Here is a 72089-nt window from a genome sequence, read left to right as displayed (position 1 = left end):
ACCATTGTCTATGACAAATGGTAAGGTAAAGTACTTGGCTGATGTATTGCATGTACTCGATATCACAAAAAAATTGGTTTCTATTGTGCAGATGGTTGAGTAGGTCAAGTGTAGGTTAGGTTTAACTCTGATGGTCTCTTTGTCGAAGAGCATAAGAAGAATGGAAGGGTGACTATGCAAGGGAAAGAAAGTGGACAGATACTTTGGATGTGAATGTGCCCGAGGTGAATGCTACCATGTTTGCACAAGGTGTTGGAATTGTTGCAGATATTGAGATTTGGCACAAATGTATCAGTCATGTAAATTTGCAGAAGCTAAAGATGATGCAAACTAAAGAGATGGTTATAGGTTTGCCAACATTTAAAGTTACTGAAATGAAAAACGTTTGTGAAGCTTGTCAGTTTGGAAATCATGAAAAAGCATCATATCCTTATGATAAGCATGTAAGCAGGAATATATTGGATTTAGTACATACAGATTTATGGGAGCCCCCGACAGAGACTACATCTATGGGTGGATGTAGATATTATGTGAGCTTCATTGATGAACATACGAGAAAGGAATGGTTCTATTTCATGAAGCAAAAAAGTGAGGTGTTTATGCACTTTCAGAGTTTCAAGGTTATGGTTGAAAAATAAGTTGGGAAACATGTTAAGTGTCTGAGGTTAGATTGAGGGGGAGAATATTTCTCCAATGAATTGATTTTGTGAAAAAAACATGGAATTCAAAGGCCATTTTCATGGAGGTATACTTTGCAGCAAAATTGTGTTGCTGAGCGGAAGAACAAGCACATTGCAAAAGTTGTTAGAGCATTGATAGATGAAAAGAAAATGCCTCATTGTTATTAAGTTGAGTCTATTGCTATAGGTGTTTACATTATATGAACATGATCCCTACCATAGGAGTACATGATATGACACCAGAAGAGAAGTTTCGTGGTGAAGAACCGCATGTATAAGATCTTAAAGTGTTTGGATGTATTGCTTATGTGCATGTGCTGGATTAGCTAAGAAGTTGTTAACCCTCACACACATTCCTATCACCTACAATAGACGTCGTATTATTTATTTGGTGGAGTCAGGTACCGGGCTTGTTGGTCCAATAGAAATGGTTAAGAGTGATCGCCGATGAGAGGTGCACTCTAAAATTGGAACCTATAATGTTTGAGTAAGATTGGCTAAGTGTGGGCGCCCAAATGTGAACGGACAAGTCCATATAAAAGTCAATCTAAACCTAAAAAACCTCATTTTCTCATCTGTGCAATGCAAGAAGAGTGCTCTTGCTACATCTCCCTTGTGTACTAGTGTGTGTGTGTGTGTGTGTGTGTGTGTGTGTGTGTGTGTGCGCTTGAGAGAGAGAGAGAGAGAGAGAGAGAGAGAGAGTGATCGAGCATTGCGGCGGCACGACGATCGTGAGGCGGTTGAGCGCGGAGTAGCGGCGTCTCCCTCTTCTTCGCGGCGAGGAATCCTCCATGACAATAAGAGTAGAGCGGTGAATGACACACCATCGTCATCTTTGAGCTTACTAGTTTAAGCTAGTTGCATGCTTGGAGCCATCTGTGGCTCGCACACAGTGTATCAGCAAGTCCCTTGCATTGACACGTGGGACAAACGCGCACATTTTTGGCACCGCTGTCGGGAAAATGCCATACATTAAGCTCGAGTAGCACTCTGTGTTGCGTTGTGGTGCAATTTCAAATGTAGAAAAGGTAGAGAAGGAAGATGTGTGTGTTGAGAAGGAGTTTGTTTTGCTGTTGTGTATTGTTTTGTTAATAAGGTATTGAAAGGTACTGTGTTTTTTCTGTTCATAAGGTGTTTTCTCTGTGATAAGGTGTTTGAATTAAGGTAGTAGATCCATAATGTTAGTTCTGTGTAAACTATAGTAAGTAGATCTGTTAGCTAATGAGTTGTTGTAGTAGTGTGTTAGTGTGTAACAGTAGCTCTATTAGTTGTAAGTAGGTAGGTTAGGTGTGTGTGTGCTCGCGCACACAGCGCAGCCGTGGCGACTTATCCCAAAAAAAAAAAAGGTAGGACTGGGATCGGGTCCCCTAGACCCAACCCCAGACCCAAGCCCAAGCTCACGCTCAGGCTCAGGCCTCAGTACCCCTTTAAAATTACGTATTTTAGCCTCACGTGTAGGTAAAAATCAACATTTTTGAAGACCATCGGAGCTTCAGGTAACCAAACGTTGTGTTATAAAGCACACCACGACCCCCTAAGCAATATGCTCGTTTCAAGCTATCACACGCTCTAATCCAAAAACTGATCATTAAAAAACATAAAAAACGAGTGAAAACGGGGTGCAAAACGCCTAAAAAAGTAAGCGGTTAACCTTCGAGGTTATTCACCGACGCTTGTAGGGTGCCCAAGGCACATGCATCTGCGCTTTGGTCGTGTGCTAGAGACGGAGCAACTAGCGAGCATTTCGACTTACGCTAGTTCTCAATATCCACCTACCTTAGGTTCCGGGCCCTCGGCATGGGGGACCCAAGGTAGTACAAACCAAGACCCAAACATAGCGGCTAGTGACTCTTCCTCTGACTACAACATCATGGAGAGCTACCCAATGCCTAATCCTCATAGCTCAAGCCAAGACATGCATGCCATGGGCCCACAGTCTAGGCCAAGCGTGCTTAGCCGCTTGAAGGAAACCTTTAGTAGAGCCACTCGCTCCGAGCATGAAACTAACGATGTAAATGAGGGGGGTGGGGAAGTAAATTCTCCATTCATGACCAACGTAGATGCTATGCCCTTACAGAGTGTGCACATGAATACTCCATTCACTGCACCCCCTGACTCTTTAGAGCTATTCCCCTCCGAGGTCATATTCCCTGATGGTAGAAGCCTTGCCGAAGTGCAAGAGGTTGAGTGAATATCATTGTGGCTAGAGAAAGGAAATCAAGAGCTTGCACAAGGCGAAGCAACGAAGAGAGTTAAAAGTGAAAGCCCTTATGTCAATATCATTGCTAGGAGAGCAATCGAGTGCTCCTGAATTAGCGACCACTAAGGGTCAACCCATAGAGAGCCACATTGCATCCAGTTCAAAGGACACCCCTAGCACCTCAATCCTAGATGGAGCATTCTTAAATGAGAACTGGGAGTACGAACTACAAACAGAAACTCTAAACGACCTATACACATGTCACACCTATCACGTGGGTTGGTTAGATGTCCTACAATCCACAACGGATGCTACTGTTGTGGAGGATCAACAACAAAGAGTTTGTGAGGTCATCCATAGGGTTATTGAGCTAGAGAGATAGAACAAGGGATCCACATGCCTTCAACGGGTCTCATGAGATTCTTGGATACAAGAAAGGCTAAACAACCAACCTTATTGCAAATGGAGAGTCCCTTGGTAAGTCCGATGGATCCTCCATATGTGGTTTCGCCAGGGGTCTCAGTGCAATCTGAGCCCACAAGTGATAGGTTTACCTTTCCAAGTCTAGCTCGTCTTTCCCTTTATGACACCACGGCTACCATGCCTACCCCAATGATGGGCATACCAAGAAACACACCATGGACCTCATTTGTTACTAAAGCACCGCTACATGGTAGCTCAATGCCTGCAACAGTACCTACAAGTGTGTACCAATCGTATACACCCATGGGTCCTCGCACTCATGTAGTTCCTACCTCTCCCATTGTCTCAACAACCTATGCTCCACAATCACAACACCCAAGCTCTTATTTCCATGGGACTATACCGGCTAGCATTAGCATGTCACATCCGACATCTGTTGTGCCTAGGGCCACACATATGAACGTTGGGCCGCCACATGGCACAACACCATATCAAACGTGGAATCCAAGGGCTTACTATATGCCAAGCCCAATTCCAATACCTACTCCACATGTAATCTTTGGACCCACGGTGCCTGCTCACTTAGGTGACTTGGCACATTTGCACAAGCTATCAATCGATCTGTTGTAGAGAATATGCGTAACAGGCATGATAGAGAACCTAGAAGTAAGGCAGTACAAATAGCCAAGCTCACACAAAAATTTAGTGGAGACGGGGATGTGAGAAAGCATATCGAAGTGTTTGAACAAATATGCGATTCTCTAGGAGAACACAGTGACCTGCATAAGAGTAATGCTTTAAGCCTAACCTTAAGTGGGAAGGCAGGGGATTGATATAGAACCCTAAGGGTGGAAGAAAAAACGATTTACCCTACTCTTAGGAGACTATTCTTGAAAGAATGCATACGAGAGGGAGTGCTTTGGGGTGTAGCCTCTCAGCTCCAAAAAGCCCAACGAGAGGAAGGAGAGTCGGTGAGAGACTTTATTAGTCGCTTAAAGCATTTGAATTCTCGTTATAATCCAAATGAGCGCTTCAATAATAATCAATTGCTTGATAGATTCATTAGGGGATTACGACACGAGGATATCTACAATGGCCTAGTCATTAGAGGTATCACCACTTGGGAAGCAGTCACCACCAATGCAATCCAATTGGAGGAAGAAATGAGCCTAAATCTATTAGCTCGCAAGAATCGGGGCATCAACAAGTGACCCTAAAGCCTATTGCTAAGGAGCCAAAGATATCTGAAATGACTTTAACAGACACCAAGGCCATTCAAGAGAGTCTTAGAGATAATTGTGCTCCACAAAACAATCATATGTATCCAAGAAGGGAGCAACAATGGTGCTCAGTATGCTATGGTCCGCATAGTACCAGTGAATGCCCTGCTTTTAGAGCGAAATTCAATGGGAATTGCAATGCCTGTGGGAGGTATGGTCATCAAGCTAAGGATTACATAGTATTTAAGTGCACGATGGCCAATAGACCAACCTTAGCATGGACAGACACACCTCGAGTGCCTGCATTGATGCCGGCTTCACCTCTTGAACAAACATCACAACACATGGTCCCTAGGGCCCAAAATGTTGTTCAAACAACACCCTTACCACCTCCAGTGCTAGGACCGCAACAACCACGTCCAAAAATCACGTTTGTGAATCAAGTGGGTTGTGAGTCATCCATTGCTTGTTTGGAAGGCTATGAGGCAGATATAGACCCTAATATTTCTTATGGGATGGATGCGCTTGAAGAAAGCACACAACACTACATGGAAGACTATTGGGGACAAGTCAAACCTAACTATCAAGTAGGTGCTCTTGCTGCAAGAGGCCAAAATATGAATTACACTGCCAAGAGACCACCTCTTCAATGCTACAAGTGTGGAGGTCCACATCGTGTAGCCGAGTGTCCTATTAGGCTACAAAAGAATACCACACTAATGCAAACCAATCAAGCGAGCACGTCTACAATGCCAATACTCATGTGTAATCGATGTGGCATAGATAATTTGATTGCCCAATGTCCCAATAATCCAAATGCAACGAAGATCACACCATTAAACTTGATTGAGGTTACCAAGGAGCCATCACAAGGTACACCTGTGGTACCAATAAACGTACTCACACGATCGATGCTCCAAAAACAAAATTAGATTCTTGAAGAAAGAGGCACGACATCAATTTCCCAATCTCAGAAGAAGAAGAAAACTCAAAGGAAGAGATTGCAAAAAGCAGCGCATTCAGACCCCAGTTCAAAGACCAACATAGGGACTAATGACGACCCCATATATATGAACAACGCTGAAGAGGATTCTGATTAAGGAGAAACCATGCAGACCAAAACGACCACTAAGATAGAAACCAACAAGGAAGATCTTCATGAGCCACAATGGCCAAGATCCAAGAAGAAGATAGGAACTTATCCAAACCCTACAAAGAAGATTGAGCGAGTCAAGCAATCAAGGAGTTTGGTAGAAGATACCCAAAGGGATCTAGAACCAACACCTTGGCATATCCAGATTACAGACACCGTGTTCCGTATGCAACAACAACCTCATCAAATCCATAGACCCTTAGCGATACCTAGTGTCATCCAAGAAGAAAATGACTTAAGGTCATGGGAAAGTGGACGTACTCACTTCTTTATGGAAAGAATGTTTACAAGAGGGACTACCTGACCCTATCAAAGAAATGGAGATTCCATCTTCCCCACATCAAGGGACTGAAGCCCGAAAGGTGCCGTTATATATTGCTAAATTGATGGATTTCATGGCTTCAGAGGTTAGAACCACCATCTTGTCCAAACTATATGGAGACCTTGAGCTATTCTTAGCTCTTCGAGCTTTCCTCAATGGAGAACTGAAGGTCGGGCTACCACAATTTGCACAGATGGATGGAGCTAGGGAGATGCCAATAGAGGAGGAACACTTAGATCCACAACCCAACCTAGATGAGAACCTTGTTGTAGAAATACCTATTAACAAGTTGGGACAATACTTTGAAAGAGGTGAATCCAATGCAGCCGTACCAATCACTACCAAGGGATTAACTGTGAAGGGAATCCTTGATGGGAGTGTTGGGGTTAGCATTGTGACTAAAAATTGTTGGGAAACTATGGAAAGACCTCACCTTGCGACCACAACCATAGTAGTAAAGATGGTCAATGGGTCTATTGTTAAACCTATTGGGATGCTAGAAGATCTCAAGGTCAAGGTTTTTGGACATAAAATAATAATTACCCTCATTGTTATGGATTTCTCCAAGCACACTATGGCATATGAGATGATCTTAGGACGTCCTTTCATGAGGGGAGCAAAAATGGTGCATGACTGGTCTAAAAACCATGTCTACTTGCAGTTCCAAGATTCTATCATTCGAGTGGATCTTGTAACTGGTCGAGCACATCCTCTAGGAAACAGGTTTATAATTGATCATAGATCTGACACCACAATTCACTCGGCCCCATTGCAGGTTTGTTACACGTGTAAAGCGAATACTGATGTTGGGGAAGATTCTCCTTATATGGATGTACTACCTGGATGACTGAGTCGGACAATGTGGATTGGGTCCACCTAGCAGCAACCATAGATACTTGGGAAAACAGGGGGAGGACCTGGGTAACACCTGAGGGGGATGAAATGCCACCACTCGTACCCTTAAATATGCTAGAAGCAATGCATATAGCTTCTGACAAGACTCATCCTAATATAACGAAGAAAACATACAAGTGGGTCCCTAAAGCTTCTTTAGCGACCATAGCTAGTGCTAAAAAATTGAAGCCTTTTAAGAAACGTCCCACTCGCCTCAAGAAATGTAAAGAAATATTGTGATGGATTCCTACAAAACTATTGGAAGCCCAAGGCTACTATGAAGGAAATGATCAAATCTGGGTGCCAAAACGTAAATTGTGCTCTTACTTGTCACCTATCCATGTGATCCCAATCCTGTAGCTCCAAAATGAATTGACGATTGCGGAAAGAAAAAAAAAATCACAGAATGCTACACACCCGCTCCAGAGCTAGTTTGGGTACCGAACAAAGAACGATTTGTTCGACCTAGCTCAGGAAGGGGGAGTCCCATGAAGCTTCTAGCTCCTCATGTAATGCATCCATAGAGGTAAAAGCTTCTCCACAGCCTCCACTTACAATAGTGGACCTCCATGAAGCTACAAAGGAATCCACACCTCCCAATGTTCAAAAATCACCTGAAGAACCACTTCAAGTTTGATCCTGGGAGACTACCTTACCACCCTTGCAACTCGACGAGACACCTAAGGTAATAGAAAACTAATGGAAAAAATCCTCACCTATTACCAACTGGAACAATTCGTTTCAAAGGGTGATGAGCACATTTCAAACAATATGACCTACCCAAGGAAGGGGGGAAGTCTTCATTCACGTCAGCCTATTGAATTATTTCCCTCTTACCCTTCTTTCCCTAAACTCTCAATCACCAATCTTAGGGAATGTATATATAAATCCTTTTACTCACAAAAAAGAAAAATAGTAAAGAGCAAGAGCAATTAGCAAACGAGTATGCATAATAAAAGTCAAAACATTGACCAAGACCTACACATTCACATCCGGTACACTGAAACAGAAACCCATGTCATCAAACACCTTTGATCCTCATCACTCGAGTGATGGAGGAAAGGTAGGATTAGTACGATAGGAGTGTTCCTGTTTTAAAGTTTAGTGATTAGCGAAGTTCTTTCTTCCCACTGATGTGCCTCCTAGAGGTATTCTTTGTGTTTCCTCGTGTGTACAGGAACGTTTTACTCTTGTTAGGATCGTCCACTCTTCAAATCAAGTACGATTATCAACACAAACAGGTGTTTCTTGTCCATTAGCATTGTACCTTATCTTTTTTGCATCTATGTTTTTCTGCTTTAATTGTGATTGGTAGCATAATATTCAGTGCATTTGCTTAGTACCAAACATTAAATTCAATGTAAGTTTTTGTCATAATCACTTGTCTAGGTTTAAAAATGAAGCAGTTTGACTAAGCTAGTTTGACCAAGTTAGGCAATAGAGATCTTCTCTTAATACCATGGGGAATGCCTTCCTAATAATCAATGGCTACTTAGGTTCTTGATCCGATTTAGGCATCATTGTGTGAAATGTACTAGGGATTTCTAGTGGGCTTAGTCCCTATTGACCTTTAGCTTAAGTATTATAAAGGGAGTTTACTAATGTGATGAGCCTGGGGAGAGTAAAAGTGTTATATGAGCCCCCAAAGTTACAAAATTAAAATGTTTGAAACTGTGCGCGTATGTCGCACGTTTCAATGCAAGGAACTTGTTGATACACTGTGTGCGAGCCACAAATGGCTCCAAGCACACAACAAGCCTAAACTAGTAAGCTCAAAGATGGCGATGGTGTGTCACTCGCCGCTCTACTCTTGCTGTCGTGGAGGATTCCTCGCCACGAAGAAGAGGGAGATGCCGCTATGCCGCGCTCAACCACCTCGCCACTGTCGTGCCGCCGCAATGCTCGATCTCTCTCTCTCTCTCTCTCTCTCTCTCTCTCTCTCTCTCTCTCTCTCTCTCTCTCTCTCTCTCTCACGCATACACACACACACACAAGGAGATGAAGAAGAAGAAGATGGAGATGGAGCAAGAGCACTCTTCAATTGCACAAATGAGAGAATGAGTGAATTTTAGGCTTAGTTGACTTTTATATGAGCTCACCCCATTCACACTTGGGCACCCATCCTTACCCAACTAATCCTTTGAATGTTCCAGTTAGAGTGCGCCTCTCATCGGCGATCACTCTTACCCTTTTCCTATTGGACCGACAAGCCCGGTACCTGACTTTACCAAATAAATAATACAGCCTCCGTCGTAGGTGATAGGAATGTGCGTGAGGGTTAACATGCCCCCCTTCTGATGTAGATTCCGTCCTCGGAAGCTATTGAGTTGAAGCTCGTTCATTGAGGTGGAAGAGCATTTGAGATGAATGTCCTTAGCCTTCTTCAGTCACTACAAAAAAAAAAAGCATATGTAGTTTTAGGCAGACAAATTGATTGGTAGCAGAATTCTAAACCATTTGTCAGCAATAAACATTAAATTTCAATATAATCAAAAGCATAAACAGTTGTAAAGGTAAAAAATTAAACCAAAGTATGGGGTCGCTAATTTAACGATCGAAAGGCACTAAAGATCGACTATTAATACCATGGGTAAGCTTCTTAATTTTCTCTGGTCAATTAAGTTGTTTAATCGCGAGAGCCAAGTATTTCATGTTCGAGGGCTGACTAGAGGCTATACCTAGAAGACCTTGTAGTTAAGCTACGATAAAAGGAATTTCTCATGAAATTATCGCCTGATTGATTACCTTTTTTCTTTGACCCCCCAAAGTCTTTTCACAATGATTCAATTTTGATGTGCATGCTTATTTTGTGTGCTTTGGGTTTTTTGCTTTTCAAGGAAAAGCGCCCACACTAGGAACCTCTAGGGCTCTAGTACCATAGGCGATACATGTAAGTGAAGTACCCAATCAAGCTGAGATTTCTCTTCCAGCTTAAGATTTTACATTGTGACACTGTGATTTATTTATTTTTTCATTTTCAGTATTTTAATTTTGTAGCTTTGGGGGGTCATATAACACTGTTACACCTCCCCAGCTCATCACACTAGTAAACTCCCTTTATAATACTTAAGCTAAAGGTCAATAGGGACTAAGCCCACTAGAAAGCCCACATTTCACACAATGCTACCTAAATCGGATTAAGAACCTAAGTAACCATTAATTATTAGGAAGGCATTCCCCATGGTATTAAGAGAAGATCTCTAACACCTAGCTTGGTCAAACTAGCTTAGTCAGACTACTTTGATTTTTAAACCTAGGCAAGTGATTATGACAAAAAATTACATTGAATTTAATGTTTGATACTAAGCAAATGTGTTGAATATTATGCTACCAATCACAATTAAAGCAGACAAACATGGATGAAAAAGATAAAGGGCAATGCCAATGGACAAGAAACATGTGTTTGTGTTGATGGTCGCGCTTGATTTGAAGTGTTAACGAGAGAAAGATTCCATGAAGGTCCAAATCCTACCCACAGCAACACGTTCCTGTACACATGAGGAAACACAAAGAATACCTCTAGGAGGCACATCAATGGGAAGAAAGAACTTTGCTAATCACTAAACTCTAAAACAGAAACACTGGTATTGTACTAATCCTACCTACCCTCCATCACGTGAGTGATGAGGATCAAAGGTGTTTTATGACATAGGTTTCTGTTTAAGTGTACCGGATGTGAATGTGTAGATATGGGTCAATGTTTTGACTTTTATTGTGCATACTCGTTTGCTAATTGCTCTTGCTCTTTATTTTTATTTTTTTGTGAGTATAAGGCTTTATATATACATTCCCTAAGATTCGGAGATTGAGAGGTCAGGGAGGAAGGTTGAGAGGGAAACAATTCAATAGGCAGACATGAATGAAGACTTCCCCCCTTCCTTGGGTAGGTCATACTGTTTGAAATGTGCTCGTCACCCTTTGAAACCAATTGTTCCAGTTGGTAATAGGTGAGAATTTTTTCCAGTAGTTTTCTATTATGTTAGGTGCCTCGTCGAGTTACAAGGGTGGTAAGGTACTCTCCCATGATTTTATTTGCAACATTTTTATAGATGGTGAACTTACAACGGGAGGTGCAAACTCTTTCTTGCTTGTATGGATATGTACAATGGTAGGTGGAGGTTGTGTTGAAGCTTCTGTTTCTGTATAGGAACTACACGAAGAGCAAGAAGCTTCATTTGATTTCGTTGTTCCTGAGCTAGGTGGAACAAATCGTTCTTTCTTTGGTACCCAAAATAGCTCTAGAGCAGGTGTGTAGCATTCCGTGATTTTTTCCTTTCTGCGATCTTCAATTTGTTTTGGAGCCACAAGATTGAGCTCACATGGGCCCAGTGACAAGTAAGAGCACAATTTACGTTTTGGCACCCAAATTTGATCCTTTCCTTCATAGTAGCCTTGGGCTTCCAATAGTTTTTTAGGAATCAAACGCAACATTTCTTTACATTTCTTGGGGCGAATGGGACGTCTCTTACCAGGCTCCTGTCTTTTAGCACTGGCTATGGTTGGTAAAGAAGATTTAGGGACCCACTTGTATGTTTTCTTTGTTATATTGGGATGGGTCTTGTGTGTCTCAAGCTTTATTTCAGCTACATCAGTTGAAGCTCTAGAGAGTTGGGCTATGGGGAGATATGGTTCAACCTCTTGGACATGCAATGTTTTGGGTTTTATTTCCTTAAAAGGCAATATCTCGGGGACTATGGCTTGAGTGGCAGGAGTTGGTTTCTGTGTTGTGACACCCCCTGTCCCCCAATCAATAGTGCATTTGGTGGCTATCATCCACATGCGTCCTAGGTTTATATTACCCTCCATAGTTCCAACAGGCATGACCAAAAAGTCTTGAGCTACAACCCCATTGTCATAACTGTTAGAAGTGTGCCAGATTCCAAAAACCGAAGTTTTTTTCTTGTTGACACCCTTAACTTGGATAATACTCTCAGATAGAGGTGGCTTCCCTAACTGACACCACACCCCATATGATAGCAGATTATATGTAGCACCCGTGTCCAATAAGCCGTTATATAGCACTTTTCCATAGGTGTTGTTTAGCTCAATAGGGTATCGTAGAGGTGTGTCAGGGTCCAACCAATCCTCATCGGTTTCAACGTGGAATGTGTGACTCCAAGGTTAGCCTCTCTTTTCCGTCTTATGCGTTGTTGTCGCTCCTTGGCCTCAACTTGAGCTTGTATCTTCTTCAATTCTATTTGTGCCTTGGCTGCCTTTTTTGTATGGATGGCACGTAGCTCCTCTTGACTTAAAGGATCATAGTCTCTTTTAAATTTGCTCCCATTAAGGAATCCAATGGTTTCAACTGCATCAAGAGTCTCCACACGAATGGTTCCTTGTGGGGTGATCTCACATACTCTATATGGTCCTTTTCCCGCATATTTCAACTTTTTATTTTCGTTACGCACTCCATACATAAGGACTTTATCACCAACGTTGATATCTTTGTTCTTTAGATGACGGTCAAACCATTTCTTCCTCCTATCTTTCTCCACAATTGCATTTTGCACAGCTAATTGCCTCTCTTCATCTAGCCTTTCAAGGATATATAATCGCTCAACTAAGGGGTTACAATCCCAACTTTCTTGAGAAGCTACTCGAAGACTAGGAACGACAAACTCCATGGCATACCGCTTCTTGGCCATACACCATCTTAAATGGTGTGCAGTTAATGGCAACTTTGTACGCAATACGATAAGCCCATAGAGCTGATGTAAGCTTTAAATCCCAATCTGTGCGATGAGCTTCCACCGTTTTGGTCAAGATAGAGATTAAGGTCTTGTTGGTACTCTCAGCTTGGCCATTTGCTTGTGGATAATAAGGTGTGGACTTATGGTGAGCTATCATAAAGTTGGTAGTGAGTTCTTTTATTACTCCATTTATAAAATGAGTACCATTGTCACTCACAATCTCAAAGGGACAACCAAATCTTGTAATAATGTTCTCAAAGAGAAACTTGGTAGTTGACCTCGCATCGGTTGTATGTGTCGCCCTGGCTTCCGCCCACTTTGTCACATAGTCAGTGGCAATGATAATATATCGAGATTGAGTGCTATGAGTTGTCGGACTAATTGGGCCTATAAAGTCCAAACCCCATTTTTCAAATGGTTGAGTCACTTTAACAGGATGTAAGGGCATCCTATCCTTTTGTTGTATGATCTTGTAACGTTGGCATTCATCACGTCCTTTTGCAAAAAGTGATGCATCCTTGAATAAGGTAGGCCACCAATAGCCTGATTGCAACACCTTTCTAGCTGTTAGTTCCCCTGAGAAATGTCCTTCGGCTATACCCATGTGGGCTTCTTGCAGTATGGATAAATACTCATCCTCACGGGCACAACGTCTAAGAATATCATCCTTCCCTAGCCTGTAGAGAGTTCCTGCAATGAGAGAGTAAGGTTCACATTCTTTTAACAGTTTTCGAACTATGTCTTTACGAAGCTCTTTGGGTGGAAAACCATTAACTAGAAAGTTCACAGTCTTCTCACTCCATTCAGGTATGGTTTCGACTAGGAATAGAGAATATCGGGCAACTCATCATCAACTCCAGTAGGGGCTTCTCCATTGGGTATGCGAGACAAATGATCCACCATGACATGTCTTTTACCAGGTCTCACCACAACGGTAAAATCAAACTCAAGGAGAATTCACAATCATCGTGTAATTCTTCCCGTGAAACAAGGTTTATTTACTAGATACAACAAGGCTTGATGATCAACATAGAACACCAACTTATTGGGCAGAAGGTAGTAGCAAAATTTCTTCACTGCATAAATCATACCTAAACCTTCTTACTCTGTAGTGGTGTAGTTTCTCTTGGCATCATTCAATTGACGACTTGCAAAGCTAATGGGGTAGTCCAGTTTATGTTCTCCTGGTTGAGCTAGAACATACCAAATAGCAAAGTTTGATACATCAATATGCACATGGAAAATTACATTTCAATTGGGCACTCGTAGAATAGGAGCTCTAGTCAAGGTCTTTTTCAATGACTCATAAGCATGGTCACACTCCGCAGTCCATTGGAACTCAATAAGAAGCTTGTACAAAGGATGAGCTATCTCGGCAAAGTTTAAAATAAACCGTCGGTAATAACCAACATGGCCCATGAACCTTTGAACTCCTTTATAGTTTGTAGGTGGTGGCAATTCAACAATGGCTTTAATTTTACTTTCATCTGTGGAAATCCCATTTTTGGACACTATATGCCCTAAAATGACTCCATGTTTAACCCAAAATTGGCATTTGAAAGGGTTTAAGGAGATGCGATACAATCTACACTTCTCAAACACTTTTCGTAAGCATGATAGATGTTCTTTCCATGAGAAATAAACACAAAGGTCATCTAAGAAAGCTTCACAAAACTCCCTCAAATATTCTCTGAAAGCAGTGTTTATTAATCTTTGAAAGGTAGCAGGGGCATTGGTTATGCCAAAAGCCATAACACAAAATGCGAACACTCCAAATTCGGTTATAAAAGTTGTTTTAGCTTGGTCCTCCAACGCAATTGTGATTTGATTGTAGCCAGAGTACCCATCTAAAAAGCTATAAGCTTCCTTCCCTGCATTTCTTTCAAGCACATGTTCTGAATATGGCAAGGGATAATGGTCCCTCCTAGTGGTGGCATTGACCTTCTTGAGATCCATGCACACTCTGAGTTTCCCATTCTTTTTTGGCACAATCACTATTGGAGACACCCATTCTGAGTGCTCAATAGGGTATATGAATCCGCATTCCACAAGCTTTTCAATCTCTTCTTGAACGGTTTTTGCATATTTACAATCCATTTGGTAGGGTCGTTGCTGAACTGGTTTAGCCATGCTATTCATGGGGATTGTGTGTTGCACCATGGAAGGTGGAACACCTTTCATATCATGATATGTCCAGGCAAATATATCCCTGAATTCCTTGAGAAGTTCTTTAAGTACACACTCCTCAGTCTCTGTCAGATCTTGGGCAATGAAAATAGGTTTGGACTCTTCTCCTGGGTCTACTAACTCTATTTCCTTAACTATCCCTGGACCATCATAGATTCCATTGCTTCGATCAATAGGTTTTCTTTGAGCCTTTGTATACACAACCTTTACGTTCCTTTGTGGTGTAGGATTTGAAATGTTCAGGTGTAGGGTGTACGTCTGTGGGGTCCTGTTGTTCTGTGGACTGTGATTTCACTTCCAATTCCTTTTGTTGTTGAGCTAACTCTCAATTTTGTCATCTACTTACAGTACGGCTCAACTTTGGGTTCTCTGTAGCCTCTAGTTGTGTGATGTCAATGGGTTGTGGACTACACCACATAACGCTTTGAAGGTATTCACCCCAGTTATCTACCAACTTTCGATGAGCATCACATGCCCCTATATAATTAAGCCATTCTGTGGTAGATTTATTTTCATTTATTCTAACATGCACATTTTCTCGATATCTTCACCTCTTATATCTCTTACTCTTCTTGTCTAATTTTTTATTACAACAGATCTCCAGTGAAGAGTCACTAGATGAATCACTTTTTGTGTCCTCTGCTCCCTTGGATAGATTGTCATCTAGGGTACCACTCAGTCCTGAATGGTTTGTCCCCACATTTGTACTAAAATTTAACTTAGATTCTTCGCTCTCATAGTCAATTTCAATTGATGATTCTGACCCCAAATCATGTGGGCTATAGTCTTGTGAGGCGCTACTAGTTCCCATGCCAGTCAAACTTTCAACTTGTAGGTCATCAGAAGCTATATGCATTTCTTCTAGCATATTTAAGGGTACGAGTGGTGGCATTTCATCCCCCTCAGGTGTTACCCAGGTCGTCCCCCTATTTCCCCAAGTGTCTATGGTTGCTGCTAGGTGGACCCAATCCACATTGTCTGACTCAGTCATCCCAGGTAGTACGTCCATGTAAGGAGAATCTCCCTAACATCAGTGTCCGCTTTACACGTGTAACAATACTGCAATGGGGCTGAGTGAACTGTGGTGTCAGATCTATGATCAATTATGAACCTGTTTCCTAAAGGATCTGCTCGACCAGTCACAAGATCCACTCGAATGATAGAATCTTGGAACTGCAAGTAGACATGGTTTTTCGACCAGTCATGCACCATTTTTGCTTCCCTCATGAAAGGAAGTCCTAAGATCATCTCCGATGCCATAGTGTGTTTGGAGAAATCCATAACAATAAAGGTAATCCTTATTTTATGTCCAAAGACCTTGATCTTGAGATCTTCTAGCATCCCAATAGGAAAATAGACCCATCGGCCATCTTCACTACAATGGTTGTGGTCGCAAGGTGAGGTCTTCCCATAGTTTCCCAACAATTTTTAGTCACAATGCTAACCCCAGCACCACCATCAAGAATTCCCTTCACAGTTTATCCCTTAGTAGTGATTGGTATGGTCGCATTGGATTCATCACCCTCAAAGTATTGCCCCAACTTGTTAACAGGTATTTCCATAACAAGGTTCTCATCTAGGTTGGGTTGTGGATCTAAGTGTTCCTCCTCTATTGGCATCTCTCCAGCTCCCTCCCTCTGTGCAAATTGTGGTAGCCCAAACTTTAGTTCTCCATTGAGGAAGGCTCGAAGAGCTGAGACTAGCTCAGGGTCTTTATATAGTTTGGACATGATGGTGGTTCTAACTTCTGAAGACATGAAATCAATCAATTTGGCAATGTTTAACGGCACCTTTTGGACTTCAGTCCCTTGACGTGGGGAAGATGGGATCTCCATTTCTTTGTTAGGATCAGGTAGTCCCTCTGTAAACATTATTTCCATCAAGAAGTGAGTACGTCCACTTTCCCATGACTTTAAGTCACTTTCTTCTTGGATGACACTAGGTATGGCTAAGGGTCTATAGACTTGGTGAGGTTGTTGTTGCGTAGGGAACACGGTGTCTATAATCTGGATTTGCATAGGTGCTGGTTTTAGATCCCTTTGGGTATCTTCTATCAAACTCCTTAATTGCTTGACTCGCTAGATCTCCTCTATAGGATTTGGATAAGTTCCTATCTTCTTCTTGGATCCTGGCCATTGTGGCTCATGAAGATCTTCCTTGTTGGTTTCTATCTTAGTGGTCGTTGTGCTCTCCATGGTTTCACCTAAATGAGAATTCTCTCCAGCGTCGTTCACATATACGGGGTCGTCACCAGTCCCTATGTTGGTCTTTGACTTCGCTGCTTTTTGCGATCTCTTCCTTCGTGTTTTCTTCTTTTTCTGAGATTGGGCAATTGATGCCGCGTCTCTTTCCTCAAGAATATAATTTTGTTTTTGGAGCATCGATCGTGTGAGTACGTTTACTGGTACCACAGGTGTACTTTGTGATGGCTCCTTGGTAACTTCAATCAAGTTTAATGGTGTGATCTTTGGTGCATTTGGATTATTTGGACATTGGGCAATCAAATGATCTATGCCACATCGATTACACACGAGTATCGGCATTGTAGACGTGCTCGCTTGATTGGTTTTCATTAGTGTGGCGTTCTTTTGTAGCCTAATAGGACACTCGGCTACATGATGTGGACCTCCACACTCATAGCATTGAAGAGGTGGTCTCTTAGCAGTGTAACTGATATTCTGACCTCTTGCCGCAAGAGCAGCTACTTGATATACAGGTTTGACTTGTCCCCAATAGTCCTCCATGTAGTATTGTGGAATTTCTTCAAGCACATCCGTCCCATAGGCAATATTAGGATCTATATCTTCCTCACAGCCTTCCAAACAAGCAATAGATGACTCACAACCCACTTGATTCACTGAAGTGATTCTTGGATGTGGTGGTTTCGGTCCTAGCACTGGAGGTGGTAAGGGTGTTGTTTGAACAACATTTTGGGCCCTAGGGACCATGTGTTGTGTTGTTTTCTCAAGAGGTGGGGCCGGCATCAATGTAGGCACTAGAGGTGTGTCTGTCCATGCTAAGGTCGGTCTATTGGCCATCGCGCGCTTAAATACTACACAATCCTTAGCTTGATGATCATACCATCCACAAGCATTGCAATTCCCATTGAATTTTACTCTAAAAGTAGGGCATTCATTAGTACTATGCGGTCCATAGCATACTGAGCACCATTGTTGCTCCCTTCTTGGATACATATGATTGTTTTGCGGAGCACGATTGTCTCTAAGACTCTCTTGAATAACCTCGGTGAGATCTGCTAAAGTCATCTCGGATATCTTTGGCTCCTTAGCAATAGGCTTTAGGGTCATTGGCTGATGCCCTGATGCTTGCGAGCTCATAGATTTAGGCTCCACAGACACTCTTTCTCCTTGAATCATTAAATTATCCTCCAATTGGATCGCATTGGTGGTGACTGCTTCCCAAGTGGTGATACCTCTAATGACTAGGCCATTGTAGATATCCTCATGTCGTAATCCCCTAATGAATCTATCAAGCAATTGGTCATTGTTGAAGTGCTCATTTGGATTACAACGAGAATTCAAATGCTTCAAGCGACTAATAAAGTCTCTCACCGACTCTCCTTCCTCTCATTGGGCTTTCTAGAGCTGAGAGGCTACACCCCAAAGCAATCCCTCTCGTATGTATTCTTTCAAGAACAGTCTCATAAGAGTAGGGTAAATCGTTTTTTCTTCCATCCTTAGGGTTCTATACCAATCCCTTGCCTTCCCACTTAAGGTTAGGCTTAAAGCATTACTCTTATGCTGGTCATTGTGTTCTCCTAGAGAATCGCATATTTGTTCAAACACTTCGATATGCTTTCTCACATCTCCGTCTCCACTAAATTTTGTGTGAGCTTGGCTATTTGTACTGCCTTACTTCTAGGCTCTCTATCAGGCATGTTACGCATATTCTCAGCAATAGATCGACCGATAGCTTGAGCAAATGTTGCCAAGTCACCTAAGTGAGCAGGAACCGTGGGTGGAGATGCTCCAGAGACTACATGTGGAGTAGGTATTGTCATTGGTCTTGGCGCATAGGAAGCCCTTGGGTTCCATGTTGGGTACGTTGTTGTGCCATGTGGCGGCCCAAAGTTCATATGTGTGGCCCTAGGCATAGCAGACGTCGTATGTGACATGCTAATGCTAGCCGGTATAGTCCCATGGAAATAAGAACTTGAGTGTTGTGGTTGTGGAGCATAGGTTATTGAAACAATGGGAGGGGTAGGAACTACATGAGTACGAGGATCCATGGGTGTATACGATTAGTACACACTTGTAGGTACTGTTGCAGGCATTGACCTACCATGTAGCGGTGCTTTACTAACAAATGAGGTCCATGACGTGTTTCTTGGCATGCCCATCATTGGGGTAGGCATGGTAGTCGTGGTGTCATCAAGGGAAAGATGAGCTAGACGTGGAAAGGTAAAGCTATCACTTGTGGGCTCAGATTGCAGCGAGACCCCTGGCGAAACAACATATGGGGGATCCATCGAACTTACCGAGGGAGTCTCCCTTTGCGATAAGGTCGGTTGTTTAGCCTTTCTTGTATCCAAGAATCTCATGAGACCCATTGAAGGCATGTTCATCCCCTTGTTCTGCCTCTCTAACTCAATGACCCTATGGATGACCTCACAAACTCTTTGTTGTTGATCCTCCACATTAGTAGCACGCATTGTGGATTGTAGGACATCTAACCAACCCACATGATAGGTGTTACCTGTGTATAGGTCAGTTAGAGTTTCCGTTTGTAGTTCGTACTCCCATCTCTCATTTAAGAACGCTCCATCTAGGATTGAGGTGCTAGGGGTGTCCTTTGAGCTAGATGCTATGTTGCTCTCTATGGGTTGACCCTTAGTGGTCGCTAATTCAAGAGCACTCGATTGCTCTCCTAGCAAGGATATTGACATAGGGGCTTTCGCTTTTAACTCTCTTCGTTGCTCCGTCTTGCGTAAGCTCTCAATTTCCTTTTCCCTCGCTGGAAGGATATACCGCTCAACCTCTTCCACTTCGGCAAGGCTTCTACCATCGGGTAATATGACCTCGAAGGGAAATAACTATGAAGAGTCAGGAGGTACAGTGACTGAAGTATTCACATGCACATTCTCTAAGGGCATAGGGTCTACATTGGTGATGAATGGAGAATTTACTTCCCCACCCCCCTCATTTACATCACTAGCTCCATGTTCGGAGCGAGTGGCTCTACTAAAGGTTTCCTTCAAGCGGCTAAGCACGCTCGGCCCGGACCGCGGGCCCATGGCATGCATGTCTTGGCTTGAACTATCGGGATTAGGCATTGGAAAACCCTCCATGACGTCGTAGTCAGAGGAAGAGTCACTAGCCGCTATGTTTGGGTCTTGGTTTGTACTACCTTGGGTCCCCGCCGAGGACCCCGAACCTAAGGTAGGTGGATAATGAGAACTCATGTAAGTCAAAATTCTCTCTAGTTGCTCTGTCTCTAGCACACGACCACAACGCAGATGCATGTGCCTTTGGCACCCTACAAGCGTCGGTGAATAACCTCGAAGGTTAACCGCTTACTTTTTTAGGCATCCATTTTCACTCGTTTTTTATATTTTTTAATGATCGATTTTTTGATTAAAGTGTGTGATAGCTCAAAATGAGCGTATCACTTAGAGGGTTGTGGTGTGCTTTACAACACAATGTTCGATCACCTGAAGCCCCGTTGGTCCTCAAAAAAGTCGATTTTTAGCTACATGTGAAGCTAAAATTCGTAATTTTAAAGGGCGATTGAAGCCTGAGCCTGAGCGTGAGCTTGAGCTTGGGTCTGGGCTTGGGTCTGGGAGATATTCTCGATCCCGTTCCTACCTTTAATATTTATTTTATTTTATTTTTATGGGGGTAAGGTCGCCGCAGCCTGCGCGCGAGCGTACACACACTCTACCTACCTACTTCCAACTAATACGCCTACTGGTACACACTAACACACTCCATTAGCTCTCATAGATCTACTTCCTACTTACTGTACTTTGCATTACACAGAACTAACAACCTTAATACTAATACCTTAGCACTGAGAAAACACAGTAACCTTTCAAAACTTCATTAACAAAGAAATACACAGTAGCAACACAAAATCCTTCTTCTCAACACACACACACCTTCCTTCCCGACCTTTTTTACAATTGAAATTGCACCACAAAAAAAGCACAGAGTGCCATTCAAGCTTAGTGTATGGCATTCCCCGGCAACGGCGCCAAAAATGTGTGCATATGTCGCACGTGTCAATGCAAGGAACTTGCCGATACACTGTGTGCGAGCCACAAATGGCTCCAAGCACACAACAAGCTTAAACTAGTAAGCTCAAAGATGGCGATGGTGTGTCACTCACCGCTCTACGCTTGCTGGTCGTGGAGGATTCCTCGCCACGAAGAAGAGGAAGACGCCGTTACGCTGCGCTCAACCGCCTCGCCGTCGTCGTGCCGCCGCAATGCTCGATCGCACTCTCTCTCTCTCTCTCTCTCTCTCTCTCTCTCTCTCTCTCTCTCTCTCTTACGCATACACACACACACAAGGAGATGAAGAAGAAGAAGATGGAGATGGAGCAAGAGCACTCTTCAATTGCACAAATGAGAGAATGAGTGAATTTTAGGTTTAGTTGACTTTTATATGAGCTCGCCCCATTCACACTTGGGCGCCCATACTTAGCCAACTAATCCTTTGAATGTTCCAGTTAGAGTGCGCCTCTCATCGGCGATCACTCTTATCCTTTTCCTATTGGACCGACAAGCCCGGTACCTGAATCTACCAAATAAATAATACGGCCTCCGTCTCGTAGGTGATAGGAATGTGCGTGAGGGTTAACAGAAACGAACAAACAAACAAAAAAAAAAAACAAAGTACCACAATGTAAAATCTTAAGTTGGAAGAGAAATCTCAGCTTGATTTGGTACTTCACTCACATGTATCGCCTATGGGGTTAGAGCCCTAGAGGTTCTCAGTGTGGGCGCTTTTCCTTGAAAAGAAAAAAACCCAAGGCATACAAAATAAGCACACACATCAAAATTGAATCACTATGAAAAGACTTTGGGGGTCAAAGAAAAGAAAATAAGTCAGGCAATGATTTCATGAGCAATTCCTTTTATCGTATCTTAACTACAAGGTCTTGTAGGTATAGCCTCTAGTCAGCCCTTGGACATGAAATACTTGGCTCTCGTGATTAAACAACTTAATTGACCAGAGAAAAACAACTTAATTGACCAGAGAAAATTAAGAAGCTTGTCCATAGTATTAATAGTCGATCTTTAGTGCCTTTTGACCGTTAAATTAGCAACCCCAAACTTGTTTAATTTTTTATCTTTACAACTATTTATGCGTTTGATTATATTGCAATTTGATGTTTACTGGTGACAAATGGTTTAAAATTCTGTTACCAATCAAATTGTCTACCTACAACTACATATGATTTTTAATTGTATATAAGAATGCAATTACTGTGCCAATTTTGTTTGATTTTGCAGTGACTGAAGAAGGCTAAGGACACTCATCTCAAAGGCTCTTCCACCTCGATGAACGAGCTTCAACTCAATAGCTTCCAAGGACGGAATCTACATCAGGAAGGGGGGCATGTTAACCCTCACGCACATTCCTATCACCTACGATAGACAACGTATTAATTATTTGGTAGAGTTAGGTATCGGGCTTGTCGGTGCAATAGAAATGTTTAGAGTGATCGCCGATGAGAGGTGCACTCTAAAATTGGAACCTATAATGTTTGGGTAAGATTGGCTAAGTGTGGGCGTCCAAATGTGAACGGGCAAGCCCATATAAAGGTCAATCTGAACCTTAAAAACCTCATTCTCTCATTTGTGCAATGCAAGCAGAGTGCTCTTGCTCCATCCCCTTCTCCGTCTCCCTTGTCTACTAGTGTGTGTGTGTGTGTGTGTGTGCGCGCGCGAGAGAGAGAGAGAGAGAGAGAGAGAGAGAGAGAGAGAGAGAGAGAGAGAGAGAGAGAGAGAGAGTGATCGAACATTGCGATGGCGAGGCGGTTGAGCGAGGAGTAGCGGCATCTCCCTCTTCTTCGTGATGAGGAATCCTCCACGACAGCAAGCGTAGAGCGGTGAGTGACACACCATCGTCATCTTTGAGCTTACTAGTTTAGTCTAGTTGCGTGCTTGGAGCCATCTGTGGCTCGCGCACAGTGTATTGGAAAGTCCCTTGCATTGACACATGCGGGAGAAGGGCACATAAGTAATCTTGATCCACAAGCAAAAAAATATGTCTTCATTTGCTATTCCCTTGAGCAAAAAGGGGACAAGTGTTACTATCCTATCATAGGTAAAGAGAGAGTGAGCAAAGATGTTGTTTTTTATGAAATGGCAAGTTGTTATGCTGATGTGAAAGATGATTTAGGGGTTGATGTAAAAGAGAATGTGGCTGCAAAAAATACAGGTGCACAGTCACACATTTTGTGTGGGCTGCAAGGGTCACCTAGTGTAGGGCATGGTGATAAACCATGGAGTGACAAGTTGTGTGAAAGAGTGATTCCTGCTAACTCTTCAAATGTATCAAGAATAGGGAAGGAAAAGGTTGATGATGCCTCTAACCTGCCAAATTTGAGTTTTGGTCATGATGAAGGTGATAGTAGTGGTTTTGAGCAGAGTTTAGATGAGGAGTTTGACATACCTTTATGAAGACTCCATGTGCAAGAAGGATGCAAGCAGGGAACAAGGCACTTGGAAGTGATCATGGACCACGCAGGTCAAAAAGAGTAAGAAATCATGTGCAGAGATTGATTTATTACTAATTACGCATACATGGCAAAGATTATAGAGGAGGTAGAACCCACGTGTTTTGAGGATGCTATTAAAGATGAAAAATGGTGGCAATCTATGGATGAAGAGATGGATGCCCTTGATGCAAATGGAACATGGGAGTTAGTGCCATTACCAAAGGGAAATAAGGCAATTGGATGTAAGTGGGTTTACAAAATAAAGCATAATGCGGATGGCAATGTGAGCACGTACAAGACCAAGCTTGTGGCCAAAGGTTATGCACAGTCTAATGGGATTGATTATGAGGAGACATTCAACCTCGTAGCCAAGATGATTACCAATTGTGTGTTTATTTCAGTGCGGTAGTGACTTTAGGATGGGTGCTAAAACAAATGGATGTAAAGAATGCTTTCTTGAATAGATACTTGGGGAAAGTTGTGTATATGGAGTAGCCACAAGGTTATTAGAATATGAGTATACATGACCTTGTATGCAAGTAAAAGAAAGCATTGTATGGACGAAAGCACGCACCTAGAGCCTGGTATGAGGGCTTTATGGAATTCCTCATTTCTTTGGGTTTTGAGATGTCTGATGCAGGTTATCCATTGTATGTACGGAAAAATGAGGCATGAATTGTTGTGATATGCATCTATGTGGATGATTTGATTGTTGGAGGTGATGATGTGGCTGAAGTAGAGGGTGTATAGACTCTACTTATGCAAGATTTTGAGATGAAAGACATGGAGACTTGCGATATTCTTGGGCATTGAAATCGTTCGCACAAGAGAGGGTGTATGGTTGTCACAAAGACAATATTCTTTGGACTTGTTGAAAAAGTAGGTATGGCTGATTGTAAGCCGATTGCAATGCCCTTAGATCAAAATTTGAAGTTGGGGAATGATGTGGGTTAAGTACTTGAGAATGCTACCATGTACAACTAGATTGTGGGTAGCTTGATCTACATGGCTATCTCATGTCCAGACTTGAGCTACGCAGTTGGATTAGTGAGTTAGTTTATGCAGTCTCCCAAGAAACCCCACTTAAATGTAGTGAAGCGCACTTTGCGCTATGTGAGTGCTACTTTGGATCATGCACTCTTTTACAGGGCTAATGTGGAGTTATAGCTCTATGGTTACACATATGCAAATTGGATTGGTATCACATACAATCGCAAGGCTACCAACGGATTCATGTTTTCAATTGGGAGTGCTGCTATCACATGGAGCAGCAAGAAGCAACCTACGGTTGCTTTAACACGTACAAAGGCAGAGTACAGGGGTGATGCAGTGGCTGTATGTGAGATAGCATGGTTGGGAATGCTCGTTGCCATCTATTGTGACAACCTCAACAACATACATGTAATGGAAATGGCCTATGAACAGCGGAATTAAGAGAATTAGAGTGAGCAACTTTGAGAGCATAGAGGGTGAACTTAATTGGTATTAGCAACTTAATCATAACACTTAATTAACTAGGCATGAGCAATACTTTTGCAAGAGAGAGAGTTTAGAGAATATGACAACAGTTGAGGATTGGATTTATGTGGAGCCGGTCCCCCCTCCAAAAGGCATTTGTATTATAGTTTTTCTCATTAAGAGAGACTTGGTACAATACAATCTTTGTGTTCCTTGAGACCTCTTTGGCGGTATGAAGATGGAAGTTTCATACTCCAAGCTTTTGCTTAATAGCAACAATCAATCTTAGCTTGAAAACAATTAAGAACTTGTGAGCATTATCAATCCTTGTGTTCCCCAAATCATTTGGGTGCATGAAGATGTAAAATTTTATGCATCAACTTATGTTTAAAGCAACAATTAATCTACCTTGCAATACAATAAATCTACTTGCATGAAGTAATTAATCTACTTGCAATAAACCAGTAGTCTTCTTGCAATAAACATAACATAAACTTGTGGAAAGCATTGACTATCCCAAGCCTCAGTCCCAAGACCTCAAACACCTTCGAAGGTGGAGAGAGCTAGCAGGGAATGAGGGTAGGGAAGAGGAAGAAGAAGTATTCCATAGGAGAAAGAAATAGTTTCTCACTTATCATCACTCTTTTTGCTTAGCATACATAATAGCATAGTAATGAAGATGGAGAAGATGGCAAGCTTATGCATTGAAGCATAGCTCTTGGTTGGATTTGCATTCCATAGCCAAGAGTGTTGGTGTAGGCTGTCAACTTCTCAAGGAGCTTGGAGAAGGAGATGGAGCTCTTGCACCTTGCATAGCACACCATGAGAGTGTTTGTGAGTGTGTGTGGGTGAGTATACCCCCTAAGCAACCCCCTAGCTTGCTTGGGTTGACCCCCGCTTGCTTGGGTTGACCCCCCCTTGTAGCTCATGCTTGAAGCTCATTGGACCCCTCCAGGCTTAGCCAATCACAAGCAGGAGGCATTACAAGCAGCAAGGGTAGCCTTGGGACAAGTGTCCCCCTTTCCCCTTTGAGAGAGAGGACTTGATAAATGCAAAATCAATTAATTAAGTCTCCTAAATTATCATTGGACCCCTTGGGTGGCCAACCAATAGGCTTCACGCACACCATGAGGGCAACATGAGGAGGAACTTAACAAGTGTCCCTTTTGCTATCTTTGTACCATGCATGCCTTGTGTGAGTGTGTGGGTGTTCTCTCTCATCCCCCCTCAAGTAGGGCTCGCCCCCTCCTTGTAGGGATTGAATATTTGACTTTTTGACACCTCAAGCCCCTCATGCATAGGCCCAACTCCCACCACAAGCTTGGCCCTTAAGCAATTTAAGCTTGGGTTGGGTTCTCACCTCAAGTACAACCCTAGCATCTCAAGCATGTCAAGCACCTCACACATCTCAACCATCAAGCATCTCAAGCACCTTAGTCATCAAGCATGACAAGCACCTCGAGTTGGGTCGGGTTCCCGCCTCAAGCTCAGCCCTAGCTTACCTAAGGTCAAAGGACTTTTACACACATTATTGGAGGTCTTCAATGAAGCTAACCCTAAGGTCTTATGCTCCATTGGTTAGCCTTGCTCTTTGATAGACCATCTCTCATTTGGGCCCCTTTTCTATTGGCCCCGTGTTGAGACAGATCTATAAGCACATCTCAATATCTTAACCCTTGTTCCCGTTTATTCTCTCACATTAAGTGATCAGTTTAATATGAGAAAATCATCTGGGTTGGTTAGATATTAGTTTTTATGACACTACAATCAATTGGCTCAAACCCCAGTGTTTCATGCAAGAACGAAGCACATTGTGTAAGAACCCAGGGACTGCTTGAGAGATTCATCCGCCCTACCACTCTTTATATAGGCTCGTAGCCATCTTCTTTAGAATCCCCTGTACATACCTAGCAGCCAGCCCTTGGCCTGCGGATTTTCCCTTGGCCTTACATTGGGCCTCCCCGCCCCCACCACCCCTGGAGAAGTGTTTTCTTCCTCGAAAATAAAAGCGATGATAGCGTCGTAAAGAACGCTAATGTTTTTGGCAGTGGCATCCTTCACGAACTCAATTGTCCATTTGATTGGAGCACGGTACAATAGGAGCTTCAATGAAATCAAGAAGAGCATCTTGATTTTCCACATTGTTGTCCTTTGCAGCCGTTTTGTGTAACCGGCCCATATCTAACCCTTTATATAGGCTCGTAGCCATCTTCTTTAGAATCCCTTGTCCACACGTAGCAACCGGCCCTTGGCTTGAGTCGTGACCCCCCCTGGTTTTTCCCTTGGCCTTACACACATTGAGGTGCATTACCACTTTATCAGAGAGAAGGTCTTAGTAGGGACATCAACCTTGTGTACGCAACGACGAATGAGTAGGTTGTAGATATCTTCATGAAGGCCCTTGGAGTGGAGAAGTTGCGACGATTTTGAGCGATGCTTGGCATACGAGAGATGGCATTGAGCTTGAGGAGGAGTGTAGAGATGTCAAGCTCAACATGTACGACTCTTGGATGACTATCACTGACAATTATCATCACTTTGGTGGATACACATATCTTCACCAGTGATACTACAAGTGTACTACACCGAGTTGGTCTACCTCTACCAGAGTGATGGCACACTCGTCCATTCACCTCACTCAATAGGGGTCCGCACTAGACCATTGTACTAGTTTCCCTTTGTGTTCTTATTTTGTAGACCTCTTATTTTGAGTTAGTGAAGAAGAAGAAGAACAGAGTTTGCCTCCATCTATGTGAGTGTGTGTGTGCTTGCAAGAGCTCAAGCTCTCTCCTTCTCTCTCTCTCTCTCTCTCTCTCTCTCTCTCTCTCTTAATAAGGGTTGTTATTAATAGTCTTATGCTCATGCTTAGCTACTTATATATGTCACTTTTGTTAGAATAGGTGAGCATAAGAGTCAAACTCTAGTCTATTCTAATTGGTGGAGAGGCATAGAGTCCAAACATATCATAAAACCCTTCTTGGAAGCTATGGCAACAATGTTAAATTTGGGGAATTATTTTTCTTAATGCCAATTTCCTACCCTCAATTCTTATCTTGGCATTCGTGTTTGGATTGTTGTTTCCAAGTTTACGTCAGCAAGCATCCAAGTTTGGTTTATCTAAATGGGGGAACATTTGGGCAAGTAGGGAGCCTCGAGCCTCCACACACAACCCCAAGTTGCACTCGAAAATAGAGATAATCTAACCGTTATTCTTTCCTCTAATAATTGCGGTAGAAACATACTCATAAGCACTTAATGCATAAAAGAATTATTACTTTGTCTACTCACAGCTTTTGCACGCCCCCTTCTGATCTGCCTGTCGTCGCGTCGCCCAACACTTGCTCACACCCTTCTGGTCTACCTATCACGTGGTTTGAGAGCCAGCATTCTCCTTCAACTTCGCTTACATTTGTCAAGAATCCCATTTAAAATGAATAGCAGGTGCATAGCGAGGCAATACCCAAATTGCTCAAAATGATAAAATAGGAGATTAAAGCGTCATGAAATAGATGTATATTGCTAGGCTTTAGCACTTAGAGATCATCTAGAAAAGGTAATGAATCTCTTCCACATTATAAAAACTTGTCTGACGTGGACCATAAAATCTCCTTGAAAGCACTACTTTGACTAGAAACAAGAGGAGGCAACCGCTTCAAATGAGGAGCACAAAGAGAGGGAGGCCAGGTGGCAAAGCACAAGCCATTCGCATTTTCATCAAAGCGACATTTGTATATTGGTTTGGACTCTTACTTGCAGCCTCAATTGCACTCACATTTCCTTCCCCTATATTCTCGATTTGGGCGTTTCCGATACACACACATTGTCCCGAGAACTGCTCGTCATCTTCATCTCAGCACTGATCGCAGCTCAGCTCTTCATGGCCACACTGCCTCCAGTGACTAACATTGGCTCCTCTCTCCTGGACGAAGTTGTGAGCAGGTTGCCATTCTTCTCTGGTGAAGTTCTCAGCTTGCGCAATCCTTCTAAACAGCGACTGCCTATCTCTCATTCGAAGCAAAATGCCCCTTTTTCTCTGTGCGAGAGGTCCTCTGCCTGGCGGATCTCCGCCACAGCAGCATCTGATCCTCAGACGAAGATGTCCCTTGGGGCTTTAAAAGGGGAAGAAGAATATAGTAATGACGAATTAAAACAGGAAGAAGCGGCAGCAGCAGCTGAAGGTAGTCTGTTTGACTGGAACTCTCAATGGTATCCAGTTTCCATGATAGATGACCTTGACAGAAGGACCCCTACTGCCATCACAATCATGGGAAGGCATCTTGTTGTGTCGTGGGACCGTAAACAGCAGTCATGGCAAGTCTTGGATGAAATGGGCCCTGACACGACAACCCCTCTTTCTGATGCACAATCTAGTGGGGAAGGGGATTTTCCATCTTCTCCATTTGGCTCTTTGGTATGTAGAAGTCTTCTACCCTCTTTCTACAGTCTCAGATAAGTGTAGAAAGCATATCGTCCATGCCTTCGTCTGTATTTCATTTAGTAGAATGATTTCATTGCACTCATCACTACCCAGTGGTTATGGTATCTCCATGGAGTGTGAGTAGTTTTGGCCAGTATTTAGTAGAATGATTTCATTGCACTCATCACTACCCAGTGGTTATGGTATCTCCATGGACTTGTGGAGTAGTTTTGGCCAGTATATTTGATGTAATGGAGTGGCGCTCTACGTTCGAAACTTTGAAGCTTACATTTCTGGTTGGTGAACATATTGAAGGAAGAGACCGAGGGTCAGAGATAACAAACAGTCACAAACTACTTGCAGTTCAATGTGCATAATGGTAGAGAAATTTGGGTGCTACAAGGTCAGTAGCCCCGGAGTTGGCTACGGTTGGAGTCTGTTCAATTTTCTTGTTTATTCTGAAGGAACAGCCTTAGATTGAGAGAGCACAATGTGATAATTTGGGGGTATTACAGAGAGTGAGCGAGCTTGAAGAGGCATACTGAGTCTTTACGCTTGTGCAAATGCCAATGTGAACATATGCTACATGCTGGCAAGCTCTTTGATTACACTGTTTGTGAACCTGCAAGCCAAGTTTTTTTGGCGCATTGCAATTTATGCCTGCAGAAGAAGAGCTTTCAGATGTACTATTTGCACCCAGGATTTACTGTGACATGCTTGGCCAGGGCCATAGCTAGCCTATGCCATAATTCAGATGTCTGCATGTATTTCTGTTGGATATTGACAGATGCGTCTCTTTATTCTGAGGTGGAGAACAATCTGCAGGGCTCAAGTGCTCCGACATATATTTCTGTGCTAGAACGATCCTTGTCTGTCATATACATTCCTTCAGGTCGTGAGGGCAGGCATGTTTATGGTTTCAGATGTTACGGAGTCTGTTGCAGAGTTGATTCCTTTGTTTGGACTCTAATCTTTCGCTCTAGCCTTCACTATTGAAGGCTAATTAGAATTGGCAACAACTTGTATAACTATTCGTGCTTTACTTCCTACTGCATGCACCAGAGATTTAACGAAAAGTCATTGGACAGTGTGAAGCTAGGTCATCTCAACTTTGAATTAGATAGTTCTTGGAAGGGTGAGCATATGGTGTGAACCACCGATTCAGCCTCGTGACCTGTATCTTTCATCTCTTTTGAGATAAAAGGTAATTTGGATGAGTGAGTCATAAGAGGCATGTCTAGCTGCGGAGCACTGGAGTGCCTGGTCAGTGGCAAGGTTTATCTTGTTGCCTACAGCCTGAGGCAGTGCAAAGTTCAAGCCTCACTAGGTTCACACATGTCCCTGTGACACTCCTCATCTGCGTGATTCAGGCTATCAAACTTATCTACTATCATTGATGATTCCTTATCTATTACATAGATGATTTTGATCTTCTCTCTCATTCCATTGCCGTTATGCTTTCTCCCCCTCCTCCTGACAGTTTTAACAGAAGCTGATTGCAGACAAAGAGGTTGCCTTGGTAACTAGTCGCAGAGTATGAATTTATGAACATTTACAAGGAACGCCTGCCATGAGTACATGCACCAAGGTGCACTCAATTTTTTGTTTACTGTAGACGATATGTTGAAATAGGAGGTTTGGCCTATATGAAAAGGATCCCCTTGATTGATTTTATAGAGTCCATTCTGATCCCGAATCTACTTTATACAAACGTGCACCTAATCTTGGGCGCAATGACACGAATAGGGATGTCGTAGCTGTTGTCCAGGCTATGCATGATGATCGTATTCTTTTGTACAAGGAATGAAGCGAAGGCTGCTTATGTCAAGTTTTCAGCATTGCACTAATTTTGTTATGTATTACCCCTAAGCAGGTATGTTGTAGATTCTCATTTTTAGTCTTTAGTTGCTGTTTCTTCTGTTGTTTGTGCTGGTTTTGATAGTAGGAATTATTCTTTATTCTGTCTTCTCCTTGTTCTTATTTACTCTGTAGTTGAGTACTTGTTTTAAAGTATCTCTGAAGTAAGCTTCTCTCATTTATATTGGCTAGGTCTTGTCTCAAAGCATATAAGTAATTGCTGTGTTGTGGCTCTGTTTTTTGTTTAAATTGTGATTCCCGCTTGCTTCGTTTTCTGCTTTCTTGTGTGTCTTGATTCTGTGGTCTGTTCAAATGTTTTAGCCCCTCATTTATTCATAAGTTCAGAATTTCAGTTGATTGAAGACAAATATTATGTTATACGCAAGGCAGATGATTATATGTGGAATTAATATTATCTTAAGAGGTTGTATAGAGCAGTGAATTTCATCACATGTTCCCTTTCCCTTTTTCCCTTCTATTCCCTCACATTCCAATTTGTCTCTCGTGGCCTACTGTTACTGTTGCTGAGTTTGTTACGGCTTGTGTGTTTCCTTTCCAGGAATGCAGCTCACAAAATGACCATGCCTTAGTTTATCTTAGTGTCGACCAAGATGGGCTTCTTTGGTTCTGGCCAGATACAAGGCCAGAGTTCAAAAATATTGCAGCAAGAAAATCACCTCCGGCTATACCTGTGCTCACTGATCCTGCTTTCAAAGACAAATTGTATTCAATGAATTTGCCATATGGGTAAGTTTATGAGCAGCTTATTTATTATGCATGTGTTGTCTATATCAGCAGTAGGGGGTTTCAGTTTTAGGCGTTAAGGTCATGATATTTGATGTGGGGTTGCTGATGCCTCAATAATTTTGCAGCTACAAGAAGATGATTGAGAATCTTTTGGAGCCAGCCTATCTACCATTTGCTCATGATGAACCAGAGGTATTATCTTGCGCGCACATGCACGCACGCCCACAGACACTTATTTTGAACAAAATGATTTTTCGTGTACCTAAAATAAGTATGTATTAAAAGTATTATAATGTTCCACTCAAAGATATAGAAATACTGTATTGATGTCTGCGAAAGGCCCTGTTGACCTATGAGACAAACAGTACAAAACGATATCCCTGTAAAGTATCATGCATGAACTAAAAAGGAAAAGTGGTAGATGACAGCATTTTCATATATTTTTCTGACGCTCAGCTGAAACTGTGGATATAGAGGCTCCCTAAAGGCATCCTAGCCCTAGCATGCTATAGGTGTACAATATGCTCCCTTTGGAAGAAACTACTCCCTTTTTGAGGATATACTAGGGTTAAGGATAAAATACATGGGAGAGATGGCAGTTGTGAGTGGAACTGAGTAAGGGACCCGGCAATGCCCCTCCTCTCGCAATGCCGTGTATCTGGTATAAATCTTGGCTTCCTGTTAAGAGGGTCCAATGTTGATGCCATGGGCCAGGCAAGCTAGTCTCCGTTGGGCCCGAGCCTTCAGTGCTCCTCTTGAGGTGAAACCCTGAGTAGGCCTTGCCCTTGATAGCCATTGCTATGGCAAATTATCTGTCCACAGGCTTGTGTCTCTGTCTACTGTTGGGGCTGCTCCTACGTGGTAGCTATAAGACTGTCCTGATGCCTGTGCATCTCTAGCAAGTAGAGATTGGGGCATCGCTGACCCTCCAATCACATGATGCAAATGATCGTTCCAAAGCCCTCCCTGAAGAGGCAGGGTAATCTCCCTCTGATATTATAGTATACAGGGCATCTACGTATAAAATGCTCCTTTGTGACTTGGGCTCGTTGCTGCTCCTGCGCGTCCCCCTCCCCCCCCTGCCTGCTCCTGCTCCCCCGCGCCATAGCCCCCCCTTCGCCCTCGCCCTCGCGCTGCCCCTGTTGCGCGCTGCCCCCTGCCTGCTCGCTGTCCATCCGCGCGCACTGCTGAGCTTACACCCAGCCTGCGCGCAGCCCAGCCAGAGTGCAGCCCCGCCTGCTGCCCCCCCTCTTGTTCGCTGCCCGCTGCCCTCGCCGCTCCCCCCCCCCCCCCCCCCCTCCGAAGGCCTCGTTTGAATTGCCTGGCAGTGGATTCTCAGTTGGTTTCTCCTTGCCGAGCTCTCAAGTGTTAGCCTTCTCGTCCGCCCTTCTCCTTCAGAGCAGCAGACACTAATGGAGGCTCATGCTCCACCCCGGAGGGACTCCTCCGAAAACCCCTCGCCGGACACGGCTGAGCCCACCATTCGACTTGCTCTCTCACCGACAGAGCAAGCGAGCCTAGCCGCAGAGGTAGAGCGTCTGCAGGCGACCTCGGTCATTTGCAAGATTCTCGGCACCCGGCCCAGCAGAGGAGAGCTGCGTGACCTTCTCCAGGCCCGCCTTCTCGCAGAGGTGGGCAAGATCTTGGATGTCCAGATTCTCGGACGGGGGTACTACGAGATCGAGTTCGAGACCTCCAAGATGGCTTCCAAGGTCATAGCTATGAGTCCACTGGCCATCCGAGCATCACGCACCCACTTTCGACAGTGGCGACATGGTTTTGACCCGACTTCGGATGTGCTAGTAGAGGAGGCAGACATTCCCATCTCAGTCTGCTTTCCGGGTTTACGGAGGGAGTACCTACCACTTCTCTCCAGGATTGGCTCCGCCATCGGGACTGTCCTGGAGACACCTCGTACGGTAGCATCAGTAGCTACCAAGGCGGCTGGCATCCCCTCAGTTCGAGTTTTGGTCAGAGATACCCACACGCTCCCGAAGGTCATCCTTCTGCCTTGGGTGAGTGGGGGTTGGTTTAGACAGTGTGGAGTACTCGGGTCTTCCGAACCAGTGCTTCATTTGCAGACAGATGGACCACCTAGCGAAGGCCTGTCCACGGAGGAGGCCACGACCTGCACCTCAACCTCAGCCCCAGCTTGCCAAGGCTGGCCCGCAGCCACAGCCAGCGGCACAGCGCACAGATTCAGAGTCACCCTCCGAGCCTGGGGCTCCAGCGGAGGAGGGGTGGCAGCAGGCCCGTGGCCGTCGACGCCAGGGGCCACAGCGACAGCCTGACACTCAGAGTGGCCCTCAGGTGCCTACTCAGCAGCAGTGGGTTCCCATGGGGAACCGATTTGGTCCTCTTGAGCAGGAGGAGCCTCCTACGCTAGCCTCCACCTCCGCTTCACCCTCGCTAGCCGCCCCCCCTTCAGAGTTTCCCTCCTCCTCCTCATCCCCCCCCCGCCCTCTGCTCCCGTCCACTCCCCACCTCGCCCCTCTTCCTCTTTCGCCCCACCCCGCTTTCCCCCCCCCCCCCCCTCCCCCCCTTCCCCCCTCCTGCTCCAGTTCCACAGTCGACTCAGGAGACTGGTCCCTCGCCGGCAGCTAGGAGATCTCTTGGCAACGCCTTTGCCACGAGTCGCCTAGCAAGAGAGGGTCAGTCCTTCTTGCGGCCCCCTCTGCAGATTCAGACATCTTCCCTTGCAGCTATCCCTCGTGGTCTGACGAGCATTGACCTCCGACGCCGCTGGGATTTCTTCGACTACGGGTTCACTCGCTTTCTCGGCGATTCCGCAGCAGACCACGAGGCAGCCTGCTTCAGGGTCCATGCTTTGTTCCTCGCTGCTAGGGGGATAGAGGCCTTGGACTCAGCAGTTGGTTTCTCCTTCCCCCTCTGTGGTAGGACCGAGACAGAGTGGTCCCTCGACTCAGTGGTGGGATGGTTGCATACACAGGTTCTCGAGTTCTCTCACCACATGGGAGAACTTGGAGTTACAGATTTACTGCAAACGTTGTGGCCACTGGCCAAGTTTGCGGTGACACCCCCAGACTCAGTAGGATGTAGGCACATTGTGGTGTACTTTTTTGCTGATACGCAGTGTTTGCCTTGCTATGTATACATTCATGAGGACTCCTGGACAGAGGAGGTTGCTTTACGCACGGCTCGCTCTGCTTGGGCTTGGACTAGGCACTCACTACAGTCTCGCCTATCTAGAGGACGCTTGGATGCGGATTACTCCCCATCCAAGCCAGCCTCAAAGATAGCCCGTCTTGTTGCTGCGGCAACATCTGTTCTCTCTCGCTCCCCATGAGGATCGTCTCGTGGAACGTGCAGGGGCTAGGTGGGCCCCAGTTTCAACGACAGCGGGGCCGATTGCGTCAGGAGCTTCAGCGTTGCCTTGTGGGAGGAGAGATTGATCTCCTTATGCTACAGGAGCACCATCTGTCTGAGAGCCGCATTCGGCGATGTGGTCAGATTTTGTGTGGACGATATGATACCTTTTGGTCAGCTGCTTTTGGACCTGGAGGCATCCAGGGTGGGGTATGTATGACTATTGTGGACTCATTGCTGTTAGGGAATAAAGGCCTAAGTGCCTTGTACTTATAACTTATAAGTTAAAAAGACTTATAAGTGAGGGGGCCCAAGTGTGAATGGCCCCCTAGTCACTTACTCATATACTCAAATGTGAAGCCCAAAAAATACACCAGCGTGGCTTTTTCCCAAATCCAACGAGCTCTCTCTCTCTCTCACGTTTTTCCTGCGCAAGCCTCTTCTGCGCCACTCTCCCCTTCTCGTTCACTCTCATTGCATAGAACAGCAAGTGGGCTCTCTCTCCTGCTCCCCCACACATGGTATCAGAGCTTTAGGGTTTCCAAGAGAGCCATCTTCGCAACACAGATCAGAATTCTGTTTTTGCTCGCTGCGGGAAGGATATTCAACCGTTTTCGATCAACTCTGTCGCGAAGGGATCCTCTCACCGTGTAGAATCGACCTCCGGTGACAGTTTCCCCAAAATTAGGGTTTCAAAAACTGGCGAACAGCAGCCTATTTCTGCTGAAATTGACCAATTTCGGGGTCCATTTGATGCAATTTCATTAGGGCAAGTCTCACAGGTCAATCTTACAGGTGTTTCCACCAACGAGGTTCTGAAAATTCAGCAAAACAGGTGTTTACAGGTCTGATTTTTGCCCTAAAACAGGGAATTTCAGCAAGCAAATGATGTATACACCTTGTGGAAACCTTTGGTAAGGGTTTGGCAGTGAATGTACGCCGTTTTGGGGTGATTTCGCATGAAATTTGCTCGCTGTTTTTCTGTAACAGCAAGCTGTTTTTTGCCCGATTGCGCACATTTGGGCGTGTTTAGGTCGGCAAAACAGGGTTTCAGTGTTTGCAATCACTCAGAATGGCTTCTAGCAGTGAAAATGGCAATTTGTTGCACATTCGCAAGCTTGAAGGTGCCCATAACTTTGCTATATGGAAGAAGCAATGTTATAATGTGATGTTGCAGAAGAAACAGGCGAAACCTATTAAGTTACAGGGTGTGAAACCGGTTGATATGGAGGTTGAAGAATGGGAAGAAGTGGACGAGTTGGCTCGCTCCACGATCATGCTTTCGGTGTCTGACAATTTACTCTTCAATGTAGAGAATGAGCAGACAGCATGGGGCATGTGGAAGCGTTTAGACGAGTTGTATGCACAGCAGAGTGCTGCCAGTAAAGTGTATTGGCTTAAGAAGCTTATGGATCTCCGCATGAAGGAGGGCACGCACATGTCAGTGCACCTCAATGAATTCAATTTTATTTTCAGCCAACTGACAGAGCTGAAATTCACGATTGATGAGGAGTTCAAAGCTACTTTTCTGCTATGCACATTGCCCGAGAGTTGGGATGTATTCCGGACAGCTCTTAGTAACTCAAGTGCGTCACTTAAGTATGCAGATGTAGAGAGTTCTCTCTTGATGGAAGAGATGAACAGGAAGAACACCACAGGTGGGTCTTCTAATGCATTGCACTTGAGAGGCAGGTCTCAACAGAGGGAGAAATCTGACAGTAAGGACAGGGCACGCAGCAAATCTCGTAGGAAAGATGTTGTGTGTCATCATTGTGGAAAGAAAGGGCATTATAAACGGGAATGCTATGAGTGGAAGAAAGAGAAGAACAAGGGTGCTGAAACTGATGCAAAGGACAAGGGAAATGCCAAGAAGAGCACTGTGTTGATTGAGGAAATCAATGTTGCTAGTAGTTGTGACAGTGACAACAGCACTGATGTACTCAATGCCTCTTCTGTGGATGCACATACCCTTGCTATGACTTCTGATGTGGACATGCATACTTGGATTCTTGATTCAGGTGCCTCCTTTCATGTAACACCTCATAGGGATTGGTTTACACAGTACTCAGGTGAGGTGCAGGGCACTGTTTATTTGGGAGATAACTATGCATGTGACATTGCAGGTATTGGCAGTGTCCAGTTTTCCTTTGCTGATGGTATGACTTTTGTTTTGCACAAAGTGCGCCATGTGCCACAACTCAAGAAGAGTTTGATTAGTACAGGGCAGCTAGATGATGCAGGCTATCACACCACTTTTGGTGATAGCAAGTGGAAAATTTGTAAAGGGGCCGGGATTGTAGCCAAGGGTTGTAAATCGGACACTTTGTATCCTTTGCATGTATCTAGTGTGCGTGACCATGTTGTCGCCGTAACCGAGCAGCCAAGTGTCTCTTTGTGGCATGGCCGGTTGGGACACATGAGTAAAAGAGGAATGGAAACTCTGTCTCGTTGTGGTTATTTGCCGTGTTTGAGGTATGCTGATTTTTCTCATTGTGAGCACTGTATTTATGGTAAGCACAGTTCAAACACCGCACAAAAGGTCTCTTTCTTTGAAGTCTGACAGGTTAGACTTAGTGCATTCCGATGTATGTGAAATGCCACAGTTGTTCTTAGGGGGAAAGAAATATTTTGTCTCGTTTATCGATGATGCTACACGTAAGGTGTGGGTGTATCCAATACGTGCTAAAAGCGATGTTTTGGATACTTTCAAGAAGTTTCTTGCGTTTGTTGAGAATCAAACTGACAAGAAGCTTAGGTCTTTGCGCTCAGACAATGGGGGGGAGTATGTATCAAAAGCATTTATTGACTTTTGTGCTACTAAAGGTATTAAAAGAGAGCTCATGGCTCCTTTTAATCCCTCTCAGAATGGAGTTGCAGAGAGGTTGAACCGGACTATCCAAGAGAAAGTTCGGAGTATGCTGTCACATGCTGCATTACCTCATGGTTTTTGGGCAGAAGCTGTGCAAACAGCTATTCACTTGATTAATCGCTCACCTAGCAAGGCTTTGGGTGGAAAGGTGCCTGAGGAGGTGTGGTCTGGCAAGCCACCCTCATATGCACATTTAAGAGTGTTTGGTTGTGAGGCCTATGTTCACATCCGGAGTGAACTGCGCACCAAACTAGAACCAAAGTCTCATAAATGCATTTTCCTAGGATATGGTGAGGATGGTGAAATGGGGTATAGATTATGGGATCCCGCATTACGGAAAATCATACGCAGCAATGATGTCATCTTCAATGAGAATTGCATGCACAAACAGCCCACAAAGGTCGAGGAAGTGCGCCGGGTTGTTTTTCGTGAAGATGTTACATATGGACAGCCACGAAGGCCCAATGTTCAGCAGCCTTTACATGCTGAAAATGGTGCTGAAAATCAGCCATTAGCTGCTGAAAATCAGCCCCAACAAGTTGCCATTGATGCACCACAGGTAGAGGAACAGGTTGATGCTCCTAGACCGCCCATTGTTGCGATGCAACCGGCTGAACAGCCTGCTGTTTTTGATGGTTTACAGGCTGAAAATCCACCTGTTATGGATCATTGGGTGCGTAGGTCTACTCGGGTGACAAGGCCCCCCGATAGATATGAACCGTCTTTGGACTATGTCATGCTTACTGATTGTGGTGAGCCGTCTTGCTATAAAGAGGCTATGCAACGGGAAGACAGTAAGAAATGGTTCAAAGCAATGGTTTCGGAAATGCAGTCTTTGGAGAAAAACCATACATGGGACTTGGTTGATTTGCCTAAAGGGCATAAGGCTCTGCCATGTAAATGGGTTTATAAGACCAAGGTCACATCTGATGCTTCTTCTAAGTACAAAGCACGTTTGGTTGCTAAAGGATACAAGCAAAAGCATGGTGTTGATTTTGATGAGATTTTTTCTCCTGTTGTAAAGCTTGCCACATTACGTCTTGTTTTAGGCCTGGTTGCTTCTGAAGATATGGAGTTAAAGCAAATGGATGTCAAAACAGCGTTTTTGCATAGCGATTTGCTTGAGATGATCTATATGATGCAGCCAGAAGGTTTTGTGTCAAAGGGGCAAGAGAAGAAAGTATGTAAACTCTTGAAGAGCTTGTATGGTTTGAAACAGTCTTCCCGTGCATGGTATCACAAGTTTGATACATTCATGAGGTCTCAAGGATACAAAAGAAGTAATTCTGATCACTGTTTGTATATCAAAACGGCAAGTGATGGATCTCTTCTATTGCTGATTTTGTATGTTGATGACATGCTTATTGCGGGTAACAATGTCACGGAGTTGGATGCACTACAGCAAAGCTTAAAGAATCGCTTTGACATGAAGGATCTTGGTAATGCTAATCATATTTTGGGCATGCGTATCTCTCGCGATAGACCTAACAGGCGTCTGTATCTATCTCAACGAGATTATGTTAATAAGGTGCTCCATCGTTTTCATATGGATGGGGGAAAGGCACTTGGTACTCCGCTGCCTCCATATGTAAAACTGACTGCACATGACTGCCCAAACACAGATGATATGCGGGCTGAAATGGCCAAGGTTCCTTATGCATCAGCCGTTGGCAGTTTGATGTATGCTATGGTTGCTACACGTCCGGACATTGCATTTGCGGTGGGAGTGGTAAGCAGGTACATGAGCAATCCTGGCAAAAAGCATTGGGAAGCAGAGAAGTGTATCTTGAGATACTTGAAAGGCACTAAAGACTTGTGCATTTGTTTTGGGAAGAGTGAGACATCTGTGTATGGCTTTACAGATGCAGATTTTGCTGGACATCCAGATTGCAGGAAGTCTACCTCTGGATATGTGTTTACATTCACAGGAGGTGCAGTTTCTTGGATTTCTAGACTGCAAAAATGTGTTGCTTTGTCTACCACTGAGGCTGAGTATGTGGCTGCCACTGAGGCATGCAAAGAAGCTTTGTGGCTCATGCGTTTGGTAGAAGAGCTTGGTATTAAGTCACCGGTTCCTGTGCTACACTGTGATAGTCAGAGTGCTATTATGCTTGCAAGGAATCCTGTTTTTCATGCCAAGACAAAGCACATAGAGGTGAAGTATCATTTTATCAGGAGTGTGCTTGATGACAAGAGCATTACACTTGTCAAGGTGCACACAGATGACAATCCTGCAGATCTTTTGACCAAGAGTCTTCGAGCAGAGCGGTTTGCATATTGCCGTCAGATGATGGGTGTTGGATGAGTAAGTGCATGATCAGCTGTTGTATCATAGTTAGCTGATTCTTTGATCTCCCAAGGTACATTGCCTTTAGGTGGGAGGTTGTTAGGGAATAAAGGCCTAAGTGCCTTGTACTTATAACTTATAAGTTAAAAAGACTTATAAGTGAGGGGGCCCAAGTGTGAATGGCCCCCTAGTCACTTACTCATATACTCAAATGTGAAGCCCAAAAATACACCAGCGTGGCTTTTTCCCAAATCCAACGAGCTCTCTCTCTCTCTCTCACGTTTTTCCTGCGCAAGCCTCTTCTGCGCCACTCTCCCCTTCTCCTTCACTCTCATTGCATAGAACAGCAAGTGGGCTCTCTCTCCTGCTCCCCCACAATTGCAGCTGGCCATTGTGGGCAGAGGGATTATTGTGCCATGCAGGGCTCAGTGGATTACTATGCAGGTTCAGGGTGGCCTTGTGGGCTTCCTGGGACTTGAACATCTATGTGCCCAATGTGGCGAGTGCTCGTGTAGAGTTTTGGTCACAGATTGTTGAGTCTTTGCCACAGGCTGACCATTGGTGTGTAGGGGGGGACTTCAACATGTTGGAGGACCCTTCTGACAGGATTGGAGGCAGCCATGCTACTGTGCATGGAGTCGAGTTAGCAGCTTGGGAGAGGTTGTGTATGACTTTGAGGGTCTCGGATACATGGCAGCACTCTGGCTTTGTGAGGCCTCCAGAGAGTCTTGCCTTCTCTAGGTCGGACCGCAGAGTGGGTGGAGTGAATCTATCGCGGATAGATCGCTTCTACACTAGTGACCACTTCAGTGACTTGGGGGGATCAGTGGGCATCCTGGCAGGTACATCCTTCTCGGACCATGCACCAGTGATCCCTACAGTGGCAGACAGGCAGAGGAGTGGGAGCACGATGCTTCGCATCTCATAGCGGGTCTTGTTGGACTCAGCACTCAGAGAGAGGGTAGAGGCTCTTTGGACAGAGGGCATGGACAGCCAGGCTCTACGTGCAGAGAGTGGCCTTAGGCCTAGCTCAGCTTAGCCACTTTTTTCTCCAGGAGTCTCTGGCTCGACGAGCTGCAGCGAGAGAGGAGGAGCAGCGTCTCAGACGAGGCATTGCTTCACTACAAAGGATGCAGGAGCAGCATCCAAACAGTCCATGGTTGGAGGAGCAGTTACAACAGGCTCGACAGGAGCTTGCTTGCACAGAGGAGAGGCGTCATGAGTTCGCCTTTCACCGACAGGCATCTCAGTGGACTCAGGTGGGTGACAGAGTGACAGGTGCTTTTTTTGAGACAGTGGGACCTCGGCACTCGCATGCCAAGGTCAATCAGTTGAGGAGACCCGATGGGTCAGTTGTTTGTGAGCCAGAGGATATGCGTGCAGTTGCTACTGACTTTTACCGTGAGTTACTGTCGGTTGAGCCCCAGTCAGAGCGGTAGGATGCATGCAGAGAGCAGGTTTGGGCACAGATGCGTTGTCTTGTGACTGAGGAGATGCGCCAGAGACTAGAGATGTCTCTTCAACTTGAGGAGCTGCACACGGCTCTTAGGGCCCTACCTCGTGGTAGCTGTCCAGGTGAGGATGGGCTGACTCCCAGTTTCTTCTTGGAGTACTGGGACCTGCTTGGCCCAGATCTTTGTAGTGTCTTTCAGTACATTCTGCACACAAGAGTGATGCCGGATAGCATGAGTGAGGGCTTGATTTACCTCATTCCAAAGGAGGGTGGCTCCTTGGATGAGATTCGACAGTGGCGCCCCATCACCATCTTCAACTCAGCCTACAAAATTCTTGCCAAGGCTTTGAGTTTGAGGATTCAGCCACTTTTGGAGAGCCTTATACATGGGACTTAGACAGGTTTTGTCAAGGAACGCAGTATCCTTGACAACATCTTCACTTTCTGGGAGGCTTCTGCCCTGGCACGGCTCCGTGGGGAGGACCTTGTGATTCTTCTTCTCGATAGAAGGCATACGACAGAGTTGACTGGGACTTTCTAGAGGGCACTCTACGTAGGATGGGTTTCTCAGATGCTTGGATCAGAGGGGTGTAAGCTTTGTACAGACAGGCTCACAGTCAGGTGCTTTTGGCAGGAGGTAGAGGTGAGCGCTTCATGCTCACACGATCTGTCAGACAGGGTTGTCCTCTTGCCCCCTTTCTCTTTCTGTTCTATGCGGAGGCGATGAGCAGATTTTTGGTGTCACAGTAGGTTGGTCTGAGGGGCTTAGCACTCCCTTTACGGGGAGATGAGCTTCTGGACGTTGAGTTTGCCGACGACTCAGCCTTGTACTTAGAGGGCCAGGAGGCCAATCTACACAGATGTGAGCAGGCTTTGGAGACCTTCTGCTGCGCATCGGGCGCACTGATCAACTGGAGAAAGACAGTGGCTTTCTCGGTTGGTAGTGCTCCAGCCTCCTGTGCCAGATTGGATGCCAGGAGAGGGTTTCAGGTGGATTCCTCCAGGGATTGCAGTTCGGTACTTGGGTTGTCAGGTTGGTTTGGACTTGTCCCCCGAGCAGCAGATTGCTCCTCTTCTCCTGTCCATTAGGAGAAAGCTGTTACATTGGAGCTCAGCACGACTTTCGCTGGTTGGTAGAGTAGTAGTTGCCAACCAGGTGTTGTTGGTGACTATGTGGTACATCACTTCTTGCTGGATCTTCTCGAGTTCTTGTATCAGCCAGGTAGAGAGGCTGATCAGGAACTTCCTTTGGTCAGGTCGTGACACTCAGATTGCCCGAGCCAAGGTGGCTTGGTCGGTCATCACACTTCCTTGTTCTCAGGGAGGGCTTGGGATCATTGATCCAACACAGCAGAGCAGAGTCCTTCTTGGGAAGTTCGTCGTCAGAGGACTTCTTCCAGGCGAGGAGTCCTGGAAGGAGTTCTTGCTGCAGAGGCTTCGTGCCAGGGTGCCTCAATCAGGAGGCCCTTGGCAACCTTCGACCAGATGGATCTTTATAGAGTTGCGCCGAGTTGGTTTGAGTAGGAGACTGGAGGACCGATTCACTGTGAGTCTGCTTCGATCTTGGGAGCTCTTACGGCGTGGCCTAGAGCAGAGACAACCGACGTGCACGGAGGAGTGCCTACGGCAGCCCCTCGTCTGGAACCCCATGGTTAGCACTCAGAGAGGCTACTTGGTTGGGAGAGGCCTCATGTTTCTTGGGGTCCCATGGCAGCAGGTCCAGCACGTTCTCTAGGTGACTGGCTTGAGTTCACAGGTTTGTCTGAGGAGGTGCAGGGTGTCCAGCTACAGGGCTTGAGAGGGGTGCAGAGCATGTGCCAGGACATCTCAGAGTCAGTTCTAGCTGAGTGGCTCACGCCTCTCGAGCCAGTAGCACCCCGGTGGATTGGAGCCTTCACACGACTGGAGGTTCTCATTTCAGTCAAGGCCTGCTCAGAGACTGTCCCAGCCCTGTTTTTCGAGCTTCAGGGTGGGGGACGATTACAACGAGTTGCAGTAGAGGCCCCGCAGGTAGCAGAGTGTTGTTTCCAGAGGATCCGAGTTGTGGGCATCTGTGGGATGACTTGCGTCATAGACCCTAACCCAGCAGCTCTTGAGACTGGACACTGGAGGCTATGGGCTTAGGAGTGTTGTCCACTGGCACGAGTACAGTGGGATCCTGGTGAGTGGCTATGGAGGGACCCTTTCTCTTCTGCAGATCGCCCGGGAGTCCCCTTCTTTCAGTACACTGTTCGGCTTGGACGTCATATACTTGCAGCACAGAGAGTGACCCGCCCCGTTGCGGCACGTCATTGGCAGGAGGGCGGCCTCACAGTCGAGTTCTTGGCAGCCTTTTGGCAAAGGCTGTGGGACTCCAGACAGCCGAGGCGCGTCACTTTGTTCCAGTGGCTGGTTGCACACAGAGCCACAGCAGTAGGGAGATGGCTAGTGCATAGTGGTCTCTTGGCTGCATGTGCAGCCTATGACCAGTTGGTGGAGAGTCAGCGTCACTGTCTTTGGGACTGTCCCTCGGCCCAGCAGGTGTGGCTACGAGTTCTTCGGCTGATGCCTGCCCTCTCCACGGCTCGAGAGTACACTTGGGGGGCAGCGGCTTGGTCCACCCTCACGGGCCCGGCACTTCAGTTTGAGCTATCTTCCACCAGCAGGATGATAGTGATGCAGGGGGGGCGACCTACACTCAAGCCTGCTACAGAGATTACTCCACAGGAGTGGTGCAGCGAGAGAGAGGAGTGTTGGGAGCTCATCAGTGGCCTAGCTCTCTGGTTCATCTGGCGGGCCCGTTGTTTCCGCATCTTTGAGGCTTGCCCTGTGCCACCAGCAGAGACTGTTCGTGACTTTTGGCTAGAGCTGATCCATACTCTGAGAGGACAACTTGAGGGACTACAGGGCAGCTCTGACCGCATGCGGGAGCGCCGCGAGGCTTTCCTTGGACTTTGGCGCCCTGGGCCTTTCTACACCATAGTCCAGGGGGTGCTTAGATGGCACTACCGTCCACCTGTGTGGCTCTTCCCTCCTCCCATTTCTTGATTTAGCCTCATTGTATATATGCTGTTTTTTCATTGGGAGAGTCTCCCCATCATGCTTGTTGTAGCCCTCTCCTGCAGAGGTGGATGTAGCCCTATGGGCAGTTTTCAGTAACTAATAGAAGGATCTTTTTCTCGGAAAAAAGAAAAAAAAAAAGCTCCTTTGTCGTTGGCTGTAGTCTGCACAATCTGCAAGTTCTGTCAGCTCGGGGAATGCTACTGCCCAGTCTCAACCTTGAGTCTTATGTAAGGATTTTCGAAGCCGGCCAATGATGCTCCTCATGGCATGTGACATGCACATCTCCATATACCCTTTTCTTTGAATGAGCCCTTGCTCTGTAATCTTCAAGGAATGATCTCTGTAGAACATCACCTTCGTGGGTAAGTAGTGGAGTTGGTCGATCTACGCATCTCTGCCTCACATAATCCTGTATCAGATCACATCACTTTTGTCTTCGAGTCAGACAGGTGTATATGCGGCGCGTGTAGATCATTCACACTGAAATGGTAGTACTCTCTCCATATCCAGGCTATGTCTGGCAAACCACCTCTCTACTGTTGCATGCCATGTGCCGGAGAATCCTCCCAAGCCCTCTCAATGATCCCATCTCTATTACTGCTCATCGCTTCAACTCTATGAAGGAACCCACACTGTCTGAAGAAGTGTCTCAATGACCATGGGATGTGCGTCAAACTCAGCTCCCACTATGTCATGTGGTACCAAGGGTTTGCTGTGAATCATCCTCGATAGCATAACAACCTTAGGCTTCTCTATTTGTCTCCAGTCCTCTCGTGACAATCCTGGGGCCCATATCAGAGCTGCATATGTTACAGGCTTGGACACTCCAAGCGAGAAATCAATAGCAACACATGGGCAGAATCAGCAGCCAGCGTGAATTCCAGGCTGTCCATACAGCTGCCATGTCATTAGTTTTTAGGCTATCTTGTGTGTGTGTGTGTGTGTGTGGGTCCAGCTTTATTTATTGTCTGTGTCACTTGGTCCCCATTGGACAGGGTCCCATAAGTTGACGAGAACTCCTCTTTAGAAATAGGCCACTCGGCAAGATTTTGCAAGTTGGTAAAACTTCTTATGCTTCTTCTTCTTCTTCTTGTGCTACTTCTTCGCTTAGGGTTGAGGCCCCTCGACTGGGATTTGCAAGTCGTCTCCGTTCTTCAGTGGCTTGACAGGTTAGCAGTTTGTGACATCCCGCCTTCTTGAAACAAAGTAATCGTCCGCGATTACAACATATCTGCAAAACAACTCAAGCTAGCTAAAAAAATTTCGAGGGACATTTTGAGGGACAATCGGTTTTCTCATTCCAAATTGGAGCTCTTGATATCCTGGATCATTGGTTTCCCAAAAAAATCTCAATGCCGCCTCCATCGATGCTCTGTAGTCTTCCTTAGTTGTGGGCGTTTCGATCTCCCTAGCTCGGTGGCTCTGTCGATCAGCGTGCCTTTGGTGCGAAGAGATTGTGGGCTCTGCTGTGGTAGTAGCCATAGTTACCCGGAATGGGAAATCGGAACGTGAACGGGGAACGGCAACATGCATGAAATGCCATTCCGTGTTTTGAATACTCACGTCTGAAACACGGAACGGGAATCTGGAACGGAAATCGGGATGAGAACGGGGAACGGAGCAGTGTGTAGGGAATGGGCGGAACATAGCCCAAACGTTCCAAAACGGCGTTCCGAACGAGTCCCGTTTCCGAAACGGAGTCGGAAACGGAACACCATTCTGGAACAGGGTGTAACCGGAATGGTGTTCCGGAACGGGGGGAACAGGGCAGAACGTGAGGCGGAATGGCGAAACGTGGGATGGAACGGGCAAAAGAAGGCATTTGGGGGGTAGATGTGGGGATGTTTGAGGGACATATTCGGGGCAGTTTGAGGGCAGGTAGATTTGGGGGTAGTTTTGGGGTTGTTTAGGAGTTGATTTGGGACTAAGCGGAATGGAGGTAATTCAATCCTCACTTTAGTCTACCGTTCCGGCCCCGTTCCCATTCCAAGCCTTCCTCCTCCTCCCTGTTCCCGTCCTGTTCTGGACCCTCCCGTTCCCGTTCCTTGTTCCCGTTTCGGGTAATTATGGAACGGAGACCTGAAAATGGCCATTCCCTGTTACTATGGTAGTAGCTCCTCTGGTCGTCCAATGTCTGGTCTAAAGAATTCGATGATTTGTCTCTGAGTCTGGCTAGCCTCTCCTCTCATCAGGCTCTCTCTGTGTCTGTGCAGCTCGAGCAAAAACAAACCCAGGCATCTCTGGTCTTCGTATCCCATGACTCTGGAGAGTGGTCCAAAGCCCTCTCTGAACAAGCAGTGGAAGCGGCCTTGTATCTCATGTAGACTGGGCGATGGCATGTGTAGTGCAACTCTGTCTTAGGCTCCATGTGACATAGGGGGCATGTCCTGGCCTTTGTTGGTACTTCACTGAATCTGCGGGTCTCGACCCGAAGCTGGTGTGAAGATGTGCGTATTTTTTCAATAGCACATCGTATCCCCTGAGACAAGTGGGTGTCCATGTATCGGGTCTCATCACAAAGCCGTTCTCTGCAAGCTGGAGAAGATGCTCTCTGTAGAAAGCCATCTTCGTGCCCAGCTCCTGTGCCAGCTGTATCCATGTCCTCCTGTTGTCTAGCTTAGTCAGGTCTTGGCGGATGAGCTTGGTGATCTCGGACTTTGTAAACATCCAATGAGTATTGGAAGGGGGGCAATCTGTCTATGCTGAACCCATGTGCCTGAAACCATGATGTCATCTCCCCATACCAACATGCTGTAGCCTGTATCTCCTTGCATGGCTCACTGTCGAGAGGACTCAAGTGCTAGGCAGGCATATCTATCTCTGAGAAGGTTGCACAGGTGGTGTATGAAGGAGACTGATCTGTAGCGCCTCAACCACTAATGGGGGGGCTGCTAGCTCTGCTTGGATAATGTCACGTATAATATCTGTCTTTGGGGAATTCCCATAGGCGGTGTATGGAGGAGACAATGAGCACCTTAACCACTAATGAGGGGGCAGCTAGCTCTGCTCGGGGGGGGGGGGAGAGAGAGAGAAATGAAATGTTATATTAATGTCTTCAAGAGGCCAAAAGTGACCTATGAGACCAAAACGTCATAATTAGTGAAATGTTCAAGAGGCCAAAGTGACCTATGAGACCAAAACATTATTGGTGAATGTGATGCATTGTCCGAGTACAAAAAGTACAAAGAACTGAAAAACTGAAACTGAGACGAAATAGGTGGGGAGAGGGGGAGGGGGGGGGGGGGGGTTGATGGTGTGAGGGCTGACATAATGGGTTAGTTGATACAAAGCTGAAACAAAAGAGAGAGAGAGAGAGAGAGAGAGAGAGAGAGAGAGAGAGAGAGAGAGAGAGAGAGAGAGAGAGAGAGAGAGAGAGAGAGAGAGAGAGAGAGAGAGAGAGAAATGAAATGAAATGAAATGTTATATTAACGTCTTCAAAAGGCCAAAGTGATCTATGAGACTAGAAAGTTACAATGTGGTGGATCTGATACAAAGTCAAAGTCAGGCTGCTACCAGGTACCCTCGGGGAGGCGGGCGCTGGGAGCTTCCCCGAGTACTGCGATCGACAGCACCCCAGAAAGTGGGGAGCGGGGCCCCGCTGGTCGCTGCTACGGTGAACCCGAACTCACAGAAACCGGGAAGGACGGGATGAACCAGTGCGTAGCGGGGCAGCAAAACCCATTAGCTATGGCTGAGACTGGACGCCCCACAGTTAACTCGGAAGGGCAACCATCTGAGGAGCTGAGGGGCGGGGGCATAGACCAAGATGGAACGAACTCAACAAGGGAAGTACGGTACATTGAGGTCATGAATGCCGATCAACTTCAACCTAACAGGCTAAGATCCTTGTCGGTACCCGAGATTGACCCGGTCACCGCCCCAAGCAGGCCGGCTAGAGAGGAACGGGTAATGATGAGAGGCAGGCTTGGGAGGGGTGTTTCAGAAGGGACGGTTGGCAAGCTGTGCATCTGGGGCGCTAATGAACACACCGAAGTGTCATTCAGCAAGGCCTTGAGGCGCGCACTGAGATCAACCTCCCTGTTTGCAAGTATTGAGCTTTTGGATCGATTCCTTAACATTCGGACGGGGAGCACCCGCTTTGATGTTTTCACTTCTAGTAAACAAGCAGCCCTAGATGTCCTCCAGGTCATCCAATCGGAGAGTAGGCTTAGGTGGTTTGCTAAGATCTCGCTTCCTTTCGCTAGGAGAGATAGGAACCGTTTGAGGCCGGCGATGGAAGTGGTGAAATCGCCGATCTTTGCCACGCTTAACATTAATGGACTCCGGTCGAAGCGGGGGGAGTTGGAGTACATAATGTTACAAAAGACTTGGAATGTGGTGGGTCTCCAAGAGACTCGACTATTTCAGGGTGCATGGCCCCTTAGAATGGCGGGGTATTCGACATTCCAAGTGCCAGGGTCTGATAAACCAGGAGCCAGGGGACTTGTGACCTTGGTCTCCCAGGAGCTCAGATCCTTTGAGTTGGGAATGTCGGACGTAAACTCCTTGTTTGTTCAACTCTTCCCTTTAAATATGAAGGACGGTTGGATTTATGGAAATGTTTACGTCCCGCAGAGGCAGTTAGTGGATGAGCGAGCAGACGTCTTAAGTACGTTAGCTTCGAAGCTTCGTAGGTTGGGCAGAAAGGGCCTTCCTCTCCTGATCGGAGGGGATTGGAATCTTAGACGGCGCCCGATGAAGAGATGGCTGGGGAATGAGGACCTTGATTTTAAGATTGTCCAAACGAGAGGCTCTGGACTCTCGTATCACTCTTCCCGTGGTAAAGGACGATCAGACATTGACTTCTTTTTGGCCAATGATCTGGCCCTTCAATTCCTCGGCCATGCCGGTGTCCAGAGATCGGTGGATGTTTCGGACCACTGGCCTGTTAAGGTGAAGTTGGTGTGTGATGCGGTGTGTGCGGAGCCTCCCCCACCACCCCCCCCCTCCATTGATGCAACTAGAATTGAGCCTGCGGCTCAACTCTTTTTACACCACAACTTCTGGGATTCCCTACCAGAAGCAGCGGAGGAGGGGGAGATCACGCAGGCGGCGGTGAACCGTCAGTCGAAGAGCTTTGAGGAGGCAGCTGAAAGAGTCTCTCGAGATGTTGGTGCGTTCTCCGTAAGGCCCCCCAAGAGGCCTAATAGAGGCTTTAGGCTAGACCCGAGAGCCCGGAGATCCATCAACCGAAGACGGGAAGCGTGGAAGTCTCTGCGGGATGCAGAGAGTGATTCCTCTAGGGAAGATAGGGCGTGGAGGAAGTTTGTTGAATGCCGAAAAGAGGCGCGAGCTGAAACGAAGAGAAGCGAGAGAGAGGCTCTCAAACGATTCATGCTCAAGAGCGTCGAATTGGCAAGACGCAAGGAATGGTATGCTTGGTGGAAGCATATGAAAGCTGTTCTAGGGGGGAGCAGAAAAGGAGGGCCCGCTCAACCCCTAAGAGACCAGAACGGCGAGCTGCAGGCGGACGAAGAGAAGATCCGAGACATTTGGAAGGATCATGCTTCTCGCGTCTTCGCCGATCCCTCCGGACACAGCAAGGACCCAGAACACTGGCAAAATCATGCTGTGCGACTTTGGCCTAGAATAGAGGACATCAATGACTCTATTAAATGGACTGAAGTTCGAGAGGTATGCCGCAAGATCAAGCGGCATAAAGCAGCTGGGATAGATGGCATTCCCCCTGAATTTTTCAAGATCCTTATGCAAGACAAGGGAACTAGATCGGATCGATTTAAACCAAATACAGACATGGGAAGAGCAGTCTTCAAACTGCTATGTACTTGGTTTGATTCAGGGAAGTTGCCGGAGGCATCATCTACCTCGGTAGTGGTGTATATCCCGAAGAAGGGTGATCTTTCTAATCCGGACAACTACAGAGGGATTTCTCTGATTCCAATCTCTCTGAAGCTCTTGACCTCACTTGTGATCAATAGGATCTCAGTGAAACTTGAGGAAAGAAACTTCTTCTTGCGTGGTCAAGCCGGATTTCGGACTCAGGAGGAGTGTGTGGCACAAGTGATTGCCTTGAAAGAGATTGTGCTCAGACGAAAGGTTGTTAAGAAACCGACGTTTGCGGCATATATTGACTTTGAAAAGGCGTACGATACAGTGCCACACGAGGCGCTCTTTTTAAAGATGGAAGCCATAGGGATTGGAGGTCGCTGCTTGAATTTCTTTCGAGCCTTGTACCAATCCTCCAAGGTCAGAGTGCGGGTGGGAGCGAAGTTGAGTGAGGAGGTCCAAATCGCCCGTGGCGTGCGTCAAGGGTGTCCCGCGTCGCCTACTCTCTTTAACATATTCATTAATGACATCTTGGATGAGAGTGCGACTGACCTTGGTGTGGCTATTCCAGGCCTACTCCTGAAGATCCAAGGCCTGCTTTTTGCAGATGATTTAGTTTTATTTGCGGAGTCTAAGGAGGAGTTACAGGCTAGTTTAGATAGATTGCATAGTTGGGCGGAGAAGTGGGGGATGAAGTTCGGCATAAAGAAATGCCAGGCGACCGTGTTCAACGGGGACCTTGAGGAACTTATTGCCTTCAAACCCCACATCGGACCTGAGGAGATTCAGGTAGCTTCGGAATATAGATACTTGGGCATCTTAATAGACAGCGAAGTCTCGATCGACACTATCCTTAAAGATAGGATTGAGAGCGCACGTAAGTCCTTATATGCTCATAAACACCTTCTATGCTCTAAGAAAATTCCGATGTGGTCAAGGTTGGCCTTTCTCAAGGCGTGCGTCTTCCCAGTGGCGACTTATGGAGCGGAGATTATGGGCTCACATGACATGAGGAAGTTGAACCCATTAGAGACGCTTATAGCAACTGGAATGAGGTGGGTAGTCGGTAAGGCCGCGAAGTCGAGTTCTGTGGCAGCAGCAACTCTTCACCGGGAGTTAGGGCTCCCCCCCGTACCAGCTTACTGTGCAGGACAGAGGGTACGAGCTTTTACCAAGTACGCAGGTCTAAAGACTTGGATTGCAGATTTGGTTAATAATATACCAGAATGGAACCAATTCAAGAAGTGGACCTGGTGTAAAAGGACAAAGTTTTGGGGGCAGAGGTATATCAACGGCGCTTCTGTCGAAACCGCAAGGCAGGAGAGCTGGAAGCTCTGGGAACACTCACATCAATGTGTCTCCCTTGATCCTTATATCGAGAGGAAGTATGAGGACACGCGTGGATACCTTTACAGGCAGAGCATTGGGAAGAACCCCGGTGGGATGGAGGAGAAAGTCTTGTTACTAGCAAGAGTGGATGGCTTAAGGCTTAAGGATAAGATTGAACGGGCGCAGTCGAGGACTTGCCCGTTATGCGGAATGGAAGAAGGCGCAAGGTCACTTACGCACTTGTTGGTACAGTGCCCTGAGCTGGATAATCTCAGAAGCTCAATACGACCCTGTTTGGAACATGCTAGACGGCTGTTAAACAATCCGAGCGGTGAAGATACCGAAGTGTTACTCCTGGGAGGGGAGATTAGCGGAAAGCGATTGCCAGGATGGGTTGTCCCCCGTGGGGCCCATAATGGTCGTCGTGGACCGCAGCTGAGGAGTGCCTATGCGGATAACGTTGCAGCATTCCTCTGCGGGGCCGTTCCGCGATACTACAATGCTCTGGCCCGTGAGGGTGTTGAAAGCTCGTAGGGCTTGTAGTTATTGCGTACGGTGCGGTCCCGCCTAACATGGTCCTGGGGCTTTCCGAGCGGGCCTTGGTGACCATGGTTGGCCGGATCGGGATGCCTCCTTTGAGCCGACGCCCACCTTGGGTATGGCAGTCCTACCGGACATCCGCTGGACGGGGGCCTTTTTCTACCAGGCGAAAATCCTGGAGTACCTGGGCAAGATTCAATACGGTCTGTGAGTTACAAGGGTTTGTCCCTCTCTCTCAGCCTTGGTCCTTAAATGCATCATTGAATTCGTTTGGTGATTTCCCGACGTTACCCTCGGGTGGCGTGACTAACAAGGGAACATGGACTGACTAACATGGCATGAAAAGACTTTTTACTCCCCCGAGGGGGAAACTTGCTTCCATTCCCCGTTGACATGCCACGATACGGCATGGAAGCGCTTTTCCCTTTGTCGGCAAGTCCGCAAGGTAATTTGTCTTTGACTCGTTTGCGCGCACGCGAAGCAAAGGCAGCTCCTTGCGGGCTTACCGGCTCTAGCCCAAAAAAGTAAAAAGTAAAAAGTAAAGTAACAAGATGATAAAATGACAGAATGAGAAAAAGACAAAATAAAATACTATGGAATCCTAGACTGCTGGGTGTGGACTAAGCAGCTAAAACAGTTAGCTGGGATAGCTAGATCATAGGAGATCCAGCATCGGTCGTTGGCGGATCTCATCAATCTCCTCCATGAGCAGTAGTCTGACCGGGCGTCGTGCATGTCGAGCCAAAGTGACCCGAATCCTTTGATGCAGCCTCTGTCGATGCTGTGTAGTCCTCCTTAGTCGTGGGTGTCTGGATCTCCCCAGCTCAGTCGCTCGATCGATCAATATTCCCCTGGTGTAAAGCGACGGGCGTTGCTGTGGTAGTAACTCCTCCGGGTGTCTAGTGGCAACTCTAAAAAAGTCTGTGATCTGTCTCTGAGACTAGCTAGCCTCTCCTCTCATCAGGCTCTCTCTGTGTCTGCGCAGCTCCAACAAAAACAAACCCAGGCATCTCTGATCCTCGTACCGCATGACTCTAGAGAATGGTCCAAAGCCCTCTCTGAACAAGCAATGGAAGCGGCCTCGTATCTCGTAGTAGACGGGGCAATGGCATGTGTAGTGCAACTCTGTCTTAGGCTCGATGTCACATAGGGGGCATGTCCTGGCCTCTGCTGGTACTCCGTTGTATCTCCCAATCTCGATCGGCAGTTGGTGTGAAGATGTGCGTACCTGGCCAATAGCACATCGTATCCCATGAGACAGGTGTGAGTGTCCATGTATCTGGGCCTCATCACAAAACCATAAGCTGGAGGAGATGTTCTGTGTAGAAAGCCACTTCGTGCCCAGCTCTTGTAATGGCTGTATCCATGTCCTCTTGGTGTCTAGCTGAGTCAAGTCCTGGCAAATGAGCGTGGTGATCTCGGACTTTCTAAGAGTCAGAGAGGGCGCATCCAGTGAGTACTGGAAAGGAGGCAATCTGTCTATGCTGAACCCATGCGCCTGAAACCATGATGTCATCTCCCCATACCGGCATGCTGTATCTCCCTGCATGGCTAACTGTCGAGAGGACTCAAGTGCAAGGCGTGCATATCTGTCTCTGGGAAGTTCCCATATGCGGTGCATGAAGGAGACAGATCTGGTGAGCGCCTCAACCACCAGTGGGGGGGCAGCTAGCTCTACTCGTATAATAGCACGTGGTACTGAAGCCTTGGCCCTAATGAGTCGCGAGATCATAGAGACCAGAGGCTTCTCCATGTCACCCCATCCATCACTGCGGCCTGTCCCTCCTGTGATGGTCCATTGAAGGTCCCCAAACCTCAGCTCCATAAAGCAATGCAGAAGCCACCAAAGTGTCAAAGAGCCAGAGCTTCGTCCGAGGCTCCTGAAACTAGACCTGTGAACACATCCTTTCCAATCTACCCAATGCTGCATGGGCTCTGGTCAATCTAGTCTCTGTTGCCTTCCTCAATGAGAATGCCGGCCCACTAAAAACCACTCCGAGGTAAGTGTAAGCATCTGTATACTCCACCTTCTCCTGGCCGTATGTGAAGGCGGGTGCTGACCTCCTGATCCACTGTGTGGTGGTATTAAATACCATGACATTGGTTTTACCAAGGTTGACAGACAAACCACTTTCTTGGGCAAACCTATGCAAAGCATCCAGGTGACGTTGCATCCCCTCCGGAGAGCCAGAGATCAAAACAATATCTTCAGCATATAACAATAGTGGAATCCATGTCCCTGCTAGCTGTGCACCTCTATCACCATCTCTCTCAATGTAGTCAGAAACCTTGTCTACATACATACCAAATAGAGTAGGAGAGAGCGGGCAGCCCTGCTTCACCCCAATAGTGGAGTAAACCCGTGTGGATAGACTCTCTGGGGTGCGTACATGCCCAACTACTGACCTGTATAATGCCATGACCCCCCAAATGAGCTCTGTGGGTACTCCCATCTGCTGTAATCTGCGCATCAATCTAGCTCTGGGCACTGTGTCAAATGCTTTACGGAAATCCACAAAGCTGCAATAGATTCGTCTCCCACGCGATCTGCCCTCCTCAATAATGGCTCTGAGTGTCAAGATATGGTCAAGAGTCGAAAAACCCCTCCTGAAACCTGCGTGCCCGGCTGCGCGTATCCCCTCCCTCTCTACCCATCTACTCAGCTGCTGTTCAAGAATAGATGCGTGCAACCGTGCGAATGTGTGTCCAATCATGATAGTGCGATAGTTCCTAGGCTCCATAGGGTCTCCCGACTTGAAGATAGATACAATAGTAGATAGGCTCCAAGTATCAGGCAAGCCCTCACACATGGCACGGTTAAACATAACTGCTAGAAGCTCTGCTAGTAAATCTGTGGCATGCATGAAATGCTCAGCCACTAAGCCGTCATGATCATATGCTCTCCCAGTCCTCATCTTGTCAATGGCCTTCCTCACCATCTCAGCGGTGAAAAAAACACGTGTGTGTGGGCATGGATCGGGGGGGTCGGGAAGGGGGGGCTGCTCAGGAACTGTGTACAAAGATGATGCATACTGGCCCCAAGCCTTTGTAGAAGCGATGGCAGGGGGGAGGGGACTGCTCATGAAAGAGCCTCCACGCCTCACGCGAGTGCTGACTCAAGAATAGCTGGTATAGATCCTGCTCTAGGCGAGCCAAAAATGCCCTCTTCTTCCGCCACACTAGGCATCGGAAGTCAATCTGTGACTGCCTGTGAGTGATGTCCCCCACAAGCACCTCCCTTTGAAGTCTAGCTCTACTGTCCCGGCATTCCTCATCATACCAACTGTTCTGGGGCATGCTCCCCGAACGGCGTCTTTGCTCAGACTGGGTATGTGGGTATGCCTCTGCTGCTGCTGCATCATGTAGTGTCTGTGCCAGTATAGTGGTAAGCTCCTCCAGAGGTCGCCTTGGCTCCTCTGTGCATAGGCGTCTGTAGATCCTATCTATGTAAACTGAGTCCGTCTCCTGTGTGAAGGTGTAGCGAGTAGGGGCTGCTGCCGGTAGCCTTTGTGCTACACTAAATCGAAAAGAGACGGTCAGCGACACAAGAGCATGATCCACTGCCACACCAACAGGTCTGGGTCCAACCATGAGGTCCTGGATATTAGAGATGAGGCTCGGTTGTGCCATGACATAGTCCACTGTGCTGGCTCCATGTCTGTGTGGGAAGCATGTGAAGCCTCCCGAAGCAGGAAACCTCTGTAGGCCATTCAAGATGGCCAGTCCATGTGCGGTGCCCATGTCTATCAGGTGTCGCCCATACTCAGTATATTCCGCATCGTGTGATAGTCTGGACAGGCCCGTCTCTACAACATCTAGCTCTCTCAGCATCTCCTCTGAAGTATCATAAAACACTGTCTGGTGATGGGCAGTCCTAGCATTGAAGTCCCCTAGAATGATAATGTCACCATCTCTAGAGAACTCCCATATGTCATCATCCAAAATAGAGAAGGGGGACTGTCCTCTGGGTGATGCATAGACTGACGTACTCGGGGGAAAGTAGCAAATAGCAATGTAGAGATATCTGCCTGTCTCTGCTTTCAATCTCACCCACATGTACCTAGCCTGCGGGCTATATGTATCAATGGCTGCAAATCCTCTCTAAATAACACTGCCACTCCCCCCGAGCTCCATCCTCTGTGTTCTGAGCGTGTCTCCTGTCTGTAAGCTGTCTCCCATCTGTATCCACTGATGTGAGGCATGGATTGCCCAGGGGCCTGGTGTGTCTCAGAGTAGAAGATGATGTCTCTTCCAGTAAAGCTATCCTCAAAAGCACCCGCATCAAGACGCATGGATCCATTACAGTTCCAGGCGCCACTTTGAGTGTGGTCCCATAAGTCTCACACCGTCATGTGGAGCGTCGCTCCAGTATTACCACTCTTCCATCTCGGTTAAAGGCAATCTTACCTTTTCCCCTTGCTGCTCTAATCTCCGGCATTACTTCTTGCATATGGGCGATCTGCGAGAGGGTAAGATCATCCCCGAGAAAAATGCCCGTCTCTTTAAGAGTTGGCCTTTTCTTCAAGGACTTCTTCGCTTCCATGGAGGGAAGACGGAGGATGATTGCCCTTTCTTTTGAGGTTTCCCCAGTGCTTCCATTTTTCTTTATATTGCCCACTCTCCAAGCTCTTGTGTGCGTCGGTTCATGAATCCCCATCAAGGCCATGAGTTCTTTTACCTCTTCGTCCACATTGCCTTTGTCTTCAAGACCGCAAATTATCACATGTAAAGCGCGCACATGTCTTCTTTGCTCCTCCTCTAGTGTTTGATTAATGATAGTGGGTGTGGACGTGGACGTTATCTCCTTGCCTTTTCCTTTCTTGGCCACCTCGATTCATTTCTCGGCTTCATCCGCCTTCTGCTGAGTTTTTGTAAGAACATCCACCCAAGAAGTCATCATCTCTTTGTGTTGCTCTTCTCCCTCTTTAATGGCCCGTACTTGCTCCTTGATCGTGTTGATTTCTTCGAAGACTGAGGGTTGAAATTCACCCTCTTCCAATGTGTTGCTTGATCGTGCTTCGGCGAGATCTTTCTTGAGCGATGCAATCTGAGAGAGAGAGAGAGAGAGAGAGAGAGAGAGAGAGAGAGAGAGAGAGAGAGAGAGAGAGAGAGAGAGAGAGAGAGAGAGATGAAATGAAATGAAATGTTATATTAACGTCTTCAAAAGGCCAAAGTGACCTATGAGACCAGAAAGTTACAATGTGGTGGATCTGATACAAAGTCAGAGTAACAAGATGACAAAATAAAATATTATGGAATCCTAGACTGTTGGGTGTGGACTAAGCAGCTAAAACAGCTAGCTGGGATAGGTAGATCATATAAGATCCAACATCGGTCTTGCTGGCGGATCTCATCAATCTCCTCCATGGTTAGTAGTTTGACCGGGCGTTGTGCATGTCGAGCCAAAGTGACCTGGATCCTCTGATGCAGCCTCTGTCGATGTTGTGTAGTCCTCCGCAGTCGTGGGCGTTTGGATCTCCCCAGCTCAGTCGCTCGTTCGATCAGTATGCCTCTGGTGTAAAGCGACGAGCTCTGCTGTGGTAGTAACTCCTCCGGGTGTCTAGTGGCAGCTCTAAAGAAGTCTGTGATCTGTCTCGGAGATTGGCTAATCTTTCCTCTTATCAAGCTCTCTCTCTGCGTTTGCGCAGCTCGAGCAAAAACAAATCCAGGCATCTCTGATCCTCGTACCGCATGACTCCAGAGAATGGTCCAAAGCCCTCTCTGAACAAGCAATGGAAGCGGCCTCGTATCTCGTAGTAGACGGGGCAGTGGCATGTGTAGTGCAACTCTGTCTCAGGCTCGATGTCACACAGGGGACATGTCCTGGCCTCTGCTGGTACTTCGCTGTATCTCCTAGTCTCGATCCGCAGCTGGTTTGAAGATGTGCGTATCTGGCCAATAGCACATTGTACCCCATGAGACAGGTGAGTGTCCATGTATCTGGGCCTCGTCACAAAACCATCCTCCGTAAGCTGGAGGAGATGCTCTTTGTAGAAAGCCATCTTCGTGCCTAGCTCCTGTACTGGCTGTATCCATGTCCTCTTGGTGTCTAGCTGGGTCAAGTCCTTGCGAATGAGCCTGGTGATCTCGGATTGTGTAAGAGTCAGAGAGGGCGCATCCAGTGAGTACTAGAAAGGAGGCAATCTGTCTATGCTGAACCCATGCGCCTGAAACCATGACGTCATCTCCCCATACCAGCATGTTGTATCTCCCTGCACGACTAACTATCGAGAGGACTCAAGTGCAAGGCGTGCATATCTGTCTCTGGTGAGTTCCCACATGCGGTGTATGAAGGAGACCAATCTTGTGAGCGCCTCAACCACTAGTGGGAAGGCAGCTAGCTTTGCTCGTATAATAGCACGTGGTACTGAAGTCTTGGCCCTAATGAGCTGCGAGATCATAGAGACCAGAGGCTTCTCCATGTCCCCCCATCCATCACTTCGGACTGTCCTCCCGTGATGGTCCAGTGAAATTGGACCTGTGAGCACATCCTTTCCAATTTACCCAATGTTGCATGGGCTCTGGTCAATCGAGTCTCTGCTGCCCTCCTTAGTGAAAATGTTGGCCCACTGAAAATGAAACCGGCCCGTAGGGCGGTAGGCGTTGGCTTTCACCCGAAATTCTTTACTTTAGACACACACACTGAGCACTTTGCAGGGAGAACCTGCGACGGGAATTAACACTTGAATACACACACGACTCGGAGCTAGAATGCCCCGAGCAGACACCGACAACCTGTAGGCCCCAAAATTGGCGCCCCTTTCGGTATTTCTTTATTCTTTAGGAGGGTAAATTACAAGGTAAGGTCCTGGGAATCCTTCACATGTATCCACCTAGATACCATTTGCTTTGGCCAAATTTCGGCAGCATAACAGCCCCAAAACTTGCCAGTGCCTGCTTTGGAGCAGCAGTTAGCTACCCCTGTTCCTGCTCAAGGAGGCTCTTGCCTCAGCACAAAAGCATGAACCCACACAACTGTACATCAGTCAAATGAGTAGCCCTCTTGTGGGGCATCACATAACTGCACGTAGGGGAGAGAGAGAGCAGTGTGTAGTGTGCAGGGCATCACTCCTAGCACCACATTGTACATGAGAGGGAAAGGAAGCACTCCATAGCTCTTAACCTGTGACAAAAGCTGAAATGAGGCCTCTCCCAGCATAAAATTCAGCGCCACTTCTTCTGCAAGAGGAAAGTGCATGAAAATTCGACACTTGGCGCATTTACAAGCATTTGCCCGTTTTGGGTTCGCCGCTTAAAAATATCCTGACCGGTTGCCCAGTTGACTTCGCGGCAGAGTTATAAAATGTTCCCCTAGTCATACCAGAGGTAATGACGCGAACACATTTCACGGCCCAAAATAGCAGTTCCCTAAATTTTAGGAGATGCTTCCGTTGGGCTCCCACTGGTCTTCTGACCATCTATCCTCATTGGGACCGCATCCAAAAGTGCAATGTGGCCCAACTGTTGGATACTTTTTGTTGGTAGTCCCACCTTGACTTTACGCCTTAATTGAGTTCACTTCCTAGTATCCACCAACTTGCGAAGTGCGACGGGGGGACCTATATGATCTTGCTCTGAGCCTAGACATCCTCTTACCATACGAATTCCAGTGCCGACCACTTCCCGTCTGCGGGTGAATCTACCGTTCACATTGGCCATACAATGTCCGACGGTTTGCTACTTCAAAAAGAGGGTCTCAAAACAAATAAAATAAACCCCATTGGAAAGAAACCAACAACCATGGTTAGCAGTTGCCACATCTCTATGACATGGTTAATAACTGCCACGTCCTCGTGACAGAAAACCACTCCAAGGTAAGTGTAAGCATCTGTATACTCCACCTTCCCCTGTCCGTATGTGAAAGCGGGCGCTGACTTCCTGATCTACTGTGGGGTGGTATTAAATACCATGACCTTGGTTTTACCAAGGTTGACGAACAAACCACTTTCTTGGGCAAACCTATGCAAAGCATCCAGGTGATGTTGCATCCCCTCCGGAGAGTCAGAGATCAAAACAATATCATCAGCATATAACAATAATGGAATCCATGTCCCCGCCAGCTGTGCACCTCTATCACCATCTCTCTCAATGTAGTCAGAAACCTCATCTACATACATACCGAATAGAGTAGGAGAGAGCGGGCAGCCCTGCTTCACCCCAATAGTGGAGTAAACCCGTGTGGATAGACTCTCTGGGGTGCGTACATGCCCCACTACTGACCTGTATAATGCCATGACCCCCCAAATGAGCTCTGTGGGTACTCCCATCTGCTGTAATCTGCGTATCAATCTCGCTCTGGGCACTGTGTCAAATGCTTTACGGAAATCCACAAAGCTGCAATAGATCCGTCTCCCACGCGATCTACCCTCCTCAATGATGGCTTTGAGTGTCAAGATATGGTCAAGAGTAGAAAAACCCCTCTTGAAACCTGCCTGCACGGCTGCGTGCATCCCCTCCCTCTCTGCCCACCTACTCAGCTGCTGCTCAAGAATAGATGCGTACAATCGTGCCAGTGTGTGTCCAATCATGATGGTGCGATAGTTCCCAGGCTCCATAGGGTCTCCCGACTTGAAGATATGTACAATAGTAGATAGGCTCCAGGTATCAGGCAAGCCCTCACACATGGCACGGTTAAACATAACTGCTAGAAGCTCTGCTAGTAAATCTCTGGCATGCATGAAATGCACAGCCACTAAGCCAGCATGATCATATGCTCTCCCTGTCTTCATCCTGTCAATGGCCTTCCTCACCATCTCAGCGGTGAAAAAAACACGTGTACGGGCATGGATCGGGGGGGTTGGGAAGGGGGTGCTGCTCAGGAACTGTGTACAAAGATGATGCATATTGGCCCTAGGCCTCTGTAGAAGTGATGGCGGGGGGGGGGGGGGGGGGGGGGGAGTGTTTATGAAAGAGCCTCCACGCCTCACGAGAGAGAGAGAGAGAGAGAGAGAGAGAGAGAGAGAGAGAGAGAGAGAGAAATGAAATGTTATATTAATGTCTTCAAAAGGCCATAATGACCTATGAGACCCGAAAGTTACAAAGTGGTGGATCTGATACAAAGTCAGAGTAACAAAATAACCTAACAACAGTACAAAACAAAGATATATACTATGGGGTCCTAAGTTGGTCGACGTGAGCCAAGCAAAAAAATTGGGCGGCTTGTTGGGATAGCTAAATCACAAGAGATCTAGCATCGGTCGTTGGCGAATCTCATCAATTTCCTCCATGGTTAGTAGTCTGACCGGGCGTCGTGCATGCCTGGCCAGCGTGCTCCGAATTTTCTGTCGTAGCCTCCGTCGATGCTGTGTAGTTCTTCATAGTTGCGGGTGCCTGGATTTCCCTAGTTCAATCGCTCGGTCAATGAGTGTGCCTCTGGTGTGAGACGAGGGGGAGCTCTGCTGTGCGAGTGGCTCTTGCGGCTGTCCCATGTCTGCTCTGAAGAAGTCTGTGATCTGTCTTTGAGACTGCTTCACCTCAATAGTGGAGTGAACCGGTGTAGAAAGTCCCTCCGGGGTGCGTACATGCCCTACTACTGATCTGTACAATGCCATGATCCCCCAAATGAGTTCTGTGGGTACTCCCATTTCCAGTAATCTGCCCATCAGTCAAGCTCTGGGTACCGTGTCGAAAGCTTTGCGGAAGTCCACAAAGCTACAATAGATCCGTCTCCCATGAGATCTGCCTTCCTCGATGATGGCCCTGAGTGTGAGGATATGGTCAAGAGTAGAGAAGCCTCTCCTGAATCTTGCCTGCCCAGTTGCACGTATTCCTTCCCTCTCTGCCCATCTACTCAGCTGTTGCTCAAGAATGGATGCATACAACCGTGCCAGTGTGTGCCCAATCATAATAGTGCGATAATTCTCAGGCTCCATGGGGTCTCCTGATTTGAAGACAGGTACGATCGTAGATAGGCTCCAAGTGTCCGGTAGGCCCTCACACATGGCCCGGTTAAACATAACTGCTAGAAGCTCTGCTAGTAGGTCTTTGGCATGCATGAAATGCTCAGCGACTAGGCCATCATGATCATATGCTCTCCCAGTCTTCATCCTCTCAATAGCTTTCTTCACCATCTCAGCGGTGAAAAAGACACATGCGTGTGGGCATGGATCGGGGGGGTTGGGGAGGGGCGGCTATCCAGGTACTGTGTACAAAGATGATGCGTACTGACCCCAGGTCTCTATGGAGGAAATAGAGGGGGGGGGGGGGGGGGGGGGGACTGCTCATGAAAGAGCCGCCACGCCTCACGTGAGTCCTGACTCAAGAATAGCTGATATAGATCGTGCTCGAGTCGAGCCAAAAAAGCCCTCTTCTTTCGCCGCACCAGGCGTCGGAAGTCAATTTGTGACTGTCTGTGAGTGACGTCCCCCAACAGCACCTCCCTCTGAAGTCTGGCTCTAGTCTGGCGGCACTCCTCATCGTACCAGCTGTTCTGAGGCATGCTCCCTGATTGGCAGCTCTGCTCAGGTTGGGTGTGTGGGTATGCTTCTGCTGCTGCCTCATGTAATGTCTGTGTCAGTATAGTAGTTAGCTCCTCCAGAGGTCGCCCCGGGTCCTCAGTGCATAGGCGTCTGTAGATTCCGTCCATGTATACAGAATCCGTCTCCCGTGTGAATGTGTAGCGAGTAGGGGCTGCTACTCGTGGTCTGTGTGCTACACTAAACTGGAAGGAGATGGTCATTGACACTAGAGCATAATCCATTGCCACCCCGACCGGTCTGGGCCCAACTGTGAGAGAGAGAGAGAGAGAGAGAGAGAGAGTCAACATGGCACGGTGGAGTTCCGCGCCTAGAAGCACTGGCCCCAAAGATTGGAGCATCTTTCGGTATTTCTTTATCATTTTGCTCACAGCAAAGTACAATTCCCGAGGGTCCTCTACTCTCAAACTCTACGTCTAGATGCTTTGTAGAGTGAGGCCCACTGTGACATAAAAACGTGTTTCGGCCCTCCGAAACGGCGAAACGTTTCTGCGAAACAGTCGAAACGAGACGATTTTTTTTTCTCCCCTTTTGACCTACTGACCCAAAACGGGTGTTTTAGGATTTTTAAACCCATTACAAAGCCTTATGAGGAGGACTCTAGCTAGTTTCTTATTTGATATTTGGGCATTTTATGTAGTATGGCCAAAACTTAACTCATGTATTATTGGTCTTTTGGTCAGGACTCAAGATTCAGATCATGTATTAGGAACTGTTGGTGTGATTTGAGTCATGATTCTTGTTATGAGAACATGAGTTTAGACATTGTTATTTGTTTTGCCGTTGTAATTTATCATGGTTTTGGCTTGGCTAGGTATTTCAATTTCAGCTCTTACCTTGTTCACTCGTGACTCAAGTCTCACATCTAGATTTTGGTATTTCACATGTCTTGACAGGTGAATTTGTATGTATATTCAATGTATAATTATAAGTACATACATGGAAAACGAAACCTGTGTTTCGCTTTCTCAGAGCTCCGAAACGAAACGTTTCAGAAACCTCGAAACCCCGAAACGTTTCATGTCACGCTGAGGCCCCAAGGGCTCTTACAAACAGTACAAAGGATGCTCAAAGGAAGAGCCCCAAAAGCAATTAGTTCAAAAGCACTAAACCCCAAAAGAATCTGCTCCCAAAAGCTAGCGAAAATTGCGGAAATCTGTACAGCCAGCGCAAAACGCGGAAAATGTGTATAGCCATGCCAGGTCATCATCTGTACAATCTGCCATGTCAGCTTGCCAGCGTGTTTTACTAAATCAGCTTCAGCGTTCCAGCTTTGGGTTTTTAGGGTTTAGGCCCCACTGCCTATGCTTCGTAAGTTCTTCAAGTTTGTCAATTCATTTTCTCTTGTCCACTCTGCCATTTCTCTTCCAGTTGATCATGCCACGTCGTTACTTTGTGACATAAGAATTGGAGGGACCAGACTATCAACCACTCCAAGAGATGGAACTGATTGCATTGTCTCCCTAATGTAGCTAATACTGCATACCCCAGTGTCTATCTGGTCTGAGCTGCCACTGGGTGTAGTGAAAGTCACCCCCAGAGACACATAAGCCAAGGTAACTGTTTGTCACAGTTGCTTTGAGATTTTGACTGCCATGACAAGACTGTTGGAGATTGGCATCGGAGAAGGCAAGATTTAAGGGAAGACTGACGAAAATTTCCCAAAACTGCAAGCCATCATCTTGTCACGTGAGCAAAGCAGTTATAACTTTTATGTGTCAGGAGGCAAAATTCTTCAGGTAACCAGCTACCAACTATTTTTTTTAATTGATGGAAATTCAAAAATTGCTTTAAGCATTGGGCATTGAAGCGTTCAAATATTGGCTGATATCCTCAGCAAAGCAAAGCAAACTTGAATTGTGTCAACAAATTTAAGACGACTCAACATGCCTTATGAGTTTTCTTGTTGGCGCCAAAGATTTTACTGACCGTTTTGTGTGGCTGGCTATCATTCAAATCTGAGATAGCGTAGGCATAAATGTCATCTTGAAGCCATCAATCCAAGTGATGTGTAGCTTCTCTTTATGCCTTTTACAATCGGAACGTCCAGAGATAAATTTATATAATCTCCCATTTATTTTCACACAATGCCTGTGGGTCTGTAAAGAAATCAGCTGAAGTTAATCAGAGTTGGTGATCAAAAGTTCGATCAACAGAAATAAACAAAATAAATGTGAGGCATAATTGTTGTGAATGTTTTGTGTAGAAGCTCAACCTCTGTTTTGTCAATGTAGCAGGTAGATTCATTAGAGGACTTTGAAAAGCGTCTCAGTAGTGCTGCAGGTCACTCATCAAGCAAACCTAGTGCTGCACGTGCTTATAAGGAAAAACCAAAACAAGTATCTAGTATTAGCAATGGCCATGCATATGAGGCTGATAATCTCGTCTCAACGGTTACTAAGTCTGTCAAGAATGGCAGTGCTAATGCAAAGTTGGAGCTTTCATTCTCAGCAGTGCAAAATGGTGGATCAGTCAGGAGCACAAGTATCTATGGCAAGGCTAATGGCAGTTCTAATGCAGCGGTGGAGCTTTCAGGCAGTGGCGGTAAAATTGTTGGCAAGACAAATGGCAGTGCTAGTGCAAATATGGAGATTCCTTATGATGTTAAGCAGAATGCCACATCTGACAGCAGTATTGGTTTTGATAGCGAGATGGATAGCAGTGCAAGTGAGGCTGCAAATGATGCTTCTAATACGATTGAGGCCGTTAAGAGTGGCACTGACAATACAAAGGTGCCAAGAGCTTCTCAAAAGGGTGCAGAAGACGGCTCTATGACAGCGTCAAGGGATCTTACAGAGCACTTGACAGAAGATGGCTCTCAAAGCGGTGAGGTCTTGTCTCAAAGTTTTTTGGGAGAGTCAGTCAAAGATGAAGTTTTGAGAACAGACGGGGCTGATGTAAATAGAGTCCAATCGTCTGTTGTTCTGAAAAAGCCTCTTTCCTCAACAAGGACAAGATTTGAAGAGAAAGTTGGCAGAATGGGAGATTCCTCAGACTGTCTTGATTTGACACCCAGCCTGCAGGCCTTGCGGCGCCTGATCTTGCAAAAGAATTTTGAGCTTGCAAAAGAGCATGCGGAGGAGGTCAGTTTTTTTTATAGGATGCTGCTCATGTGCTATGTGCTGCTTGATCTTCTGTTCTGTGACTCAGCTGGTTTTTGGTGTTTTATTGCAGTTGTATCAGAAATATCCCCGCGATACAAGTGTTCTTATGGAGTACGCTTTTGTTGAAAAAAAACTTGGTAAGATCCTATAGACTTTGCTGGACTACTGTGTATGGTAAGATAGAGTGTCCTCTTGGCAAGGATTTCAAGGTTCCGTCTTAGGTCAGTCTGGGATTAAGTTAACTGGCTGTCGGAAACAAATATCACTTTGTTCCCAAGCCTTCCAGAATGCATCATTCCACCCTAATTTTTTCCTTTCTGCCTGCCTCCTTGCCTGATCTCTTTATACTAAGACATCGTATATGTGTGATTGCGAGGATGAACATAGGGTTTAACACCAATATATCCTATCATACGGAAATATTCAACTTTTGCACATAGAAATTGATTGCATTATTTAAATTTATGTGGATTAAAGCAAAGAGAGATACTAGGGTGAAATCTTGGATTAGCAAGGAAAACTTCCCAGCCTGCTGCTCATGAATTTTTAAGTTCTTTGATATTGTAGCTAGCTTGAAGGTACAAAAATATTTATTAGATGTATATGTTGTCAGGGGATCTTGTAGCAGCTGGATCACTTTATTCAAAGGCAATATCTGCCTTCGAAAGGCAACAGAATCTTGGTTATGATTATGTGAGGGCACTGCAGGCACTGGGCTCTATAGAGGCTCGTGCACGGAATGCAAGGAGGGCTCGAGTTCTGTTCATGGAATCAATACACGCTGCTCGCCAGGTGTTGTGTACTTCCTGTCATGGAGTGAAAGCCTTCAGGCAGGGACTGTATTTATGTATTAATTTCTTGCAGGCAGAGCGTCTTTTTCCTGATATGGTTAGCGGAGCTTCTGTGTATGGATTACATGCTTGGGCACAATTAGAATTGCAACAGGGTAATTGGGCAAAAGCTCGAGAGCTACTTACCAGAGCTGCTGATATTCAGCCAGGAAACGCAGTGGTTCATCAATCGCGAGCTCTCCTTGAAGCAAAAGCACATAACTGGGCGGAAGCTCGCTACCACTTCTCTCTTGCTGTTGAGTCTGCTCCACGAGATGTAAAGTGCTGGCATGTAAGTCTCCATGACTCCAATGATGGATTCAAGGCCTTATTGCTCTTCTTGTAAATCAACTAAATGGACGAGTAAGAAAATTTAAGATGTTAAGAGTGTTCTCCATTGCAATCATCCTGTAAGCAAGGCTGTCTTACTGTCAGGCATGGGCTATTTTCGAAGCTGGCCAGGGAAAGCAGAACAAGATGCAGGAACTTTTTCAGAAAGCTCTCCAGGTGGATCCTTATAGTGTCCATTGTCTACAGGTATATGATGCTTTCATTCCTTCAAGTATGGTTTCTTATCCTAGTTATTTTGGTGAGGGAAAGTTGCCTTTATTTTGGGTTTTTCTAGGCCTGTGATTACCATGACTTGCCTCATGTGGCACACTGACAAGTAGCATTCATGTATTCAGGCTTGGGCCCATCAAGAAACACTTATTGGGACACCAGAATCTAAGGACAAAGCCCGGTCTTTATTGCAACGCTGTACTGAGATTGAACCCAAAAGTTTATATGCGTGGCAGGTACATTGTTGTTTCATCTAAAATTTTGAGATAAGACTGGAGGGGGTCAAACTTCAAAGCTGTACTTCTAGGCACCTTGAAAGAAGTCTTGTAATTGATGACACTAGTGAAGTTGTCGTAGATGGTAAGTTGTAGTTCTTGGAAAGAGACAAAATGTTTTGGGAAGACACAGAATGTATTGAGAGCTAGCTGAGTTGCTGTGCCTGTGTTGTTAAGTTGGTGTGGATAGTGAGTTATAGTTCTTGGTAAAGGACTGCATGCACTGAGAACTAGCTGACATTGTTGTGCCTGTTACTTCATCAGATGAGCAGCAACATTTGAAACTATCACATCTTACATTTTCTGTAGTGTTGTATTTGGAAGTGAAGCTTTCATGGCTTCCCATGCTAGGTGATTTTTGTTTCAAGAGGCTATGGTTCTGCATGGTGCGGAAAAAAGAGTCTGCCAAGAGCTCAAAAGCCAGCCAAGTACTAGTTCATAAAGCTTTGAGCTTTGCAGCTAACGAGCTTTGATAGTTTCCTTTAGTGATTAAAAGCCCAAATTGTGGTTGGTGTCGTTTACTGGTGTAGAGGCTATTGCACTTTGATCATTATTTGAGCTAATATTTAATTACCCCTGATTGACTATGGTCTTAGTTGTGTGTCTCATGAAAGTGTTTGCACTGACAATGTTTGTTAATCAAATTTCTTCTAGTTCTAGAACTAATCAAGATCAATCAGTACTTATACATACAGTTATTGTGGGCCGTTTATTCATGTTCTGTATGATTGAACTTAATGCTCGGCAGACACCTTTAAGTGCTAGATATTTTTGCCTCTGGTGGCCATTGCCTGACAAGGTTCTGTTTCTTTGACCAGTTATTTGTCTTGGAAAAGTATTTACTGTAGATGATTTAGGGATGATCAAATGGTATTTTAAGAATTGTGCGTGAGTCTCTACACGATAGCTGGCTGCATCTTTGTGAAAAAAATGTTTCTAGTGAACAAGGTTTTTTGTGGTGAAGACACTCACATCATTGCTTTGGGGACTATGTTTTGTAGGCCTGGGCGGTATTGGAGCAAACCTCAGGGAATCATGACAAGGCTCGGGAACTGTTTGAGAAGTGTCTTGAGATAAACCCGTCAAGTGTCGCTAGTCTGCAGGTGAGATGATTGAGAAATGCAGAACTGGTAAAACCTCTCACCATGTGCTCACTTTTTAGTGTACCCATGTCTGCCTCAATGTTCTCTTTCAGGCATTTGCAAACATGGAGAGGCATCTCAAAAACTGGGCCGCTGCGCAAAGGCTTCTGCGGAGAGCCCTTAAGCTGGAGCCTGAGAATGCTGCTGTTTTAATGGTAAGGCTTTTTATTGTTTTGGTCAATGCATGTATGAGCATGCAGTGAACAATCTATACGGATATAGAAATATGTGCCTGTCCAATGGTATGGCTTTGTAAAACAAGCCTTAGTGAAGAAGGGAGATGGGCATACATTTGACTTCTGCATGCTTGGTTTTATAGTTTATATATGGGTCCTTTCATTTAAGAGCTTCATATGGGTCCTTTTCGTTTTTGGCCTACATTGTACATTGTACTCTTGGGAGTAATAATGGAGTATTGGATAAAGCTTGCTGATTAGTGCTAGATGGCAAGCTAATGGTGGCAAACACTTTATTTCTTGTGAGAGCTGCATTCACTAAGCATCGTCTTATGTAGGCCCTTGTGAGAGTTGACATTGGTTTTCCTATTTCTGCAAAGAAGGGACACACTTTTTCTCCTCTTATGTAGGCCATTGTGACGTTTCACGTTGTGTTGTTGTAGAATGCCAAGGTGACCATTCACCTTGTTTGATTTTGCTTGCATGTGCAAGTATGGGTTTTTACATATGCAGTACACTATTACGCTGGGGTGCAGAACGGCATGTGACTTGTAAATAATATGTTGAGCTTTTTATCTAGCGCTGGGGCATGAAGCTTGTATTGTTGATGTAATTGTTCTATGTTTTTTTGCAACACTAAATATATACCTACAGGAATCTACGTGCATGGTTACTGACAGTATTTTTGTATGTCGTGCTGCTTACTACTTTCAATCACTGTGTTTCAGGAAGCTGCTTTTATAGAGAACAGTTTGGGTAATTCGGAACTAGCAGAAAGGTTGTTTGTCCTCGCAGGAATGGCAGATAAGAGGAATAGTAGGGTAAGAAATAGGATCTTTCACTCTCGAAAGGAGATAATGCCTGGCAAAGCTGGTAGAGGGTGGAGGGCTATCGGAAAAAATGCTCATCGGAAGCCGGTAACAGAAAGGAATCGCAAACCCATCAAGGCTGCAATCAATGCAGTTAAATTCAAACCAGAAAAAGTCGACAGCCATTCAATTACACGAAGGCGATCTTCCTCTCATTTGACGTACAGGGATGGCAACAAGAACACCGATTTCCCTGTAGTAACCAATGCCATTAAAGCTAAACAAAGGGAAGGTATGAAGAATTCGTATGGAGAAAGGCGACCTTCATTCCGTTTGAAAAAGAAAGAGAAGACATTCCAGGTTGCAATTGATGCAATCAAAGCTAAACAAAGAGAACTATCAAGTACAGAAGGGCAGCTTCATGTGCAAGGAGAGCACAGGTCTAGTCCAAATTTTCAAGCAGCAATTGATGGCATCGAAGCTAAACTGAGAGACCTCAAAAGTGATACAGATATGGAAGAGCAACCGTCTTTTCCTTTGAAACGAGCACAACATGTTCCCACAATACTGGGGGCATAGATTTTTTGGCCACTTTTCTGGCAAGCCTGTATAGTCCTGTTGTATCATCTGACCACCTTTGTAAAATGTGATTACTGTGGTCCTTGTAACATGTGTAATATATTGTAATGCCTACAATTCTTATACAGAACATTTTCCTCTTAGCTTTAGAGTATATTATGAAGTTGGGCTCGTGCAGAAATCTGCACTTGGCCGAATTACTCGCTAGGTGGTTGCCTGTGACGGTTGAGTAAGACCCAATCATTTTCTTTAAAGGCTTGGCTCTTCTGTACTTGTCAGCAGAGTAGCCTTTTGCCTTCGTTGTGCGATAGAGATAGCATCCTTAATCTTTTGGAAAGATTCTTGTAAGTCTCAACTATACTCATCTGCAGCGAAGATCTTCACGTGTACCTAGCAAGCCCCCTACAACAACCACTGGCTCTAGAACGATGCCTACCTTGTCTCAAAATGAACCAGCCATCGATGTAGGGGACACACTTGATTGAGGTGTAGGTCCGGTTGGTGTCTGGGGGTACACTAGTCCTAGGCAGAGGGGTGGCCATAGTAGCTCTAGAGGAACCAACTGCCCAAAGGTCATGTGTGTAAGTAACTTGCTTTGGTGTGAACTGTGACAAAAAGGAGCCCATCTGCTTGGTTGACATGCCGACCAAAGTGACAGGAAAACTAAAATTAGGAGAGTATTTATAATCGGCATCAATCATGGCTACAGATACACAAATGACACAGATACAATAAGTTAGTTTACAAAAGAAAAGCTTAATCAATACAAATAATAAAAAAATGAAGCTGCAACACAACTCATCAAATCTATCCAGTATTGGAGCTCCCGCCTTGCTTCATTCTCACCACCTCATCCTCACCTTGTTGCATCAACTTTATACTATATAACGTGTGTAGAAATGGCCTCCTTTTATAGACCAAACGGGTTGCCCTCTCTTATGAGAGGCAACCATGTGTAGCCATCCTTGTGTGAATAAGTCCAAATCGGACCCTTCGATCCGTCTATGTGTAGCTGTCTTTGTGTATACAAATTCGCTTTTGAATTCGGCCATCGGCCATTGAATTTGGCCACCGGCCACATTGGGCTGACGATGATGGCGATGTTGAGGATATTGCAAGTCTTGTTGCTATTACAGTTGTTTTGCCTACGACAGAACAAGCTCATTGGGATGTAAAGGACGCGCAAGTTCATGCATTGATTGCATTGTCTGTGAAGCGTACCATTGTTCCTCACATCAATCAACAAAATTTGTAAAACAGGCTTGGGATATTTTGACTGGTCTTTATGTAAGTCGCATTGAGACTAAAATTGCTTTGTTGCGTAAAAAGTTGGAGCCGAAGCTTACGCATGAGGAAGATGATATGGACACTTTTCTTGCTAGTGTCAAGGATATCAATGAGCAACTTATTTCTGCAGATGAAGTCATTTCAGACAGTTCCCTTGTGCAGACCATTCTTGATGCCTTATCAGATTCTTACCAGACTTTTGCTAGTACTTGGAGACTGATGACCCAAGGAAATCTTGAGGTTGTTAAGTTTGATGAGTTATGCACATTGTTGTTACAAGA

At 45.9% G+C, this 72089-nt stretch overlaps 1 protein-coding gene across 2 annotated transcripts; it reads left to right on the top strand.

Moving 5' to 3' along the window:
• Positions 1–28666: 28666 nt before the first annotated feature.
• Positions 28667–70664, top strand: LOC147446217 (uncharacterized). 2 transcript variants are annotated; one of them, XM_086525486.1, is made up of 12 exons: positions 28667–29326; positions 31749–31936; positions 32062–32128; positions 65280–66128; positions 66220–66286; positions 66763–66941; positions 67014–67271; positions 67415–67516; positions 67666–67776; positions 68817–68918; positions 69011–69112; positions 69862–70664. In XM_086525486.1, exons 1-12 carry the CDS (start codon positions 28793–28795, stop codon positions 70519–70521), a joined length of 3219 nt encoding a protein of 1072 aa, XP_086381612.1. In that variant the 5' UTR covers positions 28667–28792; the 3' UTR covers positions 70522–70664. The 2 variants fall into 2 exon arrangements, with proteins under 2 accessions (XP_086381612.1, XP_086381613.1); XM_086525487.1 differs by having other exon boundaries at positions 28668–29326; positions 65283–66128.
• The last annotated feature ends 1425 nt before the right edge of the window (positions 70665–72089 follow it).

This window comes from Adiantum capillus-veneris, chromosome 12, assembly GCF_014529385.1.
Source record: "Adiantum capillus-veneris isolate H3 chromosome 12, ASM1452938v2, whole genome shotgun sequence".
Lineage (NCBI taxonomy): Eukaryota > Viridiplantae > Streptophyta > Polypodiopsida > Polypodiales > Pteridaceae > Adiantum > Adiantum capillus-veneris.
The sequence above is the reverse complement of the archived record's forward strand: the minus strand, read 5'-3'. Positions and strand labels throughout refer to the sequence as shown.

Excerpts from the sequence above, each read along its gene's own strand:
- LOC147446217 (XM_086525486.1), top strand. The coding sequence starts at position 28,793 with ATGGCCACACTGCCTCCAGTGACTAACATTGGCTCCTCTCTCCTGGAC. Across the intron at positions 31,937-32,061 it reads TCAATGAATTTGCCATATGG|CTACAAGAAGATGATTGAGA; the intron begins GTAAGTTTATGA and ends ATAATTTTGCAG. Across the intron at positions 32,129-65,279 it reads TTGCTCATGATGAACCAGAG|CAGGTAGATTCATTAGAGGA; the intron begins GTATTATCTTGC and ends TTGTCAATGTAG.